Source organism: Muscardinus avellanarius (genome assembly GCF_963383645.1).
Source record: "Muscardinus avellanarius genome assembly, chromosome: 14".
In the NCBI taxonomy this organism is placed as follows: domain Eukaryota; kingdom Metazoa; phylum Chordata; class Mammalia; order Rodentia; family Gliridae; genus Muscardinus; species Muscardinus avellanarius.
Genome location: NC_137800.1, coordinates 30728737 through 30800825, shown reverse-complemented (window position 1 = coordinate 30800825; position 72089 = coordinate 30728737). Strand labels below are relative to the sequence as shown.

The 72089-nt window shown below is 33.6% G+C and overlaps 1 pseudogene across 1 annotated transcript; it reads left to right on the top strand.

The window, feature by feature from the left end:
- Positions 1-23988: 23988 nt before the first annotated feature.
- LOC308273120 (nocturnin-like) lies at positions 23989-50837 on the top strand (annotated as a pseudogene). The gene is made up of 3 exons: positions 23989-24116; positions 24449-24515; positions 50050-50837. The product of its transcript is annotated as a nocturnin-like (transcript).
- The last annotated feature ends 21252 nt before the right edge of the window (positions 50838-72089 follow it).

Sequence of the window (72089 nt, the reverse complement as noted above, 5' to 3'; positions counted from 1 at the left end):
ATATTATAAAAAACTTGTTTTTATAATATGTTTTAATTTTGAAAGGCATATTTACTGAGTATACAGTTTATATTGATGAATTTTAATATGTTTTTAGCAATTTAAATATAATCCATTATTTTTGGGTTTTATAGTTTGTTGAGAAGTCAAATGATTTTCAAGTAAATTGTCTGATCCTCTAATATTTTTTTTATTACAACTGTTTATCTAAATAAACTTTATTTGAATCTATTATGCTTGGGATTTGATGAAATTATTCAATCAATGGGAAACATATGAATCATTTTGCTTGGGATTTGATGTATTTATTCAATTAATGGGAAATATATTTCACCAGAATTTTAAAGTTTTCTTCTAATATTATTTTTATCTCATCACTCCTTTTCTCATGTGACTTTACTTTCATACATATTAGAAAATGTTTCCTAAATGTACACATTTTGCTTTTTTCTACTATTTTCAGGTTTAGCCTCTATGAATATGTACATTTTCTTTTCTTAATTGAACTGTCTTCAAGTTTCCTAATTCTATCTTTGGTCGAATGAGTTTCTGCTCAATCATCTAACAAGCTGTTAATTTTAGGCAGACATTAGTAATTCTATAATATTCGTTGGATTTTATTTGTATAAATTCTAATATTCTATTGTTCACATTTATTTTCAATATAGTGTATAACCTTTCCTTTCCTTTTTTTTTTTTTTTTTTTTTTTTTTTTTTGGTGGTACTGGGGTTCCTGGAAACCCTTCTACTTCCGGGCTACACTCCCAGACAGAAACACTCCCAGACGGAAACAGGGTCTCGTAAGCCAGTGCATCTGGCTTTGAACCTGCGCGATCCTCCTGTCTCTGCCTCCCAATTGTGGGGATCCCAAGCGTGCAACACCACGCCCGGCCCTTTACTTTCTTTAACATATTAAAGTTGTTTTAAAATCCCTGCCCAGTAACATTAATGTGTGGATCATATCTTAATCTGTTGTTATCTTACTTTTAAATTACTAATCACTTTTCCTACTGTTTTATATGTCTGATCATTTAAAAAAATTATATTATTTTATTATAGAGATACTCTGAAGTGTTACTTCTTCTGAATAATGTCATATTCTGTTTTGGAAGATAGTCAAATTACTGTTAGATCTACTTGATACACTTAATCTTTGGATAAAGTTTTTATTATTATATGTCCATCTTGGTTTTGATCTTAATCCTAGAAAAGATTACTTAATCTTAAGGAATGTAACTCTACCATGTAGCCCTTCAAATGAATGCCAGACCTATTCCCAATGGTCTTTTCCATCTGGCTGGGCAAGAATTTTAATACCTCTTCAATACAGTGAAAATTTTGAAGCAACTTCTCAGCTGATAGCCTCCCAGAAGCTATATATTCTTTGATGAATTTACCAAAATCTCACACTATACACAGCATAGAAATCAATCACAAACTGATAAAGAGTTTTAAAGCAGATATTTGGAGATTAGAATACAAATTTAGAGTAGAAGGCCCAATAGAGATAATTCAGGTCTGAAGATCTTTGTATGATATGTCAACAATTATCCACAGCATAAAAGCACTCAACATAGCACAAGTTATGTTGAGAATGTACAGATAACTGCAAGATACAAAATTTTTTATCAATCAACAAGACCAAGGGGCAGGAGCCAGGTTATAATGGGCCTTTACTAAAAAGTTTTCATTTTTATGTATAGAGAAAAAGTTTCTATGCTTCTCTCTTAAGAAATGTAGAAAAAGCCTGCCATGGTGGTGCACATAATTAATTCTAATACTTGTGAAACAGAGATAGGAGAATTGCAGATTTGAAGTCAGGATGCATAAGATAAATTAGAGACCCAGTTTCAAAATAAAATTAGGGGGTATAACTCAGAGGCAGAACTCTTCTGGGCTCATTCCCCAGTACCACACACACACATACACACACACTCACACACACACACATGAATATGTAGTGATTTGTTTGTAAGCGTGTGTATGGTACTGGGGAATGAAGCCATAGGTATTTTACTTCTGAATTATACCCCAAGTCCTATTTTATTTTTTAAGATTTCAAACAGAGTCTTACTAAGTTGCAGAGAGCCTAAGTTTCTGAAGCTGGCTAAAGAGCTTCTATCATCCTGTTTTAGCCTCCTAAGTACTGGAATTACAGACCTATCTTACAGTGTCTGTTTTGATAATTTTTATTGATTTATTAATTGATTGACTGGTATTGGGGATAAAACCCAGAACCATTCTACCTCCAACATACACCCACAGACAGCTTTTGTTTCTTATTTGGAATCAAAGTCTCACTAGGTTGTTGAGAACCTCAATAAGTTACCATGGCTAGCTTTGAACCTGCAATCCTCGTGTCTCAGCCTTCCCAATACCAGGATTACAAGCAGGCACCACCACACCCAGCCTGTGATAAGAAAAAAAAAAATCAATGATATAAAAAGAAAAGTGACTGAGGAGTGCCCGGACTGAATGCAGAAAAAATTGGTATTAGGGTAGTACAATAATCTGGGAACAAGACAATTATCCCTGTTAGTGATGTAACAGCAGAGAAAGTTGAAGTTTGTACAAAAAGCAGAATAGAGAAGAATTGATAAATAATAGTGTGAATAGAAAATAAAATGGAGGCATTTAAAGGAAATACGTTTTTACTTCTAATGACTTTTTCATTTTCTCTTTGGGTTCCATGGGTTCAATGGCTCCACCAAAACTCACTTGGAGATTTATTCTCCATTTTGATGTATTCTTAATCTTAGACAAGACTTCTAAGAGTGATTAGGTACTAAGGGTTCTGCCATCATGAATGAATAAATGCAGTCATGGAATAATAGAATTATTGATTATTTAGAGAATAAACCTCTTATAAATCCAGTTTGACTCTGTCTCTTGTATGTGCCCCTCTCATAATGTGATCCCCTGTTATGCAAGGAGTATCCACCATAACACAATGCCTCGCCAGATGCAGACGTTCAAGCTTAGATAGTCCAGTCTCCAGAACCGTGAGCTAAATTATTCTTTATTCTTTAAAAACTATCAAATCACTGGCTATTGTTTATATCAATAGAAATCCGATGAATACAGAAAGGGGCACTGAGAAGCAGGGCTGCTCTCCATAATGGTTAACTGAAAAGGTAGAAGCAGCTTTGGGGTGAGCTGGTGGGCAGAGGCCGAGGGAGTTTTCAGAGGAAGGTGAGGAAAAGCCTATAGTGTTGTGAATGAAGCAATAAGGGTTGTTCTAAGTGAAAGGTTCAGAAAGAATTCAAGACTATGGAAAATGGAGAACTTCTTTGAGATTACTTGAGCGGTCATAATTAGAATGCTGGTAGCAAATGGACAGTAAAGGCCATTCTGATGAAGTCTCAGAAATAAAGAACAAGATATTGGAAAATAGAGCAAAGATTATTCTTAGCGTATAGTTGCAATTAATTTAGATGCATTGTCTTTATGCCCCAGGATTTTATGACAGGAAGAATTTAAGAGCACTGAGACAGAGTACTTGGCAGGATCAGTGTGAGAGTTAGCATAGCATTCAAGCTGTGGCATGGCTGCTTTCACTAAAATGCAGAAACAAAGGCAAAAAGAACAAAAACTTTCAAAATGTGTAACCTGTGCATGTAAAGTGTAAAAAAAAAAATGTTCAAGAGATCGTCCAGGGTACGGGCCAGTGTCCATATTCTAAAGAGATTAGTATGGATTCAAGAAAGTCAGGTGCTATGCATCAGAAGAAAGTGGAAAATACTAAAGGCACTTCAGAGTTCTCAGTGGTCATTCCTCCCATCATGAGCCTGCAGGCCTAAGGGGCAGAAGGGTTTGGGAGTGATTGGTGCATTTTCCATGGCTGACCGCCTACGGCAGACTTGGGACCCTGGTGCAGTGCTTGGCCACTCCAGGTATGACTTAAATGTGTCCAGTTGTGGTTTTGTGTAGATACTAGGAAAAGCATAAGGGCTAGGCCTTTATGGTGTCCACATGGTGTTAATTCTATAGACATACAGAATGCAAGGGCTGTTGGGTTTTGGCTGTCTACACTGAGATTTCAAATGATGTAGTGAATAGCTTGTAAGCCAGACAGAAAACAGTTACAAAGATGGAAAATAGAAAATCTCTGCGATGTAAATGCCTTGTGGAATGGGTGGGCAGGTTCTGAGACTGCATGCTGATTATAGACCATCCACAGTATGTGATGCCTGCCTGGGAAGGTTGAAGGCCCCAATGTGAAGCTGCAATCATGAGACTAATGCCAGCAAACCACCAAGAGCTGAATAACCCTTTGTTTTTTATAAATTATCTAGTCATTGATATTTAGCTAAAACAACAGAAAGTGAACTAATATAGGCAGATTTCATATGAGTAAGAGTGGGAATATCAGATGAGATAATCCACAAACAAGGATTCATTTTGACACAATAAGAATAAAGAATTTGGTTTATTTCTCAGTGTGATGTGCTTTAATATGGACTTTGATATATTTATTCTGGGTTAAGAAACCCATCAGGAAATAGACATAGATTTTTAGAATTATATTAGAGATTGTGCTTATAAATACTTGATAACAATATGAAAAAAAATCTGTGAAAGATATTTGATATATAATTGTTTATAAGCCATGATTACAATTGTCTAAAATAATACATACAATTATATGGACACATTTGTATATAATTTCATAGAGTTCAGCAAAAAATTATTAGCAGTTTAACATGACCCAAGAATCATGTGAAAAGCTGGAATTAAAACTATACCTAAGAATCTTCCCTTACTAAAATAGAAAAATAAAAAAAAAATCTCCTAGGTTTAAATTACTAATATTTTCATGAGTTATCAGTTTCACAATGAAGAATGCTAGAGGAAGCATAAGCAAGTTTTTTTTTAAATAAAGTTAATCTATGTTCTCTTGTAAAACTATGAAAAGCTTTCAGATATTCACATTCATTACAGACTAGGCAATAAAAATTAATCCCACATATAGCTTCACCATTTTATTTTTGCTGATTTTTCAAAAGCATTTGGAGTAGCCATTAGTGAAATACAGAGAAATCTATACTCCGTTAAAACTCATTTCTTAGGCTTCAGGGTATACCAAGTACAATCAGCAATGACTGTCAGATTAGATGCAGATAACATTTAGAGTGTATGATCACTGGTATTTCCTTTATCCTTTCTGCAATGAGGATTAATTGGGTTCATGACCTAAGTGGAGCAAAAATGCCGATAGTTGTGCCCAATGGACATGTAAGTTCCAGACGTTATCTTCTTGTGGCAATAGTGTTGTGCTATAAATATTAAAAGGAACCTAATAAACTGAGGAATGGACTAAAATGTATAATTAAAACACTAAATGAAGTTTGCCGTTAAGTTGGTTGCTATTTTGGGATCTGGCATATTTTGTTCATTCATAGTATAAATGCACTATAATCTATCTGGTCAAAACCACAAATTTATTTTGCATTAGGTTTTAAAAATAAAGCAAGTACCAACATAGCAAATTGAGCATTTTTTGAAAATACTTTATTTCCTTTTTTATTTATTTTGAAGGAAGCTTATATGTGACATGAAAAAGAAGTCCTCGAACTGTGTCAAAAGAAACCTGAATTGCATGTCTTCGTGAAAAATAATAAATGATAAAATTATAAAGATTTTAAGAAAATGCAGAAAGTACAAAAATAATGGCAGTAAAGTGAAGCTTAGGCTCACCATAATTCTTTCATAAAAGAAAAAGAGAAAATAAGATGAATAAAAGCCACTTAAGGCAGAATAAATGGGAAAAGAAATTTGGGCAAGCTATCACTACCATAATGATAAAACAAATTAAATAGTTCCCTTGACTTCTATACCGCAAAGCAAACGAGACAGATTAACATTCTCAGAAAATGGCTTATATTCAAAACCTATATGATGATAACTAAGTTGTGTGTGAAACCAATAACTCATTATATTTTCAGGAGTTTCATTCTTTAAAAAAAAAAAGATATGCCATATCCTGAGAGTGCTTTTATATGTACTTTGTTGTAAGTCTGAAGGGGAGAAAAATAAATATAGATTCCTGCAGAGATGAAGTATACACCAGAAGCTTAGAGTCAGAGAAATGATCTTGGAAAGATGTGATAAATTTGGTATTATAAAAATCTCCACTTGAGAGTGACAGGAAATTGAAACAAAGTGTATAGAAAAAGTGCAGTCTTTAGAGGTCCATTTATAAATGTCATAGTATCAAGGAAACCTATTTCTAAAGACAGCATTTCAATTCATTTTGGTGTTAGGTGTCAGTGACAAGTGACACAGGTCAATCCTTCGTCAATGACAAAAAGCAAACGATGGCAAATATTTATAAATATACTAAACTACTCATGGAAGGTCACATAAACACCAAGCACTTTTTAACTCAACCCTGAGTGGTATAATTGCTTATTATTCTCCTGACCTTAGATAGAAACTCATCTTTAATAGTGGCAGCAGGACCTACATGGTGTCCTTTCCCTGGGAGCAATTACTGGAGCCCTTTCCTTCTGCTTATGACAAGAATTGTATTGGGTGGACTGCTTATGGGAGGTGAAATAAGAGTAATTTGTTGGTAATAGTTGTCCTTTCAAAGGTTAAAATTTCATATTCTACACAGAGATGTTCCAAAACAGAGTCTTCTGTGATAGGCATTTGAGTATTTTAAATGACATTTTTAATTTCGGAGAATAATAATTGTGCCTGTGAAAATACTTCAAGGCAGCTTTCACATGTTATTATATAAGTCAAAGAGAAATAATTTCTTTTGATCATATTTTTTCTTATGACAATATATTTTCAATGAAAAACAAGGATGTGAATAAAAAACATAAGATGTTATCAATAGCTCACTATGCAGAGATAATCAAAATTACTATTTTGCTGAAAATTTTGTTTGTAGTAATCAGATTCACTTATGGTTCTTTAAAATTAGTCATGTACCATACAGTGTTTAATAATTTGCATTTTGCCGGGCGTGGTGGCGCACTCTTGTAATCCCCGCGCTTGGGAGGCGGAGACAGGAGGATCACGCAGGTTCAAAGCCAGCCGCGGTGGTTTAAGAGACCCTGTTTCCAAATAAAAAGTATAAAATATGTCTGGGAGTGTCGCCCGGCGGTAGAAGGGCTTCCAGGAACCCCAGTACCACCAAAATAATTATTAATAATAATAATAATAATAATAATTTGCATTTTATTTGATAGTGTGCTGTAACAGAATTTTAAAGATGTTCACTTTTGCGGTACTGGGGATGGAACCCAGGAGCATTCTGTCTTTGAGCACAACCCTAGCCTGATTTTTTATTTTTATTTTGAAACAGGATCTCATTAACATAACTGTCAAAAATGATATAGACATAAACTATTTAGTTGATCAAAAATAGTTCATGTTTGAGCCGGGTGTGGTGGCGCAAGCTTGTAATCCCAGCATTTGGGAGGCTGAGACCTGAGGATCACAGTTTGCAGACAGCCTCAGTTATTTAGTGAGGTCCTCTGGAACTCAGTGAGACCCTGTTTCAAAATAAAGAATAAAAAAAATGGGCAGAGGGTGTAGCTTGGAGGTCAAATGCCTCTGGGTTCCATCCACAAACCCACACACAAAAAAATAGTTCATATTTCAATGGCTAATGTTTAATTAGTAAGTACTTACAGACATGTATTATTGATATTAATGCAAGTACTATGATAAAATGTCTTATTAAGATAATTCTCTAGTTATAATGAAAAATTTATTTTAAAAGGATAGTTCAAAAAAGTGTATTATGTTTATCATTACCAAAACATATGTTTGGGGGTTCTTGTAATAATTTTATTATTGTGGATAAAAAACATGAAAAATATTGGTTCAAGTTTATTCATAAAGTAATGTTTCTCTGAGTAAAGTATTTTAGTGTTTGCTTGTAGAAAACTATTATTCAGTTCCCACTGAGGTTTAACTATAATCAACAGCAGGAATACCAAAGACAGATATTTTACAAATGAAAAAAAAAGGCATCTAGATTTAAAAAAATACTTTCTGGTAAAAATTTATTTAACTATAAAAAGAGTTCATCACTTTCTTTCTTTCTTTTTTTTTTTTTTTTTTTTTTTTTTGCGGTACTGGGGATGGAACCCAGGAGCATTCTGTCTTTGAGCACAACCCTAGCCTGATTTTTTATTTTTATTTTGAAACAGGATCTCACTGAGTTGCAAAAGGCCTCACTCAGTAGCTGAGGCTATCTACGGACCACGATCTTCCTGTCTCGGCCTCCCAAATGCTGGGATTACAAGCGTGCAACACCATGCCTGGCTAGTTCATCTCTTTTGAACACATAATATGATTATAATTAAAGACAAAATGCTTATTTGCAAATATATGATTATTAACTATGCAAAGATTAAAATATATCGGAAGCTTTCTGACAAAGAAACTATTTGTTTTACCATATTTCTAAAGAAAATAATCAGTATGCATACAACATTTTCATATGTTGTAAATATCCAAACTATATATATTCACATATTACTCAATTATCATGATAATGTTTTAACTAAAATGTAATAAACAAAAGGTAAAAACTTAAAGGAATACTCAACTTTGTAATGGAACACATGAAATTAATTTATTATTATTATTATTATTATTATTATTATTATTTTTGGTGGCACTGGGGGTGAAACCCAGAGGTTTTCTACTTCCGGGCTATACTCCCAGACCCATTTTATATTCTATTTGGAAACAGGGTCTCCTTAAGTTGCTGAGAGCCTCACTAAGTAGCTGAGGCTGGCTTCAAACCTGTGCGATTCTCCTGTCTCAGTCTCCCAAGCGCGGGGATTACAAGCGTGTACCACCATGCCCGGCGGAATTAAATTTCATACTAGTTGACCTGAGATGATGCAGGAACAACTATAACTTGGTTTTACTAGGTTGAAATTTTGTTCTTCATTATTTTCTGCTTAGGAAACAGAAACTTTCTAGAAACAAACTGATATTATTTTTGGTCTGGTATTTTGACAGTGATTTACATATTCTTAAAAAGTTGTTTTAATTTGAGCCAATGAATAACTAACATTCAAAACTTTCTGTTTCTTTTTGTAGACAATATTTTGACCAGAGTGACTCTTAGGCACTAGATGAGATAATTACTAGAATTTAAAATACATAGTAATTCAACCAGAATTATATTTTTTAGATGGTTTTAGAAATTAAGGATTTCAAGCCACACATTTTAAACTAATTTTAAGATGTTCACATTGTGGTATCTGCCTAGTCTGTTTCCCCCAGTTTGAGCCTATTTAATTTTAAGTCTAAAGATCCTAGACAAATTAGTACTTCTTTTAATGATATGCAAAGTAGATTAAGCAAATAATTTTGAGATGCAAAGATCATTTCAAATTTTTTATATCTAAGTACATGACACTGCATAGAGAAAAATGTATTTGTTTCATGAAACATGCATTTTACTATATGTTTTTCTAAGAATATCTTAAATATACCATGATTTCTTTTGCTTTACTGTAGAAACAAAGACCACCATAAGCTATCACTTCATGCATATGAAATAGGTTGGAAAATTCAAGGCTGCCTTTCACATGGTTTGCATCACTTCATTTAAAATGCAAGGTCTGTTTGTCCTTGTTGACAAGAATTGGCAATTAAAGTCAATTAAGAAGAAATAGAATTAAAGAATTGATTGGACTTTATATGCATGATGAGTTAACTTTCTCAAGACAAGTTTGGGTTTTAATATTTTTTTCACCTCCTAAAGTCATAAGCATTGTTTTTCTCATTTATAAAGGGAAATGACAGAATCTATGGTCCCTATACCCCTGAACTTCATTATTAATTTAATGAGCTAAGCTCTAAATTGATCAATTTCTTTTCCTTACCTAAGCATTTGTACCACATAAACCAGGAGGATCACAAGTCTGGGTGGCATTGCTGCGTTGTCTGTTTTACCTTTAACATAAACTTTAAGTGCTGTATTTGTTAAACTCCATCAGAAGCAAAAATCTCTACTACATGCAATGGGGAGATGGTGCAGAATTCAAAAAGGAAGGTCTTATATTTTGAGAGCCATATAATCCATGTGTATGCAAAATTGCCTTCATAGTGCAATTGAGAATGTTAAAATCTGCATGTTTTTTTAACATAAGTGATGAACAAAACTGTTTTAAACCAAATGAAGCAGAAAAACTCACAGTGAGTAAATTTATATACCTTCTTTACAATGACTAGTCTTTAGACAAAATCATCTCCAACCACTTATTAATTTTAAAATGAGTTATTTTAACCTATATATTTTGTTACAATGTTTTAATTCATCAGCTGTAAGCATCCATTCATAAGCTTCAATAAGACTATAAGTTATTCAAGTTCTGCTTTTCATTTTATTAGTAATTTTATCATCATTTTTACTTTATATAATTATTGCCTTTATAATTTTAAATAAAATACTTATGTTTATTGTCTTAATTTTCTGCCTTAATAATATACTATAGATTAGATAGATTAATCCACAGAAATGTATTTCTCAAAAATCCAAAGTCAAAATGACTGCTCTTTCACTTTTTAGTAAGGACTCTCTTCCTGGCTTGCAGATGGGCATTTCGTTGCTGTGGCCTCACATGGTCAGAAGAGAATCAAAGTAAGCTCTCAGGTATCTCTTCTTATAAGAAGACACCTGAGAGCTTAATCCCATCATGATGTCTACACTCTCATGACCTCTTACCCCAATTAATTCCTGAAGGCTCCACCTTCAAAAACCAGCAGTGTGCTTAGGGCTAAAGTCTAAAGTTTCATTTAAATATTATCTAAATCAGATGAGACTTGAGTTATGATTCATTCTGAAAGAAGATTCTTTTCTGGCTGTAAACCTGTGAAAACACTGGTGGTATGCTTCCAAAATATGTGGTAGTTAGGCCTATGACCACTATTTTCATTCCAAAAGAGAAAGGGAAGGAGGAAAGGAAGGAAGTGGAAAAGGAAGGAAAGGGAGGAAAAAAAAAAGGAAAGTGCCAAGGAACTCCAAAACCTTGCAGACTCCATGATAGATTCTAAAACTTAAACTTGCACCTCCTTTGGGGTGACTCTTTTACTTTCTGGATACACCAGGAGGGAGATTCCTGTGCCCACTCGAGGCCCTGCCAGATGAAGACCTATCTCCAAGACTTAGGCAGCCCTGTACCCCAAGACCTCAGGAATACAAAATGGTAGCACTAGTTTTTGAAACTAAGGAGGCAGCCCTGATGATGCTTGTAAATTGTTTCAGTGTTATTCACATCATAGATGCTGGAGAAAAGAGAGTAGGAGAAGGGAGGAGGAACCATATGTAATTCCCAAAATCACAGCCTCAGGGACCCATCCTCTCCAGCTACACCTTACCAACCCAGATCACTACCTAGAAACATCCATTATTTATCTAATGCTGAGATTACAGTCCTCATGAATCGATTACATCAACTCTGAACAACAATTTATAAGATCTTTAGAGATACTTTATATCTAACTATAATAGTATCCTAACATATAATAATATATAGAATTCTGTGTTTTGAATTGTTTTGTCCTAGTTATGTTGACTAGAAGTCATTAACTGTATGGTAATTTAACTTCCATTCTACTTGATACTCCTCTAACTTTAATTGCATTTAATTAACATTTTAAAGGTTTATTTGGCTTTACTATTGAAAACTTTTTCCACCATTGGTGTTTGAAAGCATCACAAAAAATATACTTATATATGAATCATCAATGTAGCTCAACATTTAACAGATCCTTTCTTCCTCTTCTTTTACAAATACGAGGGAATATATGACCTTGGATATGGTATTTATGTGATTGTTTATAAAGGAAATACCTAGATAACCAATACCAAATTGTATGAAGAATATTACAAATTCCATCAAGGTACCCACCTTCCCTCTAAAGTTATACTATCTTAAACTTTGTCTTAATAATTTTCTTGTTGGCTTTGAGGTATATGTTTTATAATATACAGTAGATATAATCATTTTTGAAAATGAAATAAATAAAATTTACTGTACATTTTTCCTGTGACAATCTTTTACTTACTCTTTTCTTTTTTCCCAAGTAAATGTTTACTGAGATATGTAACTTTAGTTTTCTCCTTTTAAGTGTTATATATCATTCAATTTTGTGAACGTACTTCAATTTATTTCTTTATTTTTTCTGTCAAGGGATGTTTGAAATGCTTCCTTTATTTTACTTTAGAAGCAATTCTGTTTAAAACATTCAAGTTCATGTAACCTCAGGCACAGACATGTCCATTTGCTCATATGTAGTAGTAGAAATGTCTTGATTTAGTGGACTATTTCCTTGCTAGATAGGATAGAGATAATGGATTTGAAGAATCTGTCCCAGAATTCTATATAATTTCAAAAATAGCCTTTGACTTATTAGTGTTTGCCAGTTTATTGAGTATGAAAAATGAGTCCTTGCGATTTTAATTTATATTTTCTTGATGGCTAACATTGAGCTGTGGTTCAGATGTACATTCTTAGAATGTGATTTCTCTTTTGAGTGAAATGTCTATTGATAGCATCCACTTCTATCCCCCCTATCTGCCTCTACTCAGATTTTGTGTGTTTGATTTGTTTGGGGTTTTGTTTTCCTTTTCATTTCTTGATTCCTGGAAAAATTATCTTATATTCTGAACTTTGATTATATATTGATTTGAAGTATTGTATATATATATATATATATATATATATATATATATATATATATATTTTAATCTGTGGAAAGACAATTGTTCCCTTTTCATTTTTGCTGTCTCATCTAATGAACAAAGTATCTTCATTTTATGGGTGTGTGTGTATGTGTGTGTGTGTGTGTGTGTTACAAGAATTTAGATCTATAAGTGTTCTAACTCTGAGCTACACTCCCAGCCTTATTTTAAAAAAGTTGAAGCAGGGTCTCACTAAATTTCTAAGGAGTTGGCTGAGTTGATAAGGCTGGCCTCAAACCTCTGATTTCCTCTCTCATCCTCCTGAGTACTGAGATTACAGGTATGTACCATTATGCTTAGCTAGTATCTTCATTCTAATGCAGTCATGGTTATTAAAATTTGCTCTATTTCTCTATCTTCATTGAACCTAAAAGAATTTTTTGTATTTCTTCTAAATTTAAGATGTCTTATTTATTTTATAATACAAAGTGAAGTAAGGGCATGGTGGTACACACTTGTAATCCCAGTACTTGGATCTGAGGCAGAAGGATTGCAGTTTCAGGGCCAGCCTCATCTATTTGATGAGGCCCTCCAAAACTTAGTGAGACCCTGTTTCAAACTAAAGAATGAAAAATAGAGCTGGAGGTGCAGCTCTAAGGTAGAATGTCCCTAGGCTCAATCCCCAATTCTATAAAAAAAAAAAAAAGTGAAGTAAGGATGCAATTTTATTTTTTCCCATACAGATGAAAAAATTTTTTATACCTTTTATTCACTTAATCCTTGTTTAACAAATTCTTTTCTGCAATACAAAGTCTTGCCTCATATCTTGTTAATAAATTTGTGTAAATCTGTTTTCTGGCTCTCAGTTCAGTTCTATGTGTCCATTAGGTCTCCATGCCAATATTCCATGTTCCCACTTATTTTAGAAGGTTCTTTTGTGCATCTCTCATAATCTTACATGCAAGTACTGATAGACTTGATTCCTTTATATTTATTGTGTTGTTATACAAACCATTCTTTAAGAGTAAGTTAAAAATTACTGGTTTATAAGGAATAGTTTTGATTGCTGTTTTCTATTAAAAAGATGAATATCCCAAGATTTTATTTTTCTCCTGTAATACAGACTTCTGCATGTTTAGACATTTTTCTAAGACTTCTCAGTCTCTCTGATGAAATTTAGAGCAAGAGTTACTGTTTCTGCTTGCTGTGTCATGAATACTGAAGTCTTTGTCTCTGACCCAAAAATATTTTATATTCTGCCAGCATTAATGAAAAAGTGACATAATGATTTGTAAGCTTGTAGATATGCCAAAATCATCTTCCAGATTTGTTATAACTTCTCTTTTATATAGATTTAACCTCAAATTATTAAAGTATCAAACATTTATCTTGGGGATATGATTAAAAACACTATCAAATCTAAATATCAATTTAAAGAAAAAATTTGTGTTGATATGTTTATAAGATTTTAATTATAAATATAAGGTTGAAGTCTTTTCATTTTGTAAAAGACAGGAATTAAAAATTTATGTAACAGATTCCATTAAAAAAGTTAAATTGCAACTGGGCATGAAAGTGCATGCTTGCAATCCCAGCATTTGGGAGGTTGATAATGGAGGATCGTAGTTCACGGACAGCCTCAGCTATTTAGTGGACTCCTTTGCAACTCAGTGTGACCCTGTTTCAAAATGTAAAAAGACTAAAAATATAATCCGGGAATGTAGCTCGGAGGCAATATGTTTCTAGGTTCCATCTCTAGTACCACAAAAGTAAAAAACCTAAATTGCTATTTAATCATGGTAGCAAAATGCTTGTAATCCCAGTACTTGGGAGGCTGAGACTGGAGGATTGCACGGGTTTGAAGCCAGCCTCAAGCTACTTAGCAAGGCTCTCAGTAACTTACTGAGACCTTTTTTTCCAAATAAAATATAAAATAGGTCTGAAAGTGTAGCCCACAGGTAGAAGGCTCCTGAGTTCCATCCCCAGTACCACCAAAAAATAAAATAAAATAAATAATAATAAATAAATAAATAAATAAATAAATAAATAAATATTGTTGAGATCACCCTCAAACCTGTGGTCTTCCTGTCTCAGCATTCCAAGTACTGGGATTAAGACATCCACCACTATGGCTGGCTAATAATTTATTCTTTTTATTCTTGGTGGTATTGGGGTTCCTGGAAACCCTTCTACCTCCTGGCTATACTCCCAGACCTCTTTTATACTTTTTTTTTTTTTTTTTTTAATTTGGAAACAGGCTCTCTTAAGCCAGCAAGTCTGGCTTCAAACCTGTTTGATCTTCCTGTCTCTCCCTCTCAAGTGCAGGGATTACAAAAGTGTGCCACCACGCCCGGCTAATACTTTATTCTTAATGGGACACTCAGTTTAAATTAATACTGTCTCAACCTTTCTCATATTATACAAATGATATATCTGTTAAAATATAAAACTATAGCTTATCACATTGGCATAAATAGTGGTTGTAGTTTCATAAAGAAGTATCTTAATTTTTCTAAGATAATGTAGTTTATGAATTATGGTTTAAAATTTATATTTGACCATATTTTATGTTTTTCAATCCAGTACTCATGAAAAATACCTAATGATATAATTATTGACATGTTATAGAATTACCAAGAATAAGTGAATTTATTATAAAATATATAATCTAGATATAATTAAGAATTACAGTGATACTTTTATTACATATATTCAAGGAACAATCATCTTATTTTACGATATATCAAAATGTTTAAAACAGGAAGTTTTTTTCTAAAAATGGCATTCAGAGGTTTAGGGTGAATAATATTGATATAAGTGAAAGTCTTTCATTCTTACAAATACTAGTATTGCCATGTCACCCTCATGGAAGGCTAATTGAGAGCCTAGCCTATGTGATTATGGATCATTGTCATTGAAATTTCTGTTTTGTAGTTTTTTTCTTATATATGAAATTTTCAAAATGTAATTTTATTAAAAAGTAGTTTATCATTGTTTATGGTTTTAGTGATTGCCATTATAGTTGGAGTTAGGTGAAATCTCAGGGTAGTTTTGATTTGTATCTCTCTGATTGCTAATGATGTTGAACATTTTTTCATATATTTATTGGCCATTTGAATTTCTTCTTTTGTGAATTGTCTATTTAGTTCATTTACACAAGTTTGATTGGGTTTTTGGTTTTCTTGGCAGTGATTTTCTTGAGTTATTTGTATATTCTAGATATTAGTTTTCTGTCAGAAGAATAGTTGGTAAAAATTTTCTCACATTCTGTTAGCTCTCTTTTGAGGTTCTTGATGGTTTCCTTTGCTGCACAGAAGCTCTTAAGTCCTATATGTTGATCCACATTTTAGTTTCTTGTATTTTTGGAACCTTGTTGAAAAACATTTTACCTGTGACTATGTGTTGAAGTGTTGGACCTACGCTCTCTTCTAGGAACTGTAAGGTCTCTGATCTGATTTCCAAGTTTCTGATTCATCTTGAATTGGTTCTTGTGCAAGCTGAAAATCTCGGGTTTATTTTCATTTTTCTGATTATTGTTAACTAGTTTGCCAATACTATTTGTAGAAACTGAAACTCTAATAAATTATTGATGAAATTACAATTATTGCAAACACTTTAGAAAAGAGTATGGAGGATCCTCAGAAGAATGGGAATGGACCTACCATATAATCCAGCAATACTACTTCTGGGTATCAACCCAAAGAATGGAAACTAAACTGCCAAACTAATGCATGAATATTTATGTTCATACCTGCACAATTCACAATTTTCAAACCATGGGACCAACCCAGATGTACATAAACAGATAATTGGATTACAAAGCTATGAGATTATGTATAAAATGTAATTTTACTCAGCCATAAAGAAGAACAAAATTAATGTACAGGGAAATGGATCAAACTAGAGAACATTATGCTAAATAAGATTAGTCAGAAAAAGAAAATAAAGAATTGGATCCTTTTCTTTTTATTCTGAAGCTAGGGAGGAAAAGGGTCATTGGAGAAACTGTAGACAAAGTAGAATAAACCATAAATGAGCAAATAAGATGACCTAACTGAAGGAGATGGGAGGAGGGAAGAAGGAAATTCCATAATGTACATGATGTACATTCACAAACATATCAAAGACAATCACTAAGCCAAACATGAGAAGGAGGAAAGGAGGAGGGAATGAGGTAGGAATTGGGAAAGGGTTAAATGAGTGATGTGTGCATGTATGCCTCTACAGTCTTGTATTCCATTAAGCACAGAAGGAGAAGGGACATACGTTTTCTCTAATGTGCCCAAACAAGGGAGTATTGGGAATTCCAGAGGGACTTCAGATAATGGAGGAGAAACCTCAGCAAAGCTATAATGAAAGGATAGGAGGGGAAGACGGCTGAGATTAATTATGGGAGGAACTACATTTGTCAAATATGTGCAAAAGTATGAGTATAGCATGGTTAACCTGGACACTCATGGTTGGGAGAGGGGGGAAGGGGAAGCAGGGAAGCACCAAGCACTATTTGAAAGTATGTCATTTTCAATATGATTCACATAAAAGTACAAAGTAAAAAAGATGTATGACTACAATACACCAATTTTTTTAAGTAGTACACTATGGTAGAATATCTAGAAAATCAATTAGGTTAGATGAAAAAAATAAATAAAGAGATACCTACCAACAAAAATTATGTGCCCTTCTGAAATGAAGAGGAAAAAGTGTTCAATGGACACACTGATATTGAATTAACTCATGCTTTTCATAATAATTTTTAATCAAATAAACCAATATACTCTATATTTATTTCGTAAGAAGAATATTTTTATTTAACAATTTTTTATTGAACATAAATAGTATACATTTAAACTATATTTGGTGCCCTCTCCCCCCGCCCCTGTTTTACCTTCCCCCCTCCCACCAATGGTTGTCCAGGTTAACCATGTCATATTCATAATTTTACACATATTCAGATGTAGACTCTCATTAATCAAGATCAGCCTTCCTCCTCTCCTATCTTTCCATTCAAACTTTGCTGATATTTCCCCTCCATTATCTGGAGTCCCACTGGTATCCTCTGTGTTTCCTAGTTTGGGCATATTAGAGGAAACATATGTGCAATCTCCTTCTGTGCTTGGCTGATCTCACTTAACATAATGTTCTCCAAGGCTTTCCATCTTCTTGGAAATTATATAATTTTGTTCTTCTTTATGGCTGAATAGAATTCCATTGTGTGTATTTCCCAAAGTTTTGCTATCCATTCATCTCTTGATGGAGATCTGGGTTGGTTCCATATTTTGGCTATTACAAATTGTGCTGCTATGAACATAGGTATGCATATGTTGCTGTATTTCTCTGAATTCAACCCCTTTGGAAAGATACCCAGGAGTGGTATAGCTGGAACATATGGTGGATCTATTCCCACCTTTCTTAGGAATCTCCACACAGATCTCCATAGAGGCTGAACTAGTTTGCATTCCCACCAACAGTGTAAAAGAGTTCCTCTTTCCCCACATCCTTGCCAGGATTTGTTGTTATTTGATTTCTTTATGCTTGTCACTCTGACTGGGGTTAGATGGAATCTCAGTGTAGTTTTGATTTGCATCTCCCTGATGGCCAGTGATGAAGAACATCTTTTCATGTATCTATTAGCCCTTTGTATCTCTTCTTTTGTGAAGTGTCTATTTAGTTCATTTGCCCATTTCTTGATTGGGTTGTTTGTTTTGCTAGTGTAGAGTCTTTTGAGCTCTTTGTATATTCTGGATATTAGCCCCCTATTAGAATGGTTGTTGGTAAAGATCTTTTCCCATTCTGTAGGCTCCCTCTTTAGGTTATTGATAGTTTCCTTTGATGAGAAGAAACTTTTTAGTTTGATGCTATCCCACTTGTTTATTCTTGCTTTAATTTCCTGAGCTTTGGAGGTTTTGTTGAGAAAGTTACTGCCTGTGCCAATATGTTGTAGTGTTGAACCTATGATCTCCTCTACTAACTTCACAGTCTCAGATCTAATTTCTAAGCCTTTGATCCATCTTGAGTTGATTCCTGTGTTTGGTGAGATATAGGGGTTTAGATTCATCTTTTTACAAATGGTTAGCCAGTTCTCCCAGCACCACTTTTGAAAAGGCTGTTTTTTCTCCAGTGAATGTGTTTGGCCCCCTTGTCAAAGATTAATTGACTAAAGATGTGTGGGTTTGACTCTGTATCTTCTATTCTAATCCACTGGTCAGTATATCTGTTATTGTGCCAGTACCATGCTGTTTTTACTACTATTGCTCTATAGTATAGTTTGAAGTCTGGGATTGTAATGCCTCCTGCATGTTTCTTATTGTTGAGAATTGCTTTGGCTATTCTAGGTCTTTTCTTTCTCCATATGAAGTTCATGATTGATTTTTCTAGGTCTCTGAAGAATGTCGCTGGTATTTTAATGGGAATTGCATTGAATCTATAGATCAGTTTTGACAGAATGGCCATTTTGATGATATTTATTCTGCCTATCCATGAGCATGGGACATCTTTCCATCTTCCAAGGTCTTCTTCAATTTCTTTCTTTAATGTTTTATAGTTTTTGTTGTAGAGGTCTTTTACATCTTGGGTTAGGTTTATTCCTAGGTATTTTATTGGTTTTGAGGTTATAGTGAATGGAATTGTTTTCTTTGTTTCTTTCATTGTGGATTCGTTGTTGGCATAAAGAAAAGCCACTGATTTCTTTAGGTTGATTTTGTAACCTGGGACTTTGCTGAATTTGTCAATCAGCTCCAGAAATCTTTTGGTTGAGTTCTTTGGGTCTTCCAGATAAAGGATCATGTCATCTGCAAATAAGGATAATTTTAATTCCTCTCTTCCTATGTGAATTCCTTTGATTTCCTTCTCTTGTCTTATTGCTACAGTGAGAGTCTCAAGGACTATATTGAAAAGGAGTGGTGAAAGTGGGCATCCTTGTCTTGTTCCTGACTTTAGCGGAAATTCTTGCAGTTTTTCCCCATTTAATATAATGTTGGCTTTGGGTTTACAGTATATTGCCTTAATGATGTTGAAGTACTTTCCTTCTATCCCAATTTTTTGCAGTGTTTTTAACATAAATGGGTGTTGGATTTTGTCGAATGCTTTTTCAGCATCTATTGCTATGATGATGTGGTTTTTGTTCTTGGTTCTATTTATGTGGTGAATAACATGTATTGATTTGCGTATGTTGAACCAGCCTTGTTTTTCTGGGATGAAACTGACTTGGTCATGATGTATTATTCTCTTGATATAGTTTTGAATGCATATAGCTAGTATTTTGTTTAGAATTTTTGCATCTATGTTCATTAAGGATATTGGTCTGTAGTTTTTCTTTCTTGAAGTATCTTTATTTGGTTTGGGGATTAATGTGATACTGGCCTCATAGAAGGAATTTGGGAGAATTCCATCTCTTTCAATTTCCCGGAACATGTTATGAAGTATTGGTATTAGTTGTTCACTGAAGGTTTTGTAGAATTCAGCTGGGAACCCATCTGGGCCTGGGCTTTTCTTTGGTGGAAGAATTTTTATCGTCGTTTCTATTTCTTTGGTTGTTATTGGTTGGTTTAGGCTTGCTATGTCCTCTTGGCTGAGTGTAAGAAGGTTAACTGTGCTTAGAAATCTATCAATTTCTTCCAGGTTTTCAAGTCTATTGGAGTTAAATTTTTAAAGTAGTTTCTGATAATCTTTTGAATTTCTTCACTATCTGTGGTGTTATCTCCTTTTTCATTTCTAATTTTGATGATTTGAGTTGATTCTCTTTTTCTTTTGGTTAGGTTGGCCAGGGTTTTATCAATTCTATTAATATTTTCAAAGAACCAACTTTTTGTTTTATTGATTCTTTGAATTGTTTTTTTTGTTCTTTATTTCATTTATTTCTGCTCTAATTTTAATGATTTCTTGCCTTCTGCTGGCTTTGGGGATAGACTGTTGCAGAATTTCTAGATCCTTGAGTTGTGTCATTAGGTTCTTTTCTTGGTGGTTTTCCATCCTTTTTATGTGGGCACTCAATGCAATAAACTTTCCTCTTAAAACTACCTTCATGGTGTCCCATAGATTTTGGTAGGTTGTATCTCTGTTTTCATTTGTTTCCATAAATTTCTTTATTTCTTCCCTAATTTCTGCTCTTACCCATTCATCATTCAATAGTGTATCATTCATTCTCCATGAATTTGAATACTTTCTTTAGAGTTTCCTGTTACTGATTTGTACTTTTATTCTGTTGTGGTCTGAAATGATGCAAAGAATTATATGACATTTTTTGAATATGCTGGTATTTTCTTTGTGTCCCAGGATGTGGTCTCTTTTGGAGAAGGTTCCATGGGCTGCTGAGAAGAATGTGTATTTTGTAGTTCCTGGTTGTAATATTAGGTAAATGTCTATTAGGTCCATTTGGTTTATGGTTTCCTTTAGTTCTAAAGCGTCTTTACTCATCTTTTGCCTTGAAGATCGATCCAGTGGTGTGAGAGGCATATTAAAGTCTCCAAGAATTATTGTATTTGGGTCTACTTGGGATATTATGTCCAGAAGGGTTTGTTTTACAAATGTGATTGCACCAACATTTGGGGCATAAATATTTACTATCATTATATCTTCTTGATGTATTGTTCCTTGTAATAAAAGGAAGTGCCCTGATTTGTCTCTTTTGATGTGTTTTAGTTTAAAGTATGTTTTGTTGGATATCAGGGTTGCTACCCTGCTCTTTTTTGGTCACCATTGGCATGGAATATCTTTTTTCATCCTTTCACTTTCAGCCTGTGAATGTCTTTGGCTGTAAGGTGAGTTTCTTGCAGACAGCATATATTTGGATTATGTTTCCTAATCCACATTGCCAGTCTATGTCTTTTGATTGGTGAGTTAAGTCCTTTGACATTAAGAGATATTATTGAAATATGATTTTTTTTCTGCCATTTTGTGTTCTGTCTACTCTTGGGTGGTTTGATCTTTCTTCTTTACTTAAATGGCCCACTTATTAACTTCCTCTCTTCTCTGATTCTGAAGTCTGCTTCTTTTTTCTTCCTTATGGTTTATTTCTTTAAGAATTTTCTCTAATGTTGGCTTTGAATTCATGAATTTTTTGAGATTCTGTTTATCCTGAAAAACTTTGGTTTCACCATTGATCTTGAATGGTAGTTTTGCTGCATAGATTAGTTTGGGTTGGAAGTTATTTTCTTCCAGGCTCTGAATCACGTCATACCAGTCTCTCCTAGCATTCCTGACCTGGGTTGTATAGTCTGGGGTGATTCTTATTGTTTTGCCTCTATATGTCACCCTTCCTTTTGCTGTCACTGCTTTTAAGATTCCTTCCTTGGCCTCTATGTTGGTAATTTTGGTTATTATGTGGCGTGGAGTGGTATTTCTTTGGTCCTGTCTCAGTGGGGTTCTGTATGCCTCCTGGACATGAAGGTCCAAGTCTCTTTCCATTTTTGGATAATTCTCTGAGATTATTTCCTTGAAGAGATTACAGATGCCCTTGGTCTGTACCTCTATCCCTTCTTCAATGCCTATTATCCGTAAATTAGGACACTTCATATTATCCCATATTTGCTGGATGTTTAGGTTTTATTGCTGTAAAGATTTCTGTATATTGCTGACTGTGTTTTCAGTTTGGGATGTACTGTCTTCTAATATTAATATTCTGTTTTTCATTTCATCTAATCTTCCAGAATTTCTTTCTATTGCTATCTTCATTTCATTTATTGCCTCTTTCATTTCATTCCAGACCTCTTTCTGATTCTTTTTTAGTGTTTCTAACTCACCTTTCACCTCCTCTAGACTTGTTTTAAATCCTTTCATCATATTGTTCATCAAGATTCTGAACTCCCCTTCTTGCATTTCTAGTAGGTCAGTATTCATAATTTCTGCTGTCTCTTCATAATTCCTGGTTCTCATATTTGTAGCATTCTCTGTCCTGTTTTTCTGATTTCTACCCATCGTTCATGAGTATTATGCTTAGTCCAATCTTAATATTAGGAGTTTAGGGGTATTGGCAACCCAGCAGAGCTTTTCCTGTGTTGAGGGTGGGTGATGTGGGAGGAGCTGGGGTTATGGGTAAAGGAGTCGGATTAGGTAGAAGATATGTTTAGGTTGAGAAAGACTTTAAGTATGATAAGGTAATATCTTGCTGAGAATGAGAGAGAGTTAACTAGTAGGACTCTTGTCGTTAGTAGAGTAAGTAAGGAGATATGAAATACTTTGAGTATTAAACAAGGAGGGATATTATGGGGAAAAGTTTTGGGGGAGAAGAGTGTATAGGTTAGTGTGGGAAAGTTTGTAAGAGGGGTAATGGAAGGAAGACAAACATAAAAAAAAAGTGTCCACACAAGATACCAAGACTATTATGTAATCCAAAAAAAAAAGAAAAAGAAAAACCAATCAAAGGAGGAGAACAAAAAAAGAAGGAAAGAGGAAGAAAGAGGAAAAAAGGACAAGAATAAAATAAAAGAAGCTAGCAGTTGTGTGAAATCAGAAAACAAGGCAAACTATCAAGTATATATAAAAAAACAAGTTAAAGTAAAAGAAGGATGTGTAAAAAATAAAACAGCAATAACCATAACAAAACAAAAGCACTGTAAAAGCAAAACAAAACATCCACAGTAACAATAAAAAAAAGTCCTACTTATTTACGAATATGGGGTCAGATCCATATAATATTTGAGTATCTGATTGCTTTGGTAGTTTTCAGAATATAATCCAGTGTCTCTTAATTTTCTTTGTACTATATTTTTATCTTCTTAGGTCCCTCTGAGTGTTTGGACACCTTTCTTTCCCTTAACTACTTTGAGTTTATGTGTCAGGATGTCTGGTGTCACTGTTATTATATTCTGTACGATTCCCAGGTTCTGCGTAATTCCAACCTGTAGTCAGCACCTCTGCACACATCACCCTAGACTCCGGCCTGTGCTTTCCTACAGCAGGAGTGGAGGGTGTCCAAAGTAGACTTGGAACCTCCCCCTGCAGTCCTGTGCAGATATTGTGTCTTGTTGGATTTTCATGTGTCTCTGGAAATTTTAACTGGGCTAGCCGGTGTGGTCCCAAGATGTGCCTTGGGCAAAGGGTTGCTGATTCCTGGATGCCCACACTTACTGCCAGAGCTCTGCCAGTTCCAAGAGTGCAGGCTGGGTGCGCTGCTATTACTGGACCCAGGCGTGAGTGGGTGCAGCTGCCTAGTGCTTGCTGCTATGCTCCTCCACGGGCATTGGGCTGTGTATTAGACTACAACTGAGTATCAGGCTGTCAGGTGGGTGGGAACTCCCAGCGGTGGGCCAGGGGTGCGGGATAGGTGCACAGGTGTCTTGGGGGCACAGGCGCTGTGAGGTGTCCAACAATGATCTCTGCCTCCCATGGGCCATAGAAGCTGGGTGCCCGAAGAGATCTCACAGGCACACAGAGCTTTCACCGCCTGGAAAGCAGGCCTCCGGCAAGGTGGGTATCTTGGGCTCCAGTGGAGGGCGGGAGCTAGACACACAAGGTAGGCTCCAATTTAGGGGTGGGGGTGGCGCAGGCACTGACTACTAGCGGGGGTTCGGGGTGCAGACAGGGTGCGTGAGGACAGTGCTGGGTTCTGAGGCATGGGACAGATGCCCCAGGCCAGTGCTGGGCCTGGGGCGCACGCTAGTGCCCACACTTTCCCTGGACGCACTCAGGTACCTGGCTTCCTTGGTCAAGGCGTCCGTGGGAGTCTCTGTGCCATTGTGATCCAGTCGCTGCTGAGCACACAGAATTCTGATGTGGGTGCTGCTCACTGCTTAAGATGAGGCTCTATGTCCGTTTTCAGTCTCGGATTATCTTACGTGGTTTCAGTCAGAGCTCGAGAGTGCAGTTTGGGCAGGCAGGCAGCCCCCTGGCGGAGATCCCAATTGTGTCTGCAGTAGGTCTAGTGCCTGATCTTTGTTCTTCTTCTTCTTCTTCTTCGAGTTCAGAGTTTCTGCCATGTACCTGGATCTGTTTTGGTTCCTGGGATGTATTTATTTTGTTAATTAAGACACTGCTATCTAAGTAGTTAAACTTTATTTGTTTCAGCTACTGAGAAGTGCTGTGTCCCTCAGTCGCCATTTTGAATCTCTCTCATAGAGGAATTTTTAATATGTTTTTATCCTATAGATGGTGAGTCTGTGATAAAGTTGAAGATGAAACTTTCTTGCATAATAAATTAATTGCAACAAAAATATGAAAATAACATTATGCAAAAAGATTTATGTGTGGAATATATAAAAAGGCAATATTGTACATACTTTGATAGATAATTGCATTGCAGTTAACTAAAATTTTCAAATAATATGCAATAAAAAGTACCAGAATATGCCTCCTCAGGGGTACAAAAAATGAAAAAAAGAAAATAGAGGGAGGTGGCTTTTGCATCTAGAATATTGTAGATGTCTAGTCATTTGAGTGAAAAAATATATCTTCTAACCAGGAGTGGGTAAACAATGCTCAAATAGAACCTGACACAAGTTTTTTGGTAAAATTTTGGTGGAACATAACCATATCTATTATTTATGTACTTTACCTGTAACAGCCTAACTGAATAAGCTTTAAATGTTTACTATCTTGCCCTAGCCAGAAAAATTTGTAATCTCTGTCCAACATTTTAAATTGAGGCTGAATGTTGTCTTCTCTTACTCTCAGTGGTGAGGATGCTTTTAGTGGATATGAAGCTCATGGTCAAAATAATAAATGCACTGAAATAATAAGTGCCTGGGGAAAAAAGTTCTGATTTAACTCAATTCTTCAAATATATAGTTTCTACATTTCACCATTAGAAGTAAAAATAACATAAAATTTATAAATTTTTCAACCGGAATAAGGTACATATGATAGACAGCATTATACAAACCAAATAGCCAAAGAACTATGTAAGTAAATAGATTTTTATTATTAATATCCAAAGAAGAATGTAAATATGACATTTTGCTTTATCTACAATGCTTGTAAACATCTTTCCCAAAGAAAATGATAAAATGATTTTCAGAGAGCAGTAGATTTGCTTAATATTTGATTTTTTACTTAATCAAATACATTTGCTCATCTTTTCTTATCCATATATTCTTCATAGCAATGCATACTATAATACACTTAAATAACAAACTTTCCTTTAATACAAAATACTATATTTTGCTTGTAAGTTTTTCTTTCCTAAGCATACAATAGAAATGATAAAATTACCCTTTTTATTTTCAATTATATATCAAATAAGACCTTTATTAGTCTTAATTTTGTGACATTTGTGTGACTTTTTCTAAAATAGCTTTATGTTGGACTTGTTTAGAAAACTGGAGTAAAATTATACATTTGTCTCCTACACTTTTAATGAATACAGGTCTTACCTTTTGGCAGGCTCACAAAATATTAAGTAGAAAAGTAAAAAAAGATATCCATTTTTATTCCCCATGGATACCAGATTTCTACCACAACTATGGATCCCGATTGAATTATTTCTCATATTAGTGTTTATGACAGTATATAGTGTCAAGCTTATAAATAAAGAAATACTCTACTTCCTACTTTGCCACCATATGGGTAGGTATAAACACACACACACACACACACACACACACACACACACACACATTCTCTCTCCCCCACTGATTATATGTAGTGCCCAAGTTTGTACATTAGAATAGTGTTGCTTTTTCCTCAATAAAATTCAAAATGTTTGGGTAAAAGAAAACATGCCAAACTAATTTATTTAGACTGTATTGTCAAAGAAGTTAGAAAATTGCTATATGGGATTTTATTCTAGTATCTATTAAACTAGAGAAAAACAAACTATATAATTTATTTAGACTGCATTGTCAAAGAAGTTAGAAAATTGCTAAATAGGATTTTATGCTAGTAGCTATTAAACTAGAGAAAAACAGAGGATACCATATAAAGTAAAAACATTAGACATACTGAAATGACTAAAAATTCCTGAAATTTTGGTCAAAAATTCAAACCAATAATCATCTGTTGAATGCCTAGAATACAGAAGTATTGCAAAGCAGGTGTGAGAACAGTCTCAGCAACTTAGTGAGACCTTTAGTAACCTACCATAACCCTGTTTTAAAATAAAAAAGTAAAAGGGCTTGGGCTGTATATAAAAGGTAAAATATTCCTGAATTCAATTTCTAGTACCAAAAAAAATATTAAATAAATGAATAAATAATTTTTCTATTTGCTTACAAAGAACTATATATTAAAGGTTTATAGTCTCCAAATATTAAATGTTTTACTATAGAAATTATTATAAAATATTGTTTGAATAAAAATTTCAGCACAAGAACTGAAGGAAAGAATTACAATTTTCAAACTGAAACATAAGAAAGAAGACTATCTAGAAAACAATGAGTTCTCACAACTTCACAACAGTGGAACTCACCAATTTAAATTTGGAGTATGTCAGAAGGAAATTTTAGAACTTAAAATATACATATACTTTAAGATTTAGAAATTATATCAGAAGGATGTGATGGACCATATTAAAAAAGAAACTAATATACTGAAAAGAAATTCTGAAAGAAATGAAGAATATAGTAAATAAAGTAAAAACTTCAATAGAAACTATCCATGGCAGACTAGAGCACATGGAAAATAGAGTCTCACTTTTAGAAGAAAACTAATTCAAAAATGAACAGACAGTAACATAGAGAAAACAATTTTACAACATGACCTAAACATCCTAGAAATTTGGGATAATCTTAAAAGAGCAAATCTAAAAATAATAGGCATAGAAGAGGATCTAGAAGCCAAAACTAAGGGAATAAAAGAATTTCTTCAAGACAATATCAGATACCTACCCAAATATAGAGAATGAAGTGGATACACAGGTTCACAAAACACTCAGTCCCAATTATATAAGATCAGAGAAGAAGTTCTCCATGCCACATAATAATCAGAATGACTAAGTTAGAAGCCAAGGATAGAAACTTAAATGTATCAGGAGCAAAAGGCTGACTACATTCTGAGCTAAAATAACAAGAATCCTAGACTTCCCAAACCATGTTATAAAAGCCAGGAGGTCCTGGAATGATGTAATTCAAAACATGATAAAAACACAACTTCCAGCCAAATATACTCTATCAAGCATAGATATTCTTTATAACTAATAAAGAAATAAAATTTTTTCAAGATAAAGAAAATATAAAATATTTTATATCTACCAAATTGGCACTACATAAATTACTCAAAAAAAAAAAAATACAAAGAAGAAATAAAAAAGGAAGAACTAGAGAAACAATGAATTCTATTAAATTAACAACTAAGTAAAAAAGAATAAACATTATGCTAAACAGAAAATACAAGTCAGAATGACAGAAATTAAAAATCATATCTCAATAATTACATCAAATGTCAATAGCTTCAACTCTCTAGTTAAAAGACATAAACTGTCAGAAGAATGGATTAAACAACATACCATATAAATTCTGTTTCATTGGAACTCATTTTACAGCAAATATAACTACAAACTAACAATTAAGGGCTGTAATAAAACAATCCATGCAAATGAAGCCTGAAGACAGGAGTAACAATTTTTATATCAAACAAATCTCATATCAAACATTTAAAGCCTAAATTTATCAGAAGAGAAAATCATGCAATTTTTTACCAAGTCAAAATAGACGCCAGAAAAAGATAGTCTTTTCAACAAATGATGTTGGCAAACTGGATATCTTAATGTAGAAAAATGGAAATAAATTCCGCCTTTTTTCCCTTCAGAAGATTCAACTCAAAATGGTTCAAAGACCTGGAAATTAGTGCAGCCAATTTGCAGAAGAGTGTGGAGGTTCCTCAGTAGAATGGAAATGTATCTTGCATATGTCCCGGCTATACCAGTCTCTGATATCAAACCAAAGGCATTAAAACCAGGCTATCATAGTAACACATATATCTCCATTTTTATAGCAGCACAGTTCACAATTGCCAAAATATGGAACCAGCCTAGGTGTTTCTCAGCAAATGAAAAAGTTACAAAATTATGGATTAATACACACAATGGAATTCTACTCAGCAATAGAAAGAACAAAATTATGTTATTTGCAGGAAAATGAATAGAACTTCAAAATAGCTATGTGAGGTTAGTCATAAAAAATGAAAAGCTAGATGTTTTTTCTCATTTGAGGAAGCTGGGGGAAATTGGGGTTTCAAAAGTGTCTCTAGACAAAGAAAGAGAATATCTAGTGAAGTAATGGAGGGGGCCCAAAAAAGGGTAGGAGAAAGAAGACTCAATGAAGGGAACAGTTTAATGAACATGATGTGCATGCAAAAAATTATTAATGTAAATCTCAACATCATGCACAGAATGAGTAATTAGGAGGATCACTCAGTGCCATATGCATTTATTTCCCATTCTCTCAACTTCATCACAATGTCTGATTGCAGTGCACCAATAAAGAAATTAAAATCTAATTGTGAAACAAAAATACACACTTCCAGTGCTAACAACTTAAGTGGTTTTTGGCAAATTCTGATTTGTTTTTTAATTTAATTAATTAATTAATTAAATTCTGAATTTACACATGAGAAAACTGATTTGTATAAATCTAGTTATCAAACTATGCAAAGGCAATATTTTATTGTATTTTATTATTATATAAATTTTGTTATTCTGAGCAATAAAACTTAAATTGTTAAATATTTTTGCTATTATTTTAAAATATCAATTATTTTTTCTTGCTATCAATATATCTTACAAGAATTTAAACAGTTAAATGGTTTTTTAATATATTCTTTCTTAAATAAAACAGAAAATTATGATATTGAAGTCTAGATTTTTTCTATTTGAATATTTCTCCCAAAACTTTAGTTAATTGGATACCTATTTCTATAAAAAGGTTACCTAATATTCTAAGATATTTCATTATTTTTGTAAAATATTTAGTGAGATTTCATATGTAAGTTTTCTGATTTCTAATATAATACAAAAACAGTACTGGAAAACCTAATTCAACTGTAAAGAAAGATGGCTAGATAAACCATAGAAATAAATGCATTTATTCAATTATAATCATATCAAATTAAGGTAAAAATATGAATTTCCAAGAATATTTAAATATGAGCCTATTTTAAAAGGCTATTATAACACTCATCTCTCTCTAAAACAAATACACTTTCAAAGTCACAGCTTCAGAATCAGAATAAAAGCAATGTCAATTTGGTAGTTTCATAATTAGAAATTTTAAATTTGTATCTCTGAGCATAAAATTTAACTTAGACTTAAATTATAGTATGCATTGTACCTTCTACATATGCACTTCAGAAGTTTGGATAAAAGAAATATTAGTTATCACATTGAAGTCTAGTGATTAGAATTTTGTTCATTAAAAATGAAAATGTTACTTTTAAATAAAGCATTTTTTAAAATATGAAATATAAAATTCAGTTATGCACTGTGAATATAAACCTGCCTTCTCCAATTATAGACAATTCTTAATTATTTTATATTAATACATATTTTGACATTGAACAAATCTTAGAGAACTTTCATAAATTTATTAGAGGAATATTTACTATAGTTTTCTATACTTACTGTCATAACATCTTTATTTATAAATTTGATAGTTATACCTATGTAAGTAATTAAATATTTTAAAAGAAATATTTTGATGCATTTTTTGTTTCTAAATATATCACTTCAAATTTTAGTATTTCTATCACTTTATAAATTATCTTTAGCTTTTGAGGCAATAAAGGGCAGCTACTAAGTAGTACCATTAATATCTGTTTTACATATTCTATTACATTCTATGTGAATATATTTTTAAATTGCAGTGAAATCTAGCAATTACTTTTCTCTAAATATTTAATTTTATTAAACTATATCTTTTATATCTTTTAGTGATATTATTTTATTACATTGATGTGACAAATAGTGTGATTGTGATTATTGCTAACATAAAAAATAAGTACCAATTATTAAAACCTATCTCACATTAATCTTCATCTGGGACCATTTCTCAGGTCTTAAAGTTAGTTGTACTTGATTTTTTAACTTCTCTTTCTCAAAATACTGCATTTTTGAGTTGTGATTCTCCTAAGAGATATCTTGAAGTTCTGAGATGCCTGTAAATATAACATTATTTGGACATAGAGTCTTTGTAGAATCAGTTTAATATGAAGTCAATCTGGGTTAAGGGGGGTTCTAGTCCAATATGACTTGTATGATAAACCCACATGGGATCTTTTGTCAAAAAGAGGAAGAAACTGGAGTTATATCAAGCCAAAAAACACCAAAGATTATGAGAAAGGCCTGGAACAGATTCTTTCCTATACCTTTCAAAAAGGATATGGTTCTGCTGATACCTTAATTTTAGATTTCTAGTCTGTAGAATTTAATCAATAGTATAGGTCTGTTTATTTAAGTGAGTCAAGTTGTGATGAGTTGTTACAGCTAGCCTAGCTATTTATTGCAGCAGCCTTTATTTCCTCCTCACTTAAATGGGGATCCACTGCTTTTATAGCTGTTTTATAGCTGTTTTATCCACTGCCCATAGCTGTTTTAGATTCTAAAGACTGCTCTATCTTTTCTTATTTATCATGAAAATTTCTACTACACAATAGTTGCCTTATAAATGTAAATTTGTTGAGTTAATTAGTAATCGCATTAGAAACAAAATATGAGCATAGTCTTTTCATAAAATGACAGAAAGTTTGGCATGTGTTACAAATGTTTTAATACTTATACCCTTCATTCCATCTCATTAGTTTTTTCCTGGTTATATTTACATGGATGCCTCTTGATCTGGAATCATTGCAGGATTACATTTGGAAAAATATAAAGACAGTTAAAAGGTGTGACATGAACATTTTTTAATGATTATATTGTTGGAAAATATAAGAAAAAATTAAGGTATATATTATTATCAAAAATTGATGATTATTATTCTTCATGTTTCCTAATTAATATAGACACAATAATTTAGGTAAAGAGTTAGGTCAAAGAATAAAGATGAATACAAGAATGAATTACAAAATTGTGTTTTAGCAATCATTTTGTGAATGAATACTGTTATAATTTAGGATATAATATATATATATATATATATATATATATATATATATATATTTTTTTTTTTTTTTTTTTTGGTGGTACTGGGGATCCTGGAAGCCCTTCTACCTCTGGGCTACACTCCCAGACCTATTTTATACTTTTTATATGGAAACAGGGTCTCTTAAGCCAGCACGTCTGGCTTCAAACCTGCGATCCTCCTGTCTCTTGCTTCCCAAGAGTGGGGATTACAAGCATGCGCCACCACGCCCAGCCATAAAATTCTTAAGATTAGAGTTATCTTTCACATATTTTTACAACCTCTGGAAATTGTGACTATACACTTTGACTCTTGTGTCAGAAAGAATTAGATTCAATTCTAAAATTGAACAATTATCTGACATCTTGAATAATAACCTATTTCATGTTCAGTTTCTTGATTTGTAATCATCACCTGTCTCTTGTGTATCTACAGTCACTCATTCTTTACTAAAAGAAATGGGAACAAGTATTCTTTGGAATATGGCAGATTCTATGATTGGGGCAAGAAATTATCAGCTGAACTTAGCCTATAGTGCCGTCCCAGAGAGGAAGGAAGTACCAAATTGATATAGGACATAAAACTCAACTGAAAGAGCGTCACCCAATGGCCCAATAGCCCAAGTTAAAGGAGTTTAAACAAGATGCATAGAGTAATAATATTGTATAATTATGAAATAAATATCCCTGGATCTATGTTGATAAAATATACATGATTGAATAAAGGAAAATAGTAAAATTTCTTTTGTAAAACATTTCAAATAGTTTGTACAATATTCTGCTCTTAATAAAAGAAAAATCTATTAGAAACACTTTTAATTAACAAATATGTGAAATTGAAAACTAAGCCAAAGAAGCAATATTCTCAAGTTAGACATATTTGTGATGGTGCAATGTATTATAAACACACTACATTTATTTGATAGAGATCATGTGACAAGATTTATTAAGAAAATCCAATGTTTAAAGGTTCAAACTAACAGAAGTGAGTATGCTGTGTGTGAAATTCCATGTTTTGTGACCCTGCTATCAAAAATTATTTTCAAAATAAATTTTAATATACTGTGTTAAACTTAATTTGCTTTTATCCCCATATAAAATTACAAAACTGCTAACTAAAGAACCAATAAAAAATATACAAAGTAGCTGGGTGTGGTGGTAGACATTTATAATTCCAGCATTCAGGTGGCTGGGACAAGAGGATCATGGTTCACAGACAGCCTCAGCTACTTAGTGAGACCCTCTGCAGCTCAGTGAGACCCTGTTTCAAAATAAAGAATAAAAAATATGGTTGGGGTTGTAGCTCAAAGGTAGAATGCCACTAGGTTCCCTCCCCACTACTGCAAAAAAAAAAAAGAAAGAAAGAAAGAGAGAAATAAAGGAAGAAAAAAAAACACGAAGTATAGAGGGTGAACTATTATAGTAGAATATCAAGCAGGTAATTAAATATTATAGCCAGGAAAGTGGCGCACACCTGTAATTCCAGTACTTACAAGGCTGAGAAAAGAGGATTACAGGTTTGAGGCCAGTCTCAGCAATTTGGCAAGACACTCAATGACTTAATAAAACCCTGTTTCAAAATTAAAAAAAAACAATAAAATAAAATAGTGTTGAAAGAGTAGCTCAGAAGAACACCACTAAACTCAATCTCCAGTACTCCTCAAAATTATTTTTCTATATTTAGTGTTCTCCAGTATTGGTCAGTTTTAAAAAATGCTTAACTTCCTGGCATTTCTTTTTCTTAGATAAGTATTTTATTAAATAAAATGTAGATCATTCTTGAGGAAACATTTATTAATTATCTGATACCTGCAAAATAAAAAAGTGCTAAATAGAGCAATTGTAGCACGAAATAAGATAGAATCAGTACCTGTCCTCTTTAACGATATAGAGTAAAACAAATATTGACTGGCCAATGAAGCCATATTCTAATATAGTACTACAAAAAAGAAATTGAGGATATTTTGTGTTTTTTCTATATGTGAATACAATATTTACTAAGGACAGGTAAGGGACAAAAGTAAGGGAGGTTTGTTAAGGAAGTGAATTGTGAGCTAATTTTGCAGTATTAGTAGGATTATACAAGGAAATGGAGGAGGTGAAGAATAGTGGTCCAGGCAAGAATCACACATGCTATACCTTGAAGCCAAGAAGACCACAGTATGGCTGAGGATTTGAGACAAAGACAAAGAAGGAACAATGGCACATGACTCAGAAGGAGGCTCAGCTAGGTATGGTCTGTGCCACATCCTGCAAATCCATATGAGCCAAGATGATATTTTATCTTTGATGATAAGCACAAAGATCTTTAAAAAAATTATGTAGTAAAGTGACATGAACAGTAATAAAAATAGTTCTGACTAATCTGTAGATAATGCCTGATCAAGAAAAATGGAAGAGAATAGTAAAAATAGGGAAAACCTATTCTGGATGGAGGGTAAAAGTGAAAGCAGGAAGAGAGGTCTGAAAGGTATAAAAATATCAGGACTTTATGTGATATTGTGTGACTAGAGCATATGCTGGGTCTTTAATGGGAAGAAACACAAAAGACTTTTCACTATAAAGATTACCTCCTTCAAGATTTTATTCAGGTATTCTTTAGTATATTTTAAAAACTGTCTGTTCTCTTCTAACAGTATGTAATATGAGTTCTGTTTTGTTTACGTTTCCTCTCAGAAGATTGCACCTAGAACAGAGTCAGTATTTGTTGGATTCATAAATAATGACTCTGAACACTATTTGTTCAACAGAAGCAAACAAAAACAATCCATACAAAGAGTATTTGAGGAGTTTATTCTGGAGAAAAGAAATACCCTTTTGTTGATAGTAGTTTACATCTTTAAAGTCTTCTCTGATTATATTTTAGTTGCATATTACAGTGAGGAATTGGAATGATTATATTTTTATTTTTATCATAAACATTGATTATATTTAAAATAAGCACTCAATTATAGTTGGCTCTTTGCAATAAATTGTTGAGTTTCTCACATTTTAGGCTAGGAAGTCCAAGATAAGGTGCCAGTGCTGGTTGTCGTTGTATCTCTGGATGTTACAAACAGCTGTGCCTTCCATGACAGAGTGATAGAAGAACAATAAAGGGGCTAGCGAGCCAGGCACAGAGGTGCACATCTGTAATCCCAGTGCTTGGGAGTTGAGATGTTGAGATCGATGAATCCTAGATTCAAGATTGCCCTGGGAAACTTAGCAAGATCCTGTTTCAAAATTAAGAAAAAAATTAAAAATCGGTGGGGTGTAGTTTAGTGGTAGAATGCCTTTGAATTCAATCCCTAGAACAAAAAAAAAAAAAAAAAGAGAGAGAGGGTTATTATGGTGTTCTCTTCAGTCTCTCTAAATTTCTGTAAAGGCACTAATCTCATTCACTCAAGTTAAGTGCTTATATTCTTAATCACTTCACAAAAGGCTTAAAACTACCACATTGGGTATTAGATTCCAACATAAAATTTGGAGTCAAATCATAGCAGAGTAGAAATTTTAAATGGTGCCATTATTTGATAAACAGTTTGGAAGATTCCTATAAACTAAATATTCACTTGCTACCTAATGTAGCAATACCATCTCATATGTATAAATATTATTTAAGAGATGTTAGGAAAAAGTAAAAAGTCAAATGTTTTCTCTAATATGTGGAAGCTATGGAGAAAATGAGTCATAAGAGGAACTCTAGACAAAGAAGTAGAAACCATAGATGAACAAATAAGGTGACCTTACTGAGGGTGATGGGAGGAAGAAAGAAGGAAATTCCCTAAAATACATGATTTACATTCACAAACATATCAAAGTTAGTCACAGTCAAACATGAAGAGGAAGGGGAAATGGAATGTAGTGGGAATGGGGAAGGGCTAAAGGGATGAGGTGTAAATGTATGCTACCTTCTTGTACCTCATTAAGATGTATGACTACAATGCACCAATAAAAATACATAAATACATAAATACATAAAAGAATATTCACAAACACCTTATGTAAGACTGTTTATAAGATCTATATTTATAATAAATAAAAAATTTATAAAAGCTCTAATGTCCACTAATGAAAAAGTTATTTTCAAACAATTTAATAATAGCATCAATAAAAAGTAAATTGCTGATGCTTGCAAAAAAACTGATTAATATCAATAGCAGTATGTTTATCTTAAAAAATCTTGCACTGAAGAGTTCATGTAATATGAAGTCATGTACATGAGGTTTTATTACCACAAATCTAATCTAAGTTAGGAAAATGTCAGAAGTTTCCTTGGGAATAAGGTGACTTAAATAGAAAGTGGTATAAGGAAACCATTAGAGGGTATGGCATTGTTTTATATTATGGAAGAGATATGGATTGCATAAATGTAGAAAATTTTCAGAATGTAGTAAACAGAAAATAAATATTTGTGCATTTTACTGAATACATTTTATATTAAAAATGTAAGCAGATATTGAATCTTTGTTAAATAATGCTGAAGTATTTTATAAAAGATGTAGTCATGGTTCCAACTTATTTGGAAAGTTATAAATGAGAGAGCTTGATTAATTAATAATAGTGTATAACAGATGTGATATAAGTGTACCTCTATTATTAACATAATAATAACAGATCAGTTCATGTCTATGTCTGAAATATCAATTTTGACCTTTTACTAGTATAAGTGTGGCATGGTTAATTGTATAATCCACATACAAACATTCTGGCATTAACATTTGTTTTAATATATAGCTTTAAATATATCAAGAGTGGGAAATTGAAATTTTGTTCAGCTTAATCGTTAGCAGATACAAAAGCTACAGACTAGACATATGAGCAGTGAAATAGATATAGCACTGAAACAGAAAGAAAAAGTTTACTACGTGCAAAGATAATATTCTCTTATTTATTATAAGTAGAAAAAAAGAAAATGGTAGATGTTTATACTTTGCAAAATTGCTTGATATATTTCCTATACATATTTAACAAGTAAAACAAATCTGGTAATTAGATTTCATCAAGTAAATGGTGCTAATACCAATTGTAACCTCATTTTCTAAAACTTCAGCAACAGGTGCATGGCTTATAAACAACCTGAAGCAGAGTTGAAATAAAGAGATTTATTAGAATATTGAATGACTTGTAAAGATTTCAAGTTTCACAAATTAAGTTATAAATGCAATGCCATCCTGATAGAAGTACCAATAAACTCTTGTAAACTGCAAGAAAAGTTGATAATAAAGTAAGAGAAAAAACAAAACCCATTCCAAAACAGGAAATCACTGAAAAAGGAAAGCTGTAAGGAATGACTGAGTTTATAAAACCTTTAAATATGTTAATCTTGTACATTAAAAGAGAATGAGCACATGAGTAGACAACTTTATGAGGCTAATGACAAAGACTGTCTAGAAAGAGACCTAAGTGTGAGTAGAGTTCAGTATCTGATAAAAATAGCATCTAAATCCTTAGGTCAAAGATTAAACTCTAAGCCGAAGTTGGTGATGCAAGCCTGTAATCCCAGTATTTGGAAGGGAGTGACAGAAGGATCACAAGTTCAAAGTACTGGGATGTAGCTTGGTAATAGTGCACTCTTGGTTTCAATCCCCAGTATCAAAAATTAAAAAAGAGATTCTAATAAATATTTCTGGGACAACTGATGGCCTTTCTCAAAATTATGTAATAATAGATCCAAATACCATAATGTAAACAAAAATAAATTCAAAGTAAATCTGAGAATTAAGTGCAAGCAAACCAAAGGAAATAAAGGAATCTGAGAAAAACACATAAAAGTATGAATGTATTTCTCTGAAAATAAATCCAGGAAAATAAATTTTAAAACTATGACTCCAATGTAGATTTTTAAAAATTGAGAAAAACTAAAACATAATTTCACACCCTCATAGTATCTCCCCAACTTGTTATAAATTAATTACAAAGGGAAAGTTGAAATTTTAAAGTGAAGAAAGCCAAATAATCTAAATTAATTTCACCATTAAAGAGAACAACCAGCATTATATGTGTGATGTTCTAACTCAATGAGGAAAAGAAGCATTGATGTTGTGCTACCTCAGCCCAAAATGTATAACACAATATCAGAAGAACCAAATCAAGTACATTCAACATTATAAGAGTCACGTTCTATTTTTAAAAAGTGAGTCAGAAGAGAAAAAGTGAGACTTTGGAATTATTCCAGGTTATTGGACATTAATGAGCTGAATGTCAAGTTTTAAATCCTGGACAAGAAATAAAAGAATATTTTGCCATAGTTTTAAAATAAATCTAAGTGGAATAATTGGCACAATTTGAAAAAATATGCAGTACTTATGTGTTCATTTCATGATTTTTATAATCATACTGTGAGTAAGTAAAAAAAAAAGCTTGGTTCTTAGAAAATAATCATTGAAATATTTAAGGTAAAGACACCAAAGGCACAAGAAACTAAAAGGCGAATCAACATGTGGGATTGCATGGAACTGAAGAGCTTCTCTTCAGCAAAGGAAGCTTTCAAGAACTTCAATGAAGAACCAACAGAATGGGATATTTTTGCCACCTACTCCTTTGATAGAGGACTAATATCTAGAATATATAGAAAACTCAAGAAACTCAACACAAAAAAACAAATCATCTAATAAAAAATGAACAAGTGAACTAAATAGACACTTCACAAAAGAAGAAATTCAAATGGTCAATAAATGCATAAAAATTGCTCAACATCATTGGTAGTCAGAGAGATACAAATCAAAACTACCCTGAGATTTCCTTAACTCCACCTAGAATGGCAATCATTCAAAACACAAAAAATGCTGATGAGGATGTGGAGAAGTGAGAACTCTAAAACATTTCTGGTAGGATTGTAAATTAGTGCAACCACTTTGGAAAACAGTATGGAGAATCCTCAGAAGAATGGGAACAAATCGACCATTTGATCCAGCAATAACACTTCTGGGTATATACCCAAAAGAAAGCAAACCGAACTACCAAACTAATGCATGTGTATCTATGTTCATAGATGCACAATTCACCATAGCCAACCTATGGAACCAGCCAAGATGTCTATCAACAGATTAATGGATTACAAAACTGTGGGATAGGTACATGGTAGAATTTTACTCAGCCAAAAAAAAAAAAAAAAAAAAAAAAACCTCAATTACATCATTGACAAGAAAATGGATGGAACTGGAGGACATTATGCTAAGTGAAATTAGTCACAAAAAAGAAGAAATCGATGCTTTCCTTTATATACGAAAGCTAAGGGGAAATGGGCCATAAGATGAACTCTAGATGAAAAAGGAGATCCTATACAGGATCAAACTAGACAACCTAACTGAAGGGATAGGAGGAGGGAAGAAGGAAACTCTCTAAAGCACATGATGTAGCTAAACAAACATATCAAAGTCAACCACTAAGCTAAGCATAGGAAGGAGGGATAGGGAGGGAATTGGGTAGATTGGTTAGGGGCTAAATGGGTGATGTGTGCATGTATGTCTACACAAGTTTTTTTTATACCATCATGATGTATGAATACAAAGCACCAATAAAAAAATTTAAAAAGACATCAAAACAGTTGCTAAGTTTCAGATGTTTCATGACATCTGAGTTCTTTAAGTGAAGGAAGGTTATATGAAAAATTTTATATTGTTAGTCAAAAGTATAAATCAAAAATTATACAAAACAGCCAGGCATGATGGTGCACACTTGTAATCTCTGCACTTGGGAGGCTGAGACAGGAGGATCACACAGGTCCAAAACCAGCAAAACAAAAATTTTGAAAACATGTTATATATTTGTTATATAAACATAATGCAAATCAAATAATACATTTTTGCATTGCATATTATATTAAATTACTTTAGATACTAATTTTAAAAATTCTAAAATTGAATAATTGAATGAATACATAAAGTATATATTTGGGAATCTGAAATAATCTTAACTATAAATTAGAGGAGTTATAAATTCTATATACCTTCATTTATGTATTATTATTGTTTTTTAAGATCTTCCCTGTCATCAGCCCTCAGGAAATTTAACTAGGTTAATTAAATTCTCACTAGTTAAATGTGTAGAATAAAGTGGTTGAAACCTCCTATGTTGCCAAGCATAGTGGTACACACTTGTAATCCCAGTACTTGGGAGGCTGTGATAGGTTCAAAGCCAGCCTCAGCCACTTAGTGAGACTCAGCAACTTAGTGAGACCCAGTTACCAAATAAAATATAAAATAGGTCTGGGAGTGTAGCCTGGAAGCAGAAGACTCTTATGTTCTATCCCCAGTACCACACACAAACACACACACACACACACACACACACACACACACGCACACACACACACAATAAATAAATAAATAAATAAATAAATAAATAAACCTCCAATATACATAAGTCCTGAGGCTATTTACAAAAACAAAGCTAGGCAATATAATGGAAAAACTTTAAGGTCATTTTTAGTATATTTGAGTAAAATAAAATAAGACACATAAAACTGTATAAAGCATCTACTCTTAAAATTATTAAACCTTGGAAAGAATTTCATATTTAGGCTATAAATATAACAAAAATAAAGGCTTATAACAATTGGAATTTTCCTGTCATACCCTTATAATTAGGCCTACCTTCCCACAGTCTTACATAAAAAAAGAAAAGGGCATATTTGGTATAAAAAAAAATAAAATCTTGTGTAGTGAGACTCCAACTTAATTTTCAGTATTCACAAAAGGTGAAACTCTTCAACAAAGGCACTTGGTCTGAATTATGAAATCTATTTAAGTAGTTATTATGATTTCTATGTAAAGAACAAAGACAAAAACCAGTATTGTCTTCTTCTTGTAACAACTTTTATGCTAAGAAAATTCTTAATCTAGATGACATTTCAATTTTACACTCTTCAGTTCTTTTTCTCCATCAATTATATAGCAATGATAAGCAGAATAAAAAATCAAATAATTTTTGATGTTACATAGACAGTAAAAATAAACAGCATGTAAACAACTGAACATCCAAACAAAAATAAAAATAAAAATGAAACGAGATTGGTCAGCTTACTATGAGAACAGAGAAGAGAAAACAGCCTGGTGTTTCACCTGTTGAAGGACAAGGACTACTTAAATCAGAGACCAGGGTGTGAGGAAATGGACAACAGGCCTTCTATAAATCTCTGTATCTAGAAATTTAGGAGCAATCAGGCTGCAAACGTCATCCAAGCTACACAGCTACCTCAGCTCCTGATTCCGCAATATTGCAATAGTCAATAGAAAGATGGCAAATTTACTTCAGGTTTGGGGAACCTGCATGGTCATACAAATAATAGTAATTATTATAAAAAAAAAACAGTAAATAACCACTGAAGAAAGGAGAGAAAAATCCACTTCACTCATGGCCATTAAACTAAAATTAAGAATATACATCAACTGAAATGAAAGGAAAAATTAAGGCATCTAAAAATGATAATAAAGAATACATGTTCAGAATTTTCAAAAGTAAGTGATAAATAATAACATTTACAAAAAGGAAAATAATTTAACAATAACAAGTAGAAATGAAACAAAAAATTAAATATAAAATGTCATGAAGTTGAAAGCCTTGAAATGAAAGATATATCATAAAATGAAGGAATTAATTACCTCAGTAGAGATAATAAATTCTAATTTCAGCATAGTTAAAAAGAAGCATAATTTAAATTTCAGGAATTCACCTAACAGTAATCATAGAGAAAGGGATTTTTTTAAATGCATATATGTAATAGCATCATTTAGTCTAGTGTGGGTTCAGTTGATTACTCAGTCAATTATCCATAGTCATTTTTCTTCAGAGCAAACAGACAATAATTTTCAAAACATATAACAAGTGCCTCTCATCCTATTTTCTGCCAAGAAATTATTTTCATTATTTAATTTTTATTTTTATTTTGTGAGAAGAAACATCAACAATTAAAAAAAAGTTCATTTAGAACCTATGGATATATTCCTGAACACAAAATAAGACAGTAAAAAATATATTTAGAAAAAAAGAAAATAATTGAAGGAATTTTTTGGTTTTCATGTTGTTTTTGTTTATGTTTCCTGTGGTTTTAATATACTTTTATGGCTGCACTGTAATTATACAACACAATGAAGTTCAACATGATAGTAACACATAGCACTCTTTGCTCTCCTTCCTTGTACATGATATTAATACTGGTATTGATAATTTCAATATATATACATAGCATTATTTGAAGTGTTTCTTTATCAAGTCTTCTCTCATACCCCTCCCTTAAGCACCCTCCATCTCTACACTGGGGATTTTCCTTCTTTATCTAGAATCCCTTTAGTTTTTCAATTTCTCTTTGGCTAGGGAACAAAATTTCTATTTTAAATGTGTCAAGGTTGATATTTCTTTTGTACCTTCAAATAAAAATGTCATATAAATAACCTGCATGTATTAGTCTAGAGCTGCTAGGGAAAACTGACAGAAGAAATCAGATCTAGCTGAGGTTTCAAAGGCATTTGACATTTGAAGTTGATGTAGAGAAAGGTGATTTAGAAAAGTAACTTTAAAGAAGTGGCCAGTGAATTGGAGGAAAATCAGAAATGCCTTCAGTCCAAACATGGAAAAGAAAAAAAAAAAAAAAAGCCTAAGTGGGGAAAAGAGAGTTTTGTGTTCAAATTTCCAGAGTATTGCTGAGCAGTTCTTATGGTTGGGAATGATAAATGGCCCTGAGATTTGGTAATTGTCAGATTATTATGGTCTTAGGTACCACGGCGTCAATGAGTTTTAATAAGAAATTGAATTGCAATAAGTCAAGATAATGAAAGATTAAAAAATAGAGACCAAGTATTTAAATAATATTCTGGTAGAAAGAGTCAGCTAGTAATATAATGAACAATTAAATAAGTTGGACAATTTTAGTTAATGATAGGTACTATGAAGAAAATAATGCTAGAAAACAAGGTCATAATAATAATCTGCTGGTGACTGACTGGGTTGTGGCTGTTTATATCTGTAACATTTTGACTTTCAAAATTAAAGATCAGGCATTCTGGCAACTTTCTAGAGAAAGGGTAATAACTATGATCCTTTGCTTGTTGGATGATTAAGGAGGGGCTAAAAGAAAAATATTTCTAAATTCAACACTGATATTTTCTGTTTTTTTGTTAACCTATGACAAAATAATTGCTTGACTGTTAAAAGGCCTTCTGCCCTTTTATTCAACTTTCTAATTCTCCCCACTGTAAAAAATTACATCTTTGTACTATAATAGTTAAATAAGTTTATACATGAAATTTAAGCATACTATCTTAATTTTATTTGTACCTTAATTTGAGAAAGAAGATCAAAGTGATTTTTTCTTTGTTTTGCCAAAATTTTAGAATAAAAGTTATAAAACCAACTTTTCAAATTTTTATCATATAAAATTTTATATATATCCCCTAAAAATCCTGTGCAGATTCTTTTTTCTTTTGGTGGTATTGGGGTTCCTGGAAATCCTTCTACCTCCGGGCTACACCCCCAGAACTATTTTTTATAGTTTTATTTTGGAAACAAGGTCTCTTAAGCCAGCAAGGCTGGCTTCGAACGTATGCTATCCTCCTGTCTCCACCTCCCAAGCGCGGGGATTACAAGCGTGCAGCACCACACCTGGAAAAGGTTGTTTGTACTCTATGTTTCCTTGGATGTTTTTTTGATTTTCTACTTTGATTTTGTATTTTTTTAATACTTTTTCAATTGTTTTTTATGAGGCCGAGGATCAAACCAGACCTTTGCGCGTGCTAGGCAAGCACTCTGCCACTGAACCAAATCACCAACCCCCTGTGCAGAATTTGACAGTAAAGTAACACCAATTCGTAGACATTAAAAGCATCCAGACAGCCAAGGTATTCCAAGCTGCTTTTAAAAAAAAAGTGATGATTATTTTCCTTTAAACCCATACCATGAAAATATTTAATGATTTGCTTATGGTAAAGAATGTAGCCATGAAGCAATGTTAAAGAAATCAAAAGTTTAGTCACTGGTGTGTTGTCAGCCCAGCTGGGATAGTGAGGCAGGAAAGGTCTGATTCAGAGCAGCCAGATAGAAAATGCCTCTCAAAGGCTACTTTCTGTTGTGAAAAATCTCATCCACTTTGTGGGGCAAACATCATTTGCTTTTTAGTAGCAGTATCTACTAAAAAGAAGTAAAGGCTGAATCTTAATTTGAAAATGTAAAATAAAGCAATAGAAAGACACAACATGTTCCATCTTTTGTACTGTCTTACAGTAAATCACAAAGAACAGTGCTTTTCTCTACCTCAAGCACTTGACTATTTTTAGGATAATTAGAATTATTCTAAAATGTACTTCAACTCTTGTTAATTACTTATATTAAATACTATCACTTTGTTTCATTTACATGTATACTTTAAACTGTTTCAATTAATGTTATTGACAAAATTAACATAAATCTCTAAAAAGTTAATAAAAATTTATATTTGTATTTTTTTAATTACAAATAACAAGCTTATTACAGAAAAATGCCCAAATATGTGGCATGCAACTTAATACATTATTTCAAATTGGACTATCAATATAAGCCTACCTTATTTCCCCATTCAATCATCATCTACCCTTTATTCTCCAAAATATTTTTTGGTAGTGACTTACTTGCTTACCTTACTGCTTTTGCCAGCTACACATTCATTCCTAATTATTGCGGTCAAATATTGCTTTGTTTTTAAGTTCATATAAACAGACTAAGCTTTTGTGTTGGCTTATTCAATACTAAATTTGTGAGGGGTTTTTTGGGGGGCCTATTTTGTGTTGTTTAATTTGTTCATTTTCTTTATTTTATAAAAGAGTACGATTATATGAAATAGTACAACTTCAATTTTATCAAATAGTATAATCTATTTAAATATTCTGCTGCCGATGGGCATCAGGATTATTTATATTTTTCTGTTATGATTGTACACATGTAAGAATGACCTAGGCATATGAGCACATATTTAGAAGTAGAGATTTTAGTCATAAATATGTGAACCTTCAACTTATTAGGTAATAACACACTCTTTTTTTCTCAAAGTACAAATTAACAAGTAGCCATATATATATATTCACAGATGTTGTTCTATGAGAGTTCCTGTTATTTCCAGTATTATCTTATACTTGTTAATGGCAATTTGTCAATTTTAACACTTTAGGTGGACTACTGATATCCAGCTGGACTATTATTTTACATTTCTCTGATTAATAAGATCGAGCACAATGTAAACAATTAATATATAGCTAGGTTGTGATAATGCTAGGCACTTCTCAAGGATGTCTGGAACTGATCTCTGGCTTTGAACAAGGTGAAATCTACAAGCTGTGGATTGGTGCTATGCTATTTAATGACAGAACTTACCTGGTGATGCTACACTAGTGTGAACATCATGTTCAATAAATATGTGTAATGAATGTTTTGCACTTGGTTTATCTGGCTAGACTATCTGATTTTAGGTAAATGACTGAAAAGATGTGAGAATACTCGGTAAACTTGTTGCTTTGGTGATTAACCATCCGAAGACAAAAACATATGCAATGAAATTACAAAGCATCCTGGGTGCTATGCTTGAAAGTCTCAGATATCTGTGAGGTTTACCAGAACTTTCTTATCTGTTAGCTTTGGTACAGATTTATGAATACAATGTGCCGATTTATGATTATCTGATCTTGTGTAATAGACAGTAAACAATTTCACATATTTTTTCAGTACCCAAGGACATTTTATTTCTGAGCTATATCCCCAGACCTACTTTTTTATTCTTTATTTTGAAACAGAGTCTCACTAAGTAGCTGAGGCTGGCCACGAACCTGGATCCTCCTGTCTCAGCCTCCCAAGTACTGGGATTATTGTGTTTTTTTAAAAATAGTTATCTTATATCAACATCATGAAGATAACATTATATATTTTTATTCTGTTTTTGGTGTTTATTGATTTGTTTATTTCAAATTTGTTTATATCAAATTTTTCAAATGGCATGGTTTCATAGAAAATTTAAATAATTCTATAGATAATTATTTTATAGTAATGAATAAACAGTAATGTTAAGACTACCATTAAGAATAGCATTAAAATATTAAATAATAAACAAATGCATGAAAAATATCACTTTCCTATGCAGAAAAACAAAGATCATTATTGAGAAAAATAAATAAGAGCAAAGTATATGGATATATATATATATATATATTAATAACTTTCTTCTATATATATCCTTTGTTATTTAATTCCAAAATTTTCTATAGATTCACTGAAATTTCTATGATAGTAATTCTATTGTGCTTATTAAAGCTTTTGCTGATTTTATTATATTTTTAAATTAATTTTAAAATTTTTCTATAATTTAGAATTTCCAAGTTTAGAAAAGATACCCTTGAAAAACAAACTCCAGAGGACATACCTTATCGGGAAAAATAATTATATAGAGTGTCATGAATGTTTGTGTGCATGGGGGTGTGATGACAGTATTACACTGGGGTTCAGAGCACAAGAGGATGAATTGTCAATATAGATGTTTAAAGCTATAAAAAGTGATAAGAAGTTGGTTACTTTTTAAAGTTGTTAACTTGATTTGGCAATTCCTAAATTCCAGGATGGTCACTGCCATTACCTCCTGCTTGTTATGCTGTTGGGTTTACTACCAAGTAAATCAGTTAATCTGGTATGATAGTAGCATAAAAGTGGGTAAATATCCAATAAATAAATAAAGTCTAGAACAAGCTGAATCTAATATAATATTGTCTTCATGACAACAATGTCATTGTCTAGTAGAAGAGTCTTTGCAATTGTTTTATTAGGTACACTTTTACATTTTGACATCCACATTTCTAGGAAAATTACGTTTTAACATTTATACTGAGTAAAAGATCCATTTTAGGTAATTGTATATCAAATTTGTGATATAATACAGATGTGTATATTTATATATATATATATATATAACTATATGTGTATATGTGTGTGTTAAGATTTCCAAAATAATAGTATTTTTCAAACTTTTAAAATGTCCTTAATACTTTGCTTTTTTCTATGTTATATGGCAAATCTTAAGTTTAAAATGCCCTTGCCAGTCAAATTTCTATAGTTTTGTGTTTTAAGGATGTAAACTCCATATATATTTTTAACTTGGAAACTCTTCAGTCTTGACACTTCTAAGTGAATTATATATTCTCTAATGTAAAGTCTGAGCAGTTATTAGCAAGGAGGGGAGCATGTAGATTAAACAAACCACGAGTCAAACAAATAACAAGAACTTTACAAAGACAGAAAGTTTAAGCAAAAATCTTAGCATGTATTGTAATAAAATGATTTTTTTTTTTTTTTGGTGTGATGCAGAAGCTTCAGGTTCTGCCTTTGTGTGTCAGTTCCTCTCTTGAAATCACTTTTTTCCAATTTATCACAAATTTTTATGCTAATTTTAGGATAAGATATATTTGGCTCTGACATTTAAGTTTCTGGTCTCTCAAACTGACTTTGTAGAGCTAAGAAAGATTTACTTGAGAACAGATGTTTGGTATTACTAAAACTCAACATTTGAAATTATGAGCTTTTTATTTTTTATCCAAATTACTTGATGTTATTTGCACATAATCACTGTGTATTTTATAAGTAAACAAGAAACATTCGTAATACTGGGTGAAACCATATTTGATGAGCTAATATTGCCATTAATACAATAAAAATTGAACACAGCAAAGTTGATATTTTATTAAGTTTATTTATACAGGGATGAGAAAGCTATATAAATGTAGATGTCATTTTGACCTTAAAAACATTTCATAGCATTTCAGAAACTTTGCTTTAGAATAAAAGTTTATATAAGTTACTACAATTTAATCTTGGATGTATTAGCAGGACTTCCCTCTGAAAACCGACCAGTGAAATTTATCATAGATTTTGTAGCATTATTAAAATGCTCAGTATACAATAGATGTTCAATAAATATTTGTTGAATTAAATTAGAGCTAGATATGACACAAAAACTTATACAATGTGCCAAAATGATTATAATAAGTTTTATGAACTCGGGATTCATATATAGTTGTATTTCATTTGCTTTTCTAAGTAAACACTAAAGTACCACTAATCCTTAAGAACACAAATACTAGCAATTTTTCCTTTCTCTCATTAATGTGTCCATGGATTATTATATTACCAAGCCTAACAATCTCAGTTCTTCCACACTCAAGAACTGGTACAAAAGCGAGAATTTGTTGTTTCACAGGTATTTTTTATGATATTGCTATAAAAATCAAAATTATTTTGAGTAGTTTGATGAGCTATTGTCCAGGGCTTATGAAAATAACTTTCTCCCTAATATAACTGTATTTTTTATATATATAAGTCATGTTTATATGCTCCTGATACCTTTGGCCTAGACTCCCTTCTCTTCCTGGGAAAATTGATTTTCTTTGGGACACCTGATTTTCTTTCTTCCTGTGGGGCCAATTCAAGTCTTGTTCAAATTACATTCAACTATTTTAAAATAAATAAATAAAAATAGTCATCTTTTATAAACAAAAATCCTAACTTGTTTTGAAGAAGATGCCACCAGCTTTTGCACTGGCAAAATATTGAATCCATTTGATATATTTTTTAAGTGTATACTAAATAAATCATGTGATTAGCCAAACAAGCTTGCACAGGTTATAAAGAAATTGGTACATTTTCAAATAATGTTCAAAATTGCAAATAATAATCACTTGGGTGATTTTTTTCCTGTAATTATCTTTATTTCACCTGGTTTTATCAATAAAATTATGTGAAAAACCATGATACCAATGTAAATATATTAAACATTGCTAAAAGTTACATATTTATATACCATATTTTAAATAGATTAATTGAATAAATTGCATCTAATTCTTAGTCTGTGTCAAAATTACAAATAGGTACTCTTTGTACCTCATAAATAGTAGTTATATTTTATTGATTAGAATGTGAAGAAGCCTTAAGATCTGATGGAAGGGGATACTTTTTAAGTTGAAAGCATTTTTAATTTCTAATAAAGATATTTTTAATTTTAATTCTCTTCATTTTTATGATTAAAATGCATTTAAATTTTCTGTTTGCATTTTAAATTCATTTATTATATTTCTTGACATAGATGGGTTATGCATAGGGAGATAAAGTGAAGAATTTAAGACAATGTAAAAACAATGTCATCATAAAGATATATGTTCAGTGTTGATGTACCAGTATTGGGAATAGGCTTCAGAATGTATTAATGTACCAGTATTGGGAAAGATTTTCAATTTTTCAAATATATCTTTGGTAGTAAAGAAGCCAGGAGCTTCAGAAAAAGAAGCTGCAGGATTCCAGGGACCAAGGGAGATTAGCAAGACAACAGAGGTAATTTCAGGGCCTTTTCCATTATAAAAATAAGATTTCCCAAGGAAGTAGAAGGATGCCATAAACCTTCAGGAGATCCCACACTTTGATAATCATGAGAAGGATGCCATAAGCGATGATCAGATGATCAATTAACACATTTTGGAGCTTAGGTAAACAACAGAACAGACCTGCAGGAAGGAATCCCCCACATCAAAAGACTGGCCCTAGATAGGGGGTGATCTTTGTGGGTTAGGAGACTGGCTATAAGATTACTCTGTGTCCAGAAATCTTTGGTGAATTCCTTTGAACCACCCCCCATGCCACTCCGGAATGGCATGGGGCTGTAACTGTCTTCTGTATTTCTATCTTTTAAATAAACTCCTTTAAATCTTCAGCAAGAGTCCAGGCTATTGCATATCTATCTATCTATCCTTAGCTCAGGACAAGAACCGGTGGTTTTATGGGAATAGTCTTGGGGAGCCTAACAAAGGTCCCCAGGGGCAGTTCTCCCAAACCATAACAATCCAAAACCATAACAGTTGAAAATACCACTTTTCCTCTTCTTTAAGACTATATAATCCCAGCATTTTATATTAGTTTTAAATATAAGCCAAAAATACTCCCATCCTTGAGTCAAAATTTATTTTATGATTTTATTCATAAATAAATGCATATAACTGTGGGGCTTTTATTTTGAAGAATGTGAAGAGTCAACAAATTCACTTCTGTTGTTAGAGTATTGTAATCACACCAACTTTCTTCTGAAAAATTTTTATAAACTTTTAATAAGTTAATTTACACATGGCAAATATCATTTTAGATGTAATTATAAGTTGTTTCCTACATTTAAAATATACAGTCTATATTAACTCAATTTTTTTTTGGGGGGGTGGGTCAGGGGATGGAACTCAGGGGTATTCGACCTCCAAGCTACACCCACTGCCCTATTTTTTATTCTTTTTTTATTTTGAAACCCAGTCTCACTGAGTTGCAAAGGGCCTCACTAAGTAGCTGAGGCTGTCTGTAAACCGCGATCCTCTGGTCTCAGCCTCCCAAATGCTGGGTATATTAACTCAATATTGATACACGTGTCTGTTTCCTCTACCAGAGGAATTTTTTGGATTTGAGGACAGATTGCTCCAGCAGCCACCCTCCAATTGGAGTCATGCAGTGGAATATCCTTGCCTAAGCTCTTGGTGAAGTAAAGACAACTTTGTCCAGTCCCCAGTTGAAGCACTCAAGTGTATAGAAAGGAAATGTCTCTCGTCCTAGAGGAAATCCTGGCTTAACAGCCCAAAATAGTGTGCCTCCAGGAAGTGAACCACTATTTTGACACCTTCCACCCTCTCCTCAGTAGACTGGGCAACCAAGGTACATTTTTCCCCAAACCCTGGTCACCGTGTCTAAATGTGGGACACAACAACGTGCCCAATGGCTGCGCCTTGTTCTTCCTTCAAACCCGATTCAAGTTCATCAACAGTGTCAGTATTAGGCTGATGGCCATGACCTTGAAAACCAACCAGGGGCCCATCCACAGACCCTGGAGTGCCAGGAGTTAGGTCCCCAGTTCTGCATCACTGTCACCCACTTGAAAGCAAACAATAGCTGGGAGCGGTTTCTCTAGTCTCAGGGCTGTGATCTCCTCCACAATCCACAAAACATTACCCAAGGAGACAAGATCCCCCTGATCCTGTGTGGAGACTTCGAAGCAGAGCTTACCAAGGAGGTCTACAAACACTTTAGCTCCTCCAGCTCTGGACTGAAGAACAGATTAAACCCAACAGGCTTCAGTCCTTCACTTATCCTTCAGACCACCTCACTCTGGTTTGTGACTTCAGTTTTAATGAGGAGTGGCTTGTTTCCTTTTTAAATCACAAGAATCTTATCCAGGGATGATTCAGGAAACTCAAAGAGGCTGAGAAGTTACTGAGGAAGAATCACATTCATTCATAAAACTTTTCAACTGAATCCTTTAGTGAGAAGGAGTTTGCATTCCAGTTTGAGCTTGTGTTGTCTTCCTTTCCCTGGCATTATTACATTTCCAACCCATCCTTTCAGGGCATTCAATTAAGCTTCTTTTGAAGCTTTTTTTCAGTTTGAGGATGGTGTGAAAACTCAAACTTGCTCAGTCCTCTGTAATTAAGTATATAGGAATGATTTCTTTACACTGGCAGTTCAAGTTACTTATTTGTGGGTTTTTAAAAAATGTCAATAAAATATGCATGGCAATATTTATTTTATATCCTCACATATAATTAATAAATTATAGTATTGTAAACATTTTAGAACCATGAAGAAATGTAAACATTTTATAACCATGCAGTAATAAAGTAAATTATAGTAATTTTCTTCAAGTTTTAAAATGTTTTCATCTGGTTGTCTGTACACAAAGAAACTAGCTGGGAGGGGATTTTGTTACTTAAGTATCGGGCCTTTTTGATACATTCTTCATAAGTAATCCTTGCTGTGCCTCCTTGGCCCCCAATATTGTGTTTCTCTAAGAGGTTCTGATTTCTTTTCCATTGTTTAATCACTCTTATATTTATACTTTTTCTGTTGGAATATTTTACACGTGTAAAGGTTATTCAATGTGATCATCTGTACTAGAATATGCTTTTCATGGTAGTTAGGAGCTGTTATGTAGCGGTGGCTAAGAGTCAGTGGAACCTACCATTTTGTAAATGGGTTGTCATGGAAATTACCTAGGATAAACAGATGACAGGTTCAAAACATCTAGGAAGAAGAATATAAAGTGATGGCATGGAATTCTCTGCTGTCAAAAACAAAAATGTAAAGCTAACAGTTGATGGCTCTTCCAAACAGAATAGCCCATTGATACTCAAATGTTAAATATTTTAATATATGAGTTATACATATTTAAGATTAATAAATGGCCTGTTAAAGATAAAACTTAGAAAAAGCATTAATAACCAAAATCATTTAAAAAACTGAGAATAATCCTAAGCCAATATGATGACAGTATACAATGCTGTTTTTTTCTCTAAATTAAAAATATTTCTTAACTTCTTGAAATAAACTTAAATTATTCAAATTTTCTATTTTAAGTTGTATAGTTACAGATAGCTATTTTTAATTTAGGTTTTTTGTTGGGTTAACATTTATTCCAACTGACTTAATCAATTTAGTTATATTCTTAGAAAAGTCAGTAAAATTTGAGTTTAGTATGTTAGCAGTTGTCAAGGAAATAATTCTTTTTTCATTTTTGTCTTTTATTTTGTTTTTATTGGGGGATTATTTTGTTTGGGTACTAGAGATTGAACTCAGTAGTTCTCTGCCACTGAGCTATATCCTGAGATCTCTAGCACTTTTTCTTTTTTTTAGATAGTCTCTTGTTAGGTTGCTCACACTTACCTTAAACTTAAAATCCTCCTACCTCAGCCTCCAGTGTAACTGGAATTTCAGGTATACAATACCATGCCTAACCTAGAGTTATTTTCTAAAAAAGCATATTTTTTAGCTGCTTTATAACCATATAAACAACCAGAAAAAAATAAAGTACAGGTAAAGCCGTAATGTTAGACATGAAGTGATCATATTTTATCTGTGCCAGTATTGGGAATGGCCTAGGAAGATTTGAGAAAGCTCTGATTATTAATATATTTCAAAAATTGGTGAAAGGACGTGGTTTCTGTCAAAAAAAGCAGACAACTATTCCAATGTAAATTAACCTAGCTAAGGGTAATTAGCAAGTCTATAGGAGAGGGGAACTAGGACTTCCTTATCCTCATTCTAAAGACAGGTTTACATAATTGGATAATCTAGCTAGGATGGGAGGAGGGACTAGGGTGGGAGGAGGGGATTGACCTTAGACCTTCGTAAAAGGAGAAACCTAGGCAGACAGGAACCTTACAGGGACTTTTACTATGTCAGAATTACATGAACAAGATGGAGGTCATGTGAATAAAAAGTCTGTTCCATGCTTTGTATTTTGGTGAATTTGTTCAAACCATCCCCCATGCCACTCCTGAATGGCATGGGAGTGTAACTATCTTCTGTATTTGTATCTTTTTAATAAACTCCTTTAAATCTTCAAAAAGAGTCCAGGCTATTGCATATTGATCCTTAGCTCAGGACAAAAACCCATGGTTTTTCTTACACTTTTGTGGTATATTTTGGGAATTATTCCCAGGGGCCTAACAAAGATCCCTGGGAACAGTTCCCCCACACGGTAACAGTCACAGTCCAAGAACCGTAACATTATCTCTTCATAATTTTAATATGTCTTTGGTAATAACTTTTTGAACATTTTTCAATGATTATTTATGCGATACAAATTCCGAATTCAAAACATGTTGTTTGCAAACTCCACCTCTGCATGACACTTATTTTTTTAGCTTTGCCTGTCATTTGAGTTTGAAAAGTTTTGCTCCCTTTAACTTCTAAAAAGAACGGGTTGGGGATCAGGCAGGGGCTAACTGGGCGATGTGTGCATGTATGTCTACAAAAGTATTTTCTTTTTACCATTATGATGTATGAATACATTGCACCAATAAAAAAATAAAAAAATTAAAAAAATAAGTTACACAATCCTTTTTGTATTTTCATTCTTTCATTACAAAATCCACTATAATGTTTTTTTCTGCAGCTATAACTTAGTGTATCTTAGATAAATCTAAAACAACATGCAGTTTTAATCCCAGAAAACTCAAAGTTATGTTCGTGTATTAATATTATCACTTTTTAGTGTTGTTGTTAAATATGTTTATGACTCTAGCATAACTTTAAATTTTAACACTTAAGTTATAACGAATATAAGACAGATGTTTTCCTATACTTTTTGTCAGTTTTTAAAAAAGCTGTGGGGATTTTGAATGTGAAACAAATGATCACCTTTTAGAAGAGGAGAAACTGGATCAATAAATAAGTATATGTCCACAAATTGGATAACTTAAAGGAAATGGATAAATTCCTAAACACATGAGTTCTACCACAATTCAATCTGAATAGATCAGTAACATGTAAAGAAAATAAATTTGTAAAAAAAAAAAAAAAAAAGAAGAAGTTTCCTAGCAAAGAAAGGCCCAGGACCTAATAATGAGAGGAGTAGGGAGAGAATAGTTTTAATTTTTTTTTAAAGATTCTGATAAAGCCCTCATTCTGAAGCCAGAAAGACATCACAAGAAGAAAATTACAGTCAACAAAAGTTTAAAATAGACAAATAGGAGTACATAAAAATAAAAAGCTTCTTCACAAGTGAAACAATAGAATAAACAGGTGCTTTAAAGATTAGAAGAAAATATTTACAAGTCGCACACCTGAGAGGGGATTAGTACCCAAAATACATAGGGAACTCTACAGAAAAAATATGATTTAATTAAATAATGGGCAATAGAATACTCTAATAAACATTTCAAAGGAAAACATAAAAATGACAGATAAATCAAACATGATATCACTAATCATTACATATCACCTCATTGTTGCCATAATAGCTATTTTCAGAAATAGGTGTTGGCCATGATATGAAGCAAAAATAACCTTTTTATACTGTTAGTGAGAATATAAATTAACACATCCATTATGAAAAAATTATAGAAGTTTCTCAAAAATTTAAAAGTAGAATTTCCATATGATTCAGCAATTCCACTTCTGAGTATTTATCCAAAAGACTTGAAATATGTTTGTCATAGATATTTACATTCCTGTTTTCGGTACCATTATTCACAGTATCAAAGTTTTGTAGTAAACCCAAATATCCATGAAAAAGTGAATGGATAAGGAAAGTGTGGTATACATACCTGATGACATGCTATTCAGCCTTTTCAAAAGAGACATTCTTTCATGTGTGACCATGTGAATGTAATTAAAGAACACAGTACTGATGAAATAGACTAGACACAGAAAAACAAATATTGTGTGCTCTAATTCATATCCGGAATCTTAAAAACACAAATGAATAGAAGCAGAGAGCAGAATGGTGTTTACAGAGTTTAAGAATTGAGGATAATAGAGAGACTGTCAAAGGGTATGAAGGATAATAGGGAGATTATCAAAGGGTACAAAGTCTCAATAAAGAAGAATAACATTTTTTCTGAGCTCTATTGCAATGTGATGAATAGAGTTGATAATAATGTACTCAGCACTTCAATACTGCTGAGAGTAAATTTCAAATGTTCTCACCACCAAAAAAGGATACGTACTAGATGATATATTAATTAGCTTCTTTAATTATTCTGCATTGTATTCATAAATCATAATATTACTTTATACCTCCATAAAACTATAAAATCACAGTTTGTTAATTTATAGTAAAAGAAAAGTATTCAAGAAGAAAAAGTAGAACTGTTAGAAATAAAAACAGAGAAGTTAAAAAAGATGATTACTGTTTTGTGATCATGTCAAGACATTGAATAATTTATTCTTTCTAAGGAACCTATAGATAACAATGTAATCATGATGAAAAGATAAAAATATTTTTTCTACAACATCTAAAATGTTGACACTGTTCCATTAGATCATTAATAAACAATGTTTTAGTTTGGCTATGAATTTGTGCATACAGAAGACATTGCTAGAATTTTCTGGACACTTGAGGTCCCTTCTCTTTCTGCTTCCTAGCTGCCATGAGATCACCAGCTTTCTTTCTCTACATTCTTGTCAGGTATTTTTGGTCACAGTGACAAAGAGATGTTTTATCACTTTCTTCAGTCCTACGTGGTCATTTTCAGGAGTTTCTAATTTCAGATTCATACATGGCCATCTCTGAAAAGGTAAGATTACAGATCCCAGATGAGAATATTCAAATGTGCCTGGAAGCGGATTTCTGGATGACAATCTCTGGATGTGCTTTGAAAACAGACTCCTGGGTGGCAGTCTAGAAGTACCAGATATCAGATTTCTATATAATTGTCTCTGGAGGTGCCTGGGCTACAGATTCCATATGATGATGTCTAGAAGTATCTCTACAGCAGATTCCTGCATGACTATTTCCAGAAATGTCTGGAAAGCAGATTCCTGGATGTCAATCTCTGGAAGTTTCAGAATTCAGATTCATGCATGACCATATTTTGATGTGCCTGGACAGAAGATTCTGAGATGACAGCTTTAAGTAAATATCTTTAGAAATGTCAGAATTCAAATTCCTGCATGACTATCTTTGGAAGTGTAAGAATGAAGATTCCTACTTGACTATCTCTGGGAATATAGGACTGCAGATCCCAGATGATGATCACCAAGACTGTGTGAATAGCAAATTCTCTATGAAAACCACTAAAAGTGGCTCAGCTGATTACCTGATGACAATTTTTGAAAGTGTCTACAATTCCAATTCCCAGATGACAATCTCTAGAAGTATCTGGAGAGCAGATTCCAGATTAAAATCTTGGCAGTGCCTGAACAGCAAATTCTGGATGGTTCTCTGCAGAAGTACCTTGAATGTTGATTCCTGTATGATTCTCTCTGGAAATGCTAGACTTCATATTTTTCCATGACCATCCATGGATGTTTCTGGACAGAATTCTGATTGACAGTTTTTGGAAATGTTAAATTTCAGATTCCTGCATGGAAAGTGCCATTTTCCCTCACCATACTTCACTCATTTTGCCATAGAAATTTGGGGATTTGCTATAATTGTTCATAAAAGGGCACCAATTTTAGAGAAGTTAGTAACACAAAGCAGATGCCATGTTGCCATATGATTTAATTTTTTAAAATTTTTCTGTGAAACAAGTATGACTTTGATATATTTCTTATATTTGCAGCTACTTAAAAGAATCTATTTTGTACATTGCTGACATGAAAATTTGAAACAGTAAAATCTGAAATTTCATACTCAATACAAAATATAAACTAGAAAATTCTGTACCAAAAGTTTCAAAGAAAAAAAAGATATAGTTCATTTTCAAAACATAAAACTTACTTGTGCTATAAGGTAACTTGGAGAGTACAAATAGCTTTACCCTTTTTAGTATTGTCTCCATAATTTTCTGAAGATGGTACTCTTTGAACTATGATTGCTGTTTAATATAAAGAAGAGAAACTATGATCAAAAAAACATTTATTCAGATTTACTTAAATTGCTAACATAGTACTAAAGATACTTTTGTAACATCATTATTCTTATTTGTGAATAGATTTTCAGTTTTATATTAAAGAGAAAAATGATGACATTATGATACTATCCATTGCATATCATGAGTATCTTATAACAAATCAAAATGAGAGAAAATTCCAGAACTCTACTTTTGAACTGTTTTTATAACACTGTAAAACATTCCTATATTGTTTTTCTAGTATAGTTTAGAAAATATTTAAATTGACTTAAAATACTTTCATAAATCATTTGGAGACAAAAATTATCTTACAAATAATATTTTAATCATTTATAAGATAACCTTGTTTTCAAATATGTATAAATGAATCTTAAATATATTCATTTTTATATTTTGATTGAAAAACTAAAAGAAACAAAGCATGAGTTTGAAAATATTTTCTATTTTTAGCTACAGGTATTTAAAAATGAATTATTTCTCTCCACAAATATCTAGCAAATTATACATAATAATCATCAAGACAAATTTTTATTATATTAAAATTTCACCTAAATTTGGTACAATAAGGCTCTTAGAGTTTTAAGGGACTCCTTTTAAATTATTAAGTACATATTGTCAGAATACATTGTGTCTATTAAATGCCAACATAAATACTCAGTTTTAGTAATGCAGTTATTTTTTTATTGCGGTTCACAGACAGCCTCAGCTACTTAGTGAGGACCTTTGCAAATTAGCAAGACCTTGTTTCAAAATAAAGAATAAAAAGTAGGACTGGGGGCATAGCTCAGAGGTAGAATGCCCCTGGGTTCTATCCCCAGTACTGCAAACAAACAAACAAACAAGCAATCCCTAAATGTTAATGTGCAAATAACCAATTTGTAAACTTGCTCATTTTTGAATCTTAGAGATTTTATATATAATAAAGATTATACTTGCGAGATTGCAAAAGTAACATCAGACCACAAAGTAAGAAATTCTCAGCAGTTTACTTATTATAAAATTGAAGTGCTTTATTATGGTGAAAAATACACTTAGATGACTTTTTAATTGAATAAAAATGGCTATCTGCATTTTTTATGAACATACCAAAGGTATACTTTAAAAATCTGTATGCTTAATGATTTTTGTTTGCTACTCTGGCCCACTCTTCATGTGTTTTGCATGGCTCTCTAACTGGCTGACTATGAATCTCAGAGGCTCCCTACTTGTAGGCTTCTCATTGGTTTTGACCAATGGAAGGCACTGAAGATCAGACAAGTGTAGAGAAATCTGTGGTTCTTATTTCCCTAGTATATCCCCATTTTGTGATTTGAAGGGGCTGTATTTCTCTATCAGGCCTGGAGAACTTGTCCAGAGTCACTTTTCCAGCCCTATATCACTTGAAGGTTTCCTCTACTTCTAAGACTTGGGTTCTTGACTGTCCATTTTCCCCTATTAATCATAGCTCTGTAAATATTCCATAAATTAAACTTTACCCAATAATAGTTGGTATGTACCATATCTTTTATGCTTGTGCAGTGACTAACAATCTATAGAATCTCCAAATTAGAAATCGTGAATATGGCACATGTACAAAAATGCAGTACTCTAATTATAAAAGTATGTGTTTATGCAGTATACATATATGCATAATTTATTTGAATAAGCTTCCTTTTTTCAAAATGCAATTTAATAATTTATTTTATATTAAACACATATTTAAGTGATATATTCAACCTGAAATTTAGAATTATGAAGATAATCTTTATTTTGCTAATGCAAACTAAAGGACATATGTCATTTATATAAAAAGAATGATGAGAAGTAAGACAACAAATTTTGTATCTATGCTTTACTATTTATTATGATTTTAGAAAAATTTCATTATCATTCTATATTATACTCTATTACTCTGTGAGACAGTGATAATAATATATAATTTCTTGGGGTAGAAATGTGAATTAAGTAAATGTGACCTAGGCTGTCTGTAAACTGCAATTCTCCTGTCTCAGCCTCCCAAATGCTGGGATTACAGGTATGTGCCACCATGCCCGGTTTATATATCTATTTTTGTTTTCCTTAATTATTAACACAGTAAAGTTACTTTATGAAAAAATGTGCAAAACTGCTGGTTGTCTGACTGTATATTATCTAGCAAGAATAAGAGAATAATAAAACAATGCACAGTGAAATGGCAATGAGTTCTGTGTCCTTTTTCATAGATTGAAGAGTAAGGGGAATCAGTACATTTCATGAAATGAAATAGAAGAATAAATGAAAAGCTAAAATTGGGATGCCTGAAGTTGATATAGTATATGAAGAGTTGAGATGATTAGCAACAGCAAGAGACATGATCATAAAGTAGAAAGACAAGGTATATAGAAAGGAAAGTTATTTTAGACATAGATCAAAAACTGTGGAACCAGGATATTGAGAAATTTAATGGGTACAAAAATTATAAATGAGTACTAAATGAATAAAAAAACAATAAATTATGGCATGGATTATGAAACCAATGATAGTGAACTAGAAGTTAAAATGCTCAAGGGATGAGTAGAAGCAGCTGTAGTTTTGCATATGAGTTTAACAAAGAGATATAGTGGGTGATATAATCTGTTGGCATGAATTTGATGATCAGGGAAAACAATGAAGAACTACAGGACATCAAAAACTCTACCTTTAGGCCAAGTTGTATGCCAGGTGTGGAATAGAAAACAAACACTCTTTACTGCAGCTGGAGAGAAGCAATCCTTATGGATTTAATTTTTCTGTAGGGAAGGAAAGTGAAGAAAAATATTTTTAAATGGTTGGAAATATGGAAATATTTTTCTTATGGCTGGCTGACTGTGAGTTCCAGTGATGGTGAATTTTTTTTATTTTTTTTTTTTATTTTGGGAAGTGATAATAAAAAAAGAAAAGTAGAATTGGTCATTAATGAGTGTCCCAGAATTGAGATTCACTAGTTCTTGAGTTATTGAGTGAACTGACATGAAAAAAGAAAAGGACATAATCCAATCAATTTTTTGATAGGATTCCAAGAGAATAAAGATTATATTTTGCAAATCATGCAGATATATCGGTTCAAAATTCATCTTTACAAATGGTGATGTGAAAACTGGATAAGGGGACATTCCTCACTCCTTAGAGTATATCTGTGACTCTCTAGTCTTGCTAAAGCCCAAGTGGATTAAAAAGAAATACTGTATTATTTGGAATACAGAATTCTATGGCTTTCTCTTTGCCCTGCTCTCAGCTTTGAGATAGCAAAATTGAGATCTGATAGTGTGATGTCTTAGAATGTGATAGTTAGAGATCAAATATGTACAAATCAACTTGATATACTAGCCTTTTCTAAAAAAAAAAAAAAAAGTTTATCTCCAAAGGAAGAAAAATGATTCTTTTGAAACAAAATCCTCCGAAATAAAAAATTATATTGTAACAAACTGAATCAATCACCCTTGGATGTTAGTCAGGGATTACATGCACAATGTAAAGCTAACTCTAACATTTTTTGTTTTTTGGTGGTGGTACTGGGGTTCCTAGAAACCCTTCTACTTCCGGGCTACACTCACAGACCCATTTTTTATATTTTCATTTGGAAACAGGGTCTCTGAAGCCAATGAGGCTGGCTTAGAACCTGCGCCATCCACCTGTCTCCACCTCTCAAGCGCGGGGATTACAAGTGTGCACCAATACGCCCAGCTAAACTTTCTTAAATTTTGTATTCTCTTCTTTCTCTTTACCCTTTTCTGACATTTTTTAATAACAGAAGGGGAAGGAGGGTATTGCTACAAAGAAATAACTGTGGTAACCTGATAGGTCTGTAATTTATATTTGACAAGACTCTCAGCAACTGCAGATTAAGAAAATTGTTAAACATTTTTTTTTCTATTGGCTAATAAAGGTAAAAGCCCTGGAGATGACTAATTTATAGAAGGTATATACTGGATGTATTGGTCATCTATAAGTGCATGGAAGAACAGTATAAGCACGGATGATATCTCAGAATTCCACAAAAGGGTTGAAGAGCAACAGTTAAGAGAATCAACGAAGCCGGGCGTGGTGGCATAGTTTGTAATCTCTGTGCTTGGGAGGCGGAGACAGGAGGATCGCGCAGGTACAATGCCAGCCACGCGGCGTAAGAGACCCTGTTTCCAAATAAAAATGTATAAAAATAATATGGAAGTGTAGCCCGGAGGTAGAAGGGTTTCCAGGAACCCTAGTACCACACACACACACACACACACACACACACACACACACACACACACACACAAAATAAAAAATAAAAAATAAAAAATAAAAAAATAAGAGAATATTCCTAATACCCCCTAGTTTGGGCATATTAGAGAAAACATATGTCCCTTTTCTTTCTGTGCCTGGTTGATCTCACTTATCCATTCATCTGTTGAAAGATTGGTTGGTTCCATATTTTGGCTATTACAAATTGTGCTGCTATGAATATGGGTATGTATATGTTACTATAAATCTCTGATTTCAACCCCTTTGGACAAATACCCAGGAGTAGTATAGCCAGATCATATGGTGAATCTATTCCCAGTTTTCTAAGGAATCTCCACACTGATTTCCATAGCGGCGGAACTAGTTTGCACTCCCACCAACAGTGTAGAAGAAAGACTCCATAGCAGATAGGAAAGGAAAAATGCTGAGGTTGATTAATGAAGGAGCTACATCCAAATATGTGTAAAAATATGAATGTAGCATGGTTAACCTGAACACTCATTGTTCAGAGGGGAAAGGAGAAGCAGGAGGTCGGGGGAAAGGGCACCAAGCACATTCTGAATGTATGCCATTTTTAATATGTTCCACATAAAAATTTTTAAAAATTAAAAAAATATTTTATTGATACTAAAACAAAGAAAACAAGAGGAGCTACAAAGCTGGGTACTGTGATGTATATACATTATTATCGAGCCCCAAGAGGCTTGAAAAGGGCTAAACAGAGAGAGGGATCCAGGGAGATCAGATCTTTTAAAAAGGTGGGGGCTCTAAGCCTTTAGATGTGTTGCTTATTTCAAATGTTTTGCATATCCTCAACTGAATGTCCAATTGATGTAATATTTATTATGAAAGAGGGAGAGGAGAGGAGAAGGGAGGAGAGGAGAGGAGAAGAGAGGAGAGGAGAGGGGGAGGGGAGAAGAGAAGAGAAGAGAAGAAGAAGAAGAAGAAGAAGAAGAGAGAGAGAGAGAGAGAGAGAGAGAGAGAGAGAGACATACAGACAGACATCAGCTATCCTAGACTGCAGTCTAATTGAAGATTCTGAAGTCGAACATATTAGTAGGAGCTAATGAGCTGATGACTTATAATGGCACACATATTAAAGTACACCTAATATTGAAATTAGCTAGATTATCTCATCATTAGACATTGTTATTAACTAATGTTTTGGAAAATCAGAGGCTCTGTGAATAGAAGCTACCTTTCTAGAATTACTTCCCTCTTTGCAATAACACTAACTCTTTATTATGTTTTTCTGTGATTTATATAATTGGGGTGTGCCATGTGTTTTCTTAATTTATCTAATTTAAGGCTGCTCTTTTGATATTGATGAATATGGGTCATTTGTTCTTCCAATAAGCACTAATGAATCATATAAAATCTGTCTATTTAAGAAAACAAGCAGAATTTTTTTCAGTTAGGTTGAAGTTGAGCATCCTGTTAGCTAGGCTATAAGAGCAAATAGACTCAAATAGGTGGAGGCATGGCACCAGAGAACTTTATTTTCACAAAACAGTTCTGGGTGACTAATCATGTTCTGGGGCTAGCTCTTTTTCATATGATCTGAGTGACCCAGGATTCTTTTTTGTTTGTTTGTTTTAAATTATTTTATTAGCACATTATTTCTATACATCATAATGGGTTAAAAAATAACCTGTGTAGACAGAGATGTACACATCACACAGCCAGCCCCCACCCAGTCCTCACCTCATTCCCTCCCCGTCCCTTCATCCCATGATGGATTTAGTGGTTGATTCGATATGAATAAGTATATCATGCTCTTTAAGGGGTTTTCCTTTTCCCCCTCCCATCCCCACAGTTAGGTTGCCTTATTTGCTCCTATATAGGATTGCCTTTTTTCACCTAGAATTTCTCCTATGACCCCCTTTCACCCTAGCTTTCACATATTAGGGAAAGCATCCAATTTCTTACTTTTTGCAACTGACTAATCTCGCTTAGCATAATGTCCTCAAGATCCATGCATTTCCCTGAAAATACCGCAATTGTATTTTTTTTTATAGCTGAGTAAAATTCCATTGTGTACATAACCCACAGTTTTGTAATCCATTCATCTGTTGATGGACATCTTGGCTGGTTCTCTCTGGTTTTCTCTGAAACTCTCTGATTGCCATTGATGTTGAGCATTTTTTCATGCATTTATTGGCCTTTTGAATTTCTTCTTTCCTGTACTGTCTCTTTATTTTGCTTGCCTATTTTTTTATTGGATGATTTTTTTTTTTTAGCGTTGACTTTCTTGAGTTCTCTGTATATTCTAGATATGACTCCTCTGTCAAAAGAGTAGGTGGCAAAAATCTCCCATTCTATTGGCTCTTGATTGAGGTTCTTGAAAGTTTCCTTTGCTGAAGAAAAGCTCTTCAGTTTCATACAATCCCTCATATTGAATCGCCTTTTAGAGATAGTACCAATTTGGTGGAATTCTAGTAACCAATGTATAGTTTCTGGTATAGTGATAAGAATTGGATTCAATACAGTACTAGGGAGTGATAAAAAGAAGAGAAAAGATAGAGGAGGGATAGAGAGGAGAGAGGAGATTTTACAAAGGGAGAAGCTTGGGAGAGGATTGGTATGAGGGTTACAAAACAACAAAACAAACAAACAAAGCAAAACAAAAATCATAAAAACAAAACAATACAAAAAACCCCTTCCAATAAAAGAAAAAAGAACAAAAGCAATCAGATGTATACACAAAAATGAATAAAAACCCCCAAGCAATCTCAACAATGAATTGATGTGACTCTACAAATAAATTCAGCAGTCGCTTTCTGTGTAGATACTGATTGCTACAGGGACTTTTCCCTCTGTAAGTCTGGTTCTTTGAGTCTTCTCAGTCTATGCAGATGGTCAGTATCAATGGGGTTGGATTTAATATTGAGTAAAGGTTACCCTTCACACTTTCCACAGATCTGGAGTCTTGGTCTCTCCCTGCCTGTTTTGGCAGAATATGTCTCTGAGACCAAACTCAATGTAGGAGTCTCAGTTCTACACAGCTAGGGCTGGGCTACTCTGACTTCTCCCTGTTCCCAACAATTGGGATGTCTTCAGGGTTCCTGGCAAACCTACTCATTGGGTTTAGAGTTTAGTGTAAAATTCCCCCGACACTTTCCACTGATCTGAGTCTGAGTCTGTCTGAGCCTCTTATATGATCAACAGTAGATCCCACTCCTACCTTCTCTGGGTTCTTCTCCAGTTTACCACGACTTATTGTGCTCTGGATCTCTGGGGCGTATGGTAATATCTGCCACCACCACTCCTTCCCTGAGTTGTATTACAAAGTCTTAGACCCAGGGAGTTTGTCACAGCTGCGCCATACTGAGGCTGCAGGGCTGGAGGCTTTCCTTCAGGGAACTATGATTAGGGTGTAGTAATTTCTGTCACTCCTACTCTTGCACTGCATTGAACTACTAGATCTCAGACCCAGAGAGATTATCAAAGCTGGTTGAGTCCCTGAGGGTGCAGTGCTGGGATTTCTCCTGTAGGGGCTACAATTACACTTACAGTTGTAGTGACACTGGGCTGGAGATTCTGCTGGAGCTCTTATGGGCATGGTGAACTCACTGCTGCTGATGGCATTATAGCATCTTTGCCACACCCTCGGCCATGAGTCTAGCATATCTCCCCTCTGGTTTTGAGCTCCACTCTGAATCCCTGGAGACTGTGATGGACTTGGCTGCTGAAAATGTTAGCTTCTCTTTGCGCTGAAAGAACTGCTGAATTACATCTGACTGGACTGCAACTGGTCGCTTCAGCTCCTTAACTCTTCCTCCCTGGAGTTTAGGTCTGTGAGGCAATATGACTTACATATGCACAGTGGCCACCGCTGTGGCAGGCCGGTTTCTTTTTTGCTTCTATGATTGTTCTAGTCTTTTTTATTTTTCTGTCTCTTGTATTTATAGGTTTTTTTTTTTTTTTTTTTTTTTTTTGGTGGTACTGGGGTTTCTGGAAGCCCTTCTACCTCTGGGCTACACTCCCAGACCTATTTTATACTTGTTTTATTTGGACACAGGGTCTCTTAAGCCAGCACAGCTGGCTTCAAACCTGCGCGATCCTCCTGTCTCCGCCTCCCAAGGGCAGATATTACAAGCGTGCGCCACCATGCCCAGTGTATTCATAGCTTTTATTTCTCTACTGATAGCATTTTCTGACTCTGTAAAGCATTACTTTTGCCACTATGCAGATCGAGTGTCAGCTATAGTCAAATAAACTACTTTACTTTGTCACCATCTTATCTTCCCTCTCTATCCCAGGATTCTTTTTATAAATCCATCATCGCCTAGGTTTATTTTTTATTTATTTATTTATTTTGGTAGTACTAGGCTTCTTGGAATCTCTTCTACCTCCAGGCTACACTCCCAGACCTATTTATATACTTCTTTTATTTGGAAATAGGGTCTCTCCTGTCTCTGCCTTCCAAGCATGGGGATTACAAGTGTGCACCAGCATGCCCAGCTAGCTAGGGTTTTATTATTGAATATTTTCAAGTGGCAAAGTGGGGAAAAATAAGAATAGGTAGGTACTTCCCCATTTCACATACCCTTTCTTTGGGAGAAGCACACAATACTTTTGCTCTCATTTCTTTAAAAAGAATGACTCACATGATCGTGTGTGTGTGTGTGTGTGTGTGTGTGTGTGTGTGTGTGTGTATTACTGAAGACTGAACCCAGAGACATTCTATCACAGAGCAATACACCCCAGCACTTTTTTTTTTGAGACAGAATCTCACTAACTTACTGAAGGTCTTGCTACTTTGTTGAGGCTGTTCTTGAACCTGCAATCCTCCTATCTCAATATACCAAGTACTGGAATTACAGTCATATACCACTACACTGGGCTCACATGCCCACACTTAATGATAAGGTAATAGGAGATGTGTGACTCTAAGGTGGGGAGCCTCCTCCCAAACACTGTTCTGTTCCATATAAAGGGCAAAAGTAAAATGTCATGGTCCAGAGAGAATAATTTTTCTGGATCTCAGAATTCTGTGAATACTTTTATTCTCATACAGAGAATATGGCCATACCCTTTTCTCATGGCATAAAAAGTCCTATCCTGTCACTTTATTTATTTTTAAATTTAGGATACCTGAATAATGCTTAAACTTTTTTGTTCAACCTAAAAATGACCCCTCATGATCTGAGCACTTAAAAACTAATAGACACATTAGGTACAATATTTACCAAAGTAATCTCATAAAAGTAGAAGAAGCAGCTCATGTTCAGATCTCCTATTACTTATTTTATTTTGACTCAGTTTACAAAGATCCAGCAGGGATAGACATCAAGCTCTAAGAGAGGAAGAACTTCATAAAGTATGAGACTGAGGAAGAATAGCTAAACCTGCACCTGGTTGAGTGAACACAGGGATTCAGTATTGTTATAATGTGAAAATACAGTGCATGGCTCCAGCCCACTTTTGCTACTTTATCACTAATGGCAGAAAACATCATACCATTTCCTGGAGTGTTCTAGCCTTGTCTCCACAAGATGTATAATAAGAAGGACAGTGGTCTGATCTTCTCTCAGTATTACTGTGACTCAAGAGCATATACCCTCCTATTGGTGATCTGGAAGCTGCAGTCCAAGGCTGGTGGTGTAGCAATATATGACGTGGCTGGCAGGAAACTTAATTCACTATAGCAGGTTCCTACCAAAATTGATTTTTTTTTTCTGGCCTGTAGTACTTGTGTGTAGCCAGTTTGCATGCTTAGCATGAGATCGCTCTGCAGGATATTTATTATTTATTATTTTTTACTTCTCAAATATAATGGAACAGGGATCCGTTATTTTATGCACCATATGTATACATGTAAGAAACATGAGGATGCCTAAAAAGCAAGCATAGGATCATTAAAGATATTATATTTTAAGAATTTGCTTTGGGTTTCAGCTTTTGACAGATGTATCATTTAAAGATATTGGCAAAAATTCTACTTAATATGAGTAGCATGCTTCTGTGGAATAATATATAGACTCAAACTTAATTCTCTTTGGTTGAATTTTATTTTATTTATTAAAATGGAAAATTACCAGTAAAAGTATATTTGCAATGGACTAACGATCTATGTTTCTCTAAATCTGTATGTCAAAAAGTTAACTACTAGCCAGGAGTGGTGGCACACACTTATAATCCCCGTGCTTGGGAGGCAGAGACAGGAGGATTGCGCAGGTTTGAAGCCAGCCTCGCTGGCTTAAGAGAGCCTGTTTCCAAATAAAAATATAAAAATAGGTCTGGTAGTGTAGCCTGGAGTTGGAAGGGCTTCCAGGAACCCCAGTTCCACCAAAAAAAAAAAAAAAAAAAATTAACTACTAAAATCATGGCTTTAAGAGAGATGGGACATTGGAAGCCAATTAGGTCATGAGGTTGGATCCCTCATGATTTTGATTAGTGTCCTTATAAAAGAGACATGAGAAGTTCATTGTCCCTTCTGTTATAGGTTACAGTAAAAAGATGACAATCTATGACTAGGAAGTAGATCCTCAAAGGACACTGTATCTGTAGGAACGTTATCCTTGGACTCTTCACCCTCTAAAACTGTAAGAAATGTTTCTGATCTTTATAAGCTATCTAGTCTATGTTAATTTGCTATAGAAGCTTACACTAAGACAGAAGAGTGGTGCCACAAAGTGGTGGTGCTGCCCTACCAAATACCTAAAATATAGAACTGGCCTTGGAACTGGGTGATGGCTAGAGGCTGAAAGAGTTTTGAGGTACATGATAGAAAGAGGCCACGTTCCTAGAGAGTACCATTGAGGATAGTACTGATGAGAACCAAGGAAGAAAAGCAAAAATGCCACAGAGAAAATCTTAATCTTCTTATGGAAATATGTAAGTTATCCTAAGAAGAAAGACAGAAGAAATATAAAGAGTGGAAGCCATCCTGCTGATGTTTCAAAGGGAAATAAGGAACAGAAAAGTGGAGGGAAGAATATCATTGTTATAAAATGGTAAAGAATTTGCCTAAACTCTTTTGTGATCTAGAAATTTCTGGAGGGTAGAAGTTGTGAATGATAGAACTGAATATTTTTGCCTAGAAAATTTCTATGCTATGATTTATTTATTTACTTATATATTTATATCTTTGGTGGTACTGGGGTTCCTGGAAGCCCTTCTACCTCCGTGCTACACTCCCAGACCTATTTTATATTTTTATTTGGAAACAGGGTCTCTTAAGCCAGCGCAGTTGGCTTTGAACCTGCGCGATCCTCCTGTCTCTGTCTCCCAAGCACAGGGATAACAAGCTTGGGCCACTATGCCCAGCTCTATGCTATGTTTTAAAGGTGTGGCTCAGTTTATGTGGCTGCTGAAGGCAAAATAGGAAGGAAAAATGACAAATCATTTTATTTTTCTTTATTACTTAGCAGAATCCCATTGTGTGTATTTCCCATAATTTTGTAATCCATTCATCTATAGATAGACAGGTAGGTTGTTTCCATGGTTTGGTTATAGTGAATTGAGCTGCTATGAATATTGGTATACATATGTTACTGTAGTATTCTATTTCCAACCCCTTTGGAAAGATACCCAGTATGATCTGGTTGGATCATATGGTAGATCCATTCCCAGTTTTCTAAGGAGTCTCTACAGTGATCTTTGTAGTGGATGGACTAGTTTGCTATCCCCACCCACAATGTAGAAGAGTGTCTAATTTTCCACAGCCTCACCAACATTTTGTTCTTTTTATTGGTGCATTGTAGCCATACATCTTAATAGAGTACAAGATGGTGGAGGCATACAGGCACACATCACTCAATTATCCCTTACCCAATTCCCAACACATCCCCCCTCCCTACTTCTCATGTTTGATTTAGTGATTTACTTTGATATGCTTGTAAATGTACATTAGAAACTTTCCTTCTCCCCCCATTCCCTCAGTTGGTCAACTTAATTGCTCATCTATAGTTTCTCCTCCTTCATCTTGAGTTTCTCCTATGACCCATTTTATCCCTAGCTTTTGCATATTAAAGAGAGCATTTGTTTTTTTTTAAATTTTTGTGACAGACTAATCTCAGTATGTTTTCTGGCTCCATCCATTTCCCTGTAAATGACATAATTTTGTTCTTTTTATGGCTGTGTAAAATTCCATTGTGTACATATCCCATAGTTTTGTAATCCATTCATCTGTTGATAGACACCTTGGATGGTTCCAGTTTAGCAATTGTGAATTGTGTGGCTGTGAACATAGATACACATATATTAGTTTGATAGTTTGTTTTTAATTCTTTGGGGTAGATATCCAGAAGTGGTATTGTTGGATCATATGGTAGGTTCATTCCCATTTTTCTGAGATCCTCCATACTGTTTTCCAAAGTGGTTGCACAAATTTTCAATCCCACCAAAAATGAGTTGCCACTCCTCCACACCCTCCCCAGCATTTGTTGTTGTTTGTGTTTTGAATGATTGCCATTCTAATTGGAGTTAGGTGAAATCTGAGAGTGGTTTTGATTCACATCTCTCTGATTGCTAATGATGCTGAACATTTTTTTATACATGTGTTGACCATTTGAATTTCTTCTTTTGAGAAGTGTCTATTTAGTTCACTTGCCAAGTTTCTGATTGGGTTGTTTGTTGTTTTTTTTTTTTTTAGTGCTGAGTTTCTTGAATTTTCTGCATATGCTAGATACTAGTCCTCTATTAGAGGATATTTGGAAAAAATTTTTCTCCCATTCCTTGGCTCTCTTTTGAGGGACTTGATAGTTTCCTTTGCTTTATTAAAGCTCCTTAGTTTACAGCAATCCCACTTTTTTTTTTTTTTTTTTTTTTTTTTTTTTGCTGGTCTCCCTCTAACTCTCTCCATGGAGAGAGAAAAATGATCATCAATGGCAAATGGCAAATGGCAGTTGCAAAAAGACAACACCAAGAGCTGGCTTCATGATCAGGAGAGAACACTGTACATCCTCCTCATGGTTTCTGGTATTCTTCACTATCAGGGAAACTTCTCTAGTAACATACTATAGAAACGATCCCTGAAAATATAGTCTTGCAATCCCGCATATTAATCAGTCTTTTAGTTTCCTGTGCCTTTGGGGTCTTATTGAGAAAGTTTTTACCCATGCCTCTGTGTTGCAGTGTTGGACCTATTCCCTCTTCAAGAAGTTTCCAGATCTCTGGTATAATTTTCCAAGTCTTTGATCCAACCTGAACTGACTTTTGTTCAGGATATGAAAGTGGGTTTTATTTGACTTGTTTATGATTGCCATTCATAATGGGGTTAGATAAGGGTCATATATTTTCTTTAATATGTGCATGATAGGGAGAAATTGGGATACAAAAGAGATTCCTGATGATGAGGAAAATCTTCAGGGAAGCCAAGGAGGAGATATAAGGGTATGGGTGGAAGAAAAATTAGGTCCCTTAATAGAAATACTACCATAGACTTTGTGTATGAATGAGAATATATACCAACATCAATCTGGATACTCTGTATTGGGAGGGAGGGAAGTGGAGAGGGCACCAAGAGAGTGTGGCTGTATGTCATTGTCAACATGATGTACATTATTATGTGAGACTGTGATGCACCAATAAAATCACCAAAAAATGACTTAAAGATGAAATTGCTCATCAAATGGGAACTTAAAAGATTTGTGATATTTTCTACCTAACCATATTTAAAAAAATTGAGAGTCTATTCAGAGTAGAATAAGAAGAACGTGGTGAACCATGATAAGGACTTTTCTCAGCCTTTTAAATAAATTCTAGGGCATATTGGAAATAATAGAATATCTGCTTTATCTCCCAAATGAGTTAAGAGAACTTCAGAGAGGTTTCAAAGGAGAGCCACACCATGCCTGCTGGATCTGGGTGTGTGCTGCCTCCCATCTCTCCCTTCCCTTCCAACATTATACACCATCATATGCTTTGGTAATCAGTGCAACTCTGATGTGACTATGTGGAATGGTCTGTGCTGATTGTCCTTCTGGAGCATACAGACATCTGGTTACATCTGCATGTTATGTTGTACCTCTTTTGTGCTGATCTCCAGAGTACATGAAATATACATCTACCTCCATTTAGAATTCTAAGAATGAAGGTTCTGGGGCTGTGGGAACACAACCAAGGCTGAAAATCTCCACAGGTGGTACCACTTTAGACATCTTCCAACAGGGCAATGCTTGGTGATGAATTAGGGTTGGGGTTGCTCAACCTAAACATGATAGAGCTACCTGTAGATAATTTCAGCTTGGGAAGGGAGAGAGAGAGAGAGAGAGAGAGAGAGAGAGAGAGAGAGAGAGAGAGAGAGAGAGAAAGAGAAAGAGAAAGAGAAAGAGAGAGAATGAATGAGAATGAATGAGAATCTAGAACAGACCAAACTGTGAGAGCTTCAGTGTGGACCACAGCCCTACTGGACATGGAGTTCACGGCCTCAAACAGGTTATTTTCTAGCCTTAAAGTTTCAGAATGGCTCTGGACTGGTTATTCTCTTCTTTCCATGTTTCCATTTTGGAATAGAAAATTCTGTCCTGTCTTTGTCTTAATATAAGCATAAGACTTTTCTTTCCTTTCTTTTCTTTCCTTCCTTATTTTTTTCTTTTTCTTTTTCTTTCTTTTTTTTTTGTGGCACTGGGAATGGAAGCCAGGGGTATTCTACCTCCAAACTACAATCCCAGCCTTATTTTTTTTTTTTTTTTAATTTTTGAAACAGGGTCTCATAGAGTTGTGAAATGCCTCAGTAAGTAGTTGAGGCTGTCCACAAACTGCAGTCCTCTGGTCTCAGCCTTTCTAATGCTGGGATTATAAGCATGTGCCAACATGCCCTGCTGGAACTGTATCTTTTTTAACTGGCTTAAAGCTGTAGAAAAAATTGCCTTATGGTCATTCATATCTTGCATATTTTCTATGGTGATATAAATGGTAGTTTGATAAAACTTTAGGTTTTTAAATATATGAATTGATGCTGGAATGC